The sequence below is a fragment of the Myotis nattereri genome (genome assembly GCF_964212035.1).
Source record: "Myotis nattereri genome assembly, chromosome: 19".
Classification (NCBI taxonomy): Eukaryota; Metazoa; Chordata; class Mammalia; order Chiroptera; family Vespertilionidae; genus Myotis; species Myotis nattereri.
In genome coordinates, this window is record NC_138095.1 from 8,384,173 (window position 1) to 8,454,528 (window position 70,356).

A 70,356-nucleotide genomic window follows, 5' to 3' on the forward strand; every position below is an offset into this window, starting at 1 on the left:
GAGGCTGATGTGATTAGGCCCATTTTGAAGATCCGCAAACTGAGGCCCCGAGAGCCAAGTGACTTACCGATGGTGCCGGGACAAGAAGGACAGCCACCGGTGAGCTAAGACATCTAACCATTATGATTTTTCCTTTGTGACCTTGAATTCTCCTCTCTGGGCCTCAGTTCCCCTCTGTAAGGCTGAGCTAATGACTCAGAAGGGTAAATGTTACCCTTGGCCACTCCTCCACGACCTCCCCATTTCTTCCTTTCTTCTGTCTTCCCGGGGATGAGTCAGAGGCCGCCTGGTGTGGAGGAAAGAGAAAATGAGTCCTGGGCTCAAATTCTAACTGTCCTTCATGCTATCTGAGTGACCTTGGGCAAGTCACCCCACCTCTCGGAGCTTCCCCTTCCCCCGCAATAAAATAAGGGGGAAATAATAACTAGCTCCGAGCACTGCTGGAATGATGACGGCAATGCATGGAGTGCCCAGCGCGGAGAGCAGGCCAGCCAGGTGTTCAAGGAGGCCTGGGTCCCCTGCACGGGCCTTCCCTCCCACCGCCCGTCCTCCCGGGCTGGTTCCCACCGCCCCCAGGTCTGGGCTGAAATGTCGCCTCCTCAGTAAGTGTTCTTGACCACCCCCTCCCCCAGCCCCCCGTCCACGAGGCCCTTTTTTCTGTAAGACTCATCACATCTACCATGTATTTCACCTGTTTATTTTGTTTCTCGTCATTCTTTCCTCCAGTAGAAGGTCCATGGGGACAATCATTTGTATGTGTTTGACTGCAATATCCTTAGCCCGAGACACATAGGAGGGGCTTGGTAAACATTTGTTGAATGAGGGAATGAATGAATGAATGAATGAACAGTAGACCTGGTATTGGTGCCTTTAGGTAACATAAGCAAAGACCAGGGCACAGGTCGTACACAGAGAAACCTGGTCCACAAATGCTTTTGCTCTCGTTTTGCTAAAACCCCAGAAACCACTGAGGTTTCCTCGTTCAACTTGAAGCGACCCTTGCTTTGCCCAAAGGTGTCCTGACAGTTTCCAGCTTTCTTAGGTCTGGCCATGCCTTAAAGGGGCCTCTCCGCGCCTGTCCCAGTAGCTCAGTCTACTGTCCTGGGCCATCTGCCACTCCCCGTCCCTGGGCCCAGACCGCGGGACTGCAGTGCTATGTTTAAAGGCAGAAAATGCAGCTGCCCCTGACTTAATCTTTGGGAGGGGATTACCCAACGCTGACAGAGGACTTGTCCACAGATCCTTTGGGGCAAAAGAGTAGCAGGGGTAGCATGGTGTTGGGGGAGGGGAGGAGGCAGGGATCCTTTCTCTAGGCCCCAAAACAAAGGATTTAGAGGGGCCAGCGCTGCCCACAGTGTCACCCCAGAGGTCGAGTGTGGGTGTGTTGGGACGGAGGTGCTGATGGGCGCTTTCGGGAGAAACTTACCCTCTCTGAGCGGAAACCGCATTAAGCCAGACCTGGCTGGCTCCTGGGCCCCTGAGAAATAAATATTCCTTAAAATGGTGTTGATAAGGCCTGCCTCTGCCCCGGCTTGCCCCATCGGCAGGGTGCGTCAGCTCACAGTGTGCCTGTGTCTCCTGGAAGCCTTCCCTGTCCCTACGGAGCCCGGAGCCTAGTCCACCCTCCACACTCTCGGGGTTCTCACCCGGAGTCCTCCAAGGACCGGGTGGGCGAGCCCTGGGTGAGTTCAGGGACCTGTGAGCTGGGGTGGGGGTGGGGGGATCACACTTTCATTTTCACTAAACTCAGGGTGAAATGAGTAGCCCCTTCCATTTTGAATGTAGCGGACCCCCCACAGCAGGCTTCCCAGTGGCTGTCACTTGGTCACCAACAGAATCACAAATACGGTGGCATTTTCATCCTGAGGGGCTGGTGTGACGGAGAGGACCCAGAGCTGCTTCGCCCATCCGACTTCAGAAGGACAGCAGTCCTGTCTTGTGTGACTTCCTGCATTCACAGGGAACACACGTTACTGTAATGTTATATTTTTAACGCTGCTTTGAGTTTGCAAGCCCCCGGCGGATTCTGAGGCGGGATCCATCCGTTTCACCAGATTGCCCCCGGGGTCCAGGGCCCAGAAAGCTGGCGGAGCCCTTCCCGGTGGTCAAGAGAATGAAGCAAAGGCTGAGCCATGGTTCTGAGACTAAGACAGTAGCAGAGCCCAGGAACTTGGTATCTAAATACAGGAGCCTGCATGTGACTGAGCTGTTAAAAAGCTCCAGGAGCCCTGGCCGGTGTGTACAGTGGTTAGCGCGTCCATCTGTGGACCAAAGGGTTGTGGGTTCAGGTTCCCAGGTCTGGTAGGAGGGACGAGTGCTGGAGACAACCAATCGATGTGTCTCTCACATCGATGTTTTTCTCTCTCTCTCCCCCCTCCTCCCTCCCTTCCACTCCCTCTAGAAATCAATGGGAAAAATAGCCTTAGGTGAGGATTTAAAAAAATTTAAAAGAAAAAGCTCTAGGAAAGCATGTTCCCCAAAACATCCAAAGGGGTGCGTGTGTGGCTTTCTTTGGTGCAGAAACCAGAGGAAGAAAACAATTTCCGTTTCAACTCTTTTGCAGTCTTTCTGATGAAGTCCAGTCTCAGTGGGTGCTGTGCGTCCTGAACCCCTTCTTACCATCGGGAGCTCACCATTCGCACCAGAGAGCGAGAGGGGACCTCAGGCCCAGAGCCTGGTAATGTGCATCTGTTGTCCTTGCTTATCATTTTCCTGGTTTTCTTTCTATTTCTGGGAAGGGAGACTAAAGTTCAGCTCACACTACATCACTAAAGGTTTCCTGGGTGTTCTGAGGAAGTGAGTGGATTATTAAAATATGTGCCAGGGAAACCATTGGGAAGGGGAGACTGAGATGTAGAAAACATGAATGTGCCCAACCCCAGTCCGCCCAGCTACTCCCAGTCCGCCCAGCTACTCCCAGTCCCCCCCAGCTACTCCCAGTCTCCCCAGCAGGAGAAGGGAGGCCGGCGCCTGCTAATTCTCAGGCAAAGTGCGGGCCTTTCCCTGTGGCCTTTCTGGCAGCTGATGGCCTGTCATCTGCCCCCTCTCAGCCTCCTAGACCTCTGTGGGGCCAGGGGTAGAGAGCAGGGACTCGAAGTCCCCAGCACGGGTGTCAAACATGCCCTCCGAGTGTCCTGGCTCCAGGGTCCCCGTCCTGAAGGGCCAGCTGAGTGGCGCTTTCATCGGCCTCTGAGAGGTGGCAATGAGTTTCAGGCCGGCTTCTGGTGCCCGCTGCCCCCGCGTCTGCGGCCGGCCCAGCGCTGGGAGGACTGGGAGCGAGATTCCACAGGCGTCTGGACAGTGTCAGTCGCTCAACTGTCTGCCCCGCGGGGCGGGGCGGGCGGTGGCAGAGAGCGGGAACTGGCTGGAGGGGAGAGTCAGGACTCCCGCAGGATTCCTGGGGCCAGACCCAGCTCCTGGGGAGCGGGGAGGGGGAGGGGAGCCTCAATGAGCTGGCTGCAGCCCCCGCACCCTGCCCAGCCCTCATTAGGCGGCGGCACCAAAGGCAGCTAAAAAATCAATGATGATATTTGCCTGACAGAGGAAATGGAGAGGGAGGGGTGGGTGGGCAGGGGGCCCCGGCAGCCAGACTGCTCCCTGGGCAGCACTTGAGCACAGCCACGGGGAAGGCGGGGGCAGGCAGCGCCTGCCCTCTGCTCCACTTGAAGATTCCTGCTTCAAAACTAACCCTGATGGCTTCCAGACAGGTCGGCACCAAGGGCCATTTCTGGAGGCTGTAAGTGTTGTCCAGGGCAGCTGTAGGGACAGGTGTAAATCTGTCCCTGCATTCCTCCCCACCCCTCCCGGCTCTCTGCACCTGAAGCAGGTCCCATTTATTACCGCGAGCCCTCTCGGGCCTCAGCACACACCCGTGCGCACGCAAGCGCTGCTCACCGCTAATGCGGGGCCTGCCCTGGGAGCACATTTTTTTAGTGCTTCTTTAAAGCAAGTTCTATCGGCTGTTTGTTAAAGCAAAGCAAACACCAGCCTTTGCAATAACAAGGAAGAAAGAAAGAGAGGGAGGAAGAGAGAGAGAGAGAGAGAGAGAGAGAGAGAGAGAGAGAGAGAGAGAAGAAGAAGAAGAAGAAGAAGAAGAAGAAGAAGAAGAAGAAGAAGAGAAGAGAAGAGAAGAGAAGAGAAGAGAAAAGAAAAGAAAAGAAAAGAAAAGAAAAAAAGAGAAAAGAAAGGAAGGAAGGAAATCCTTTTACTAGTATTTGCTACTATTAAAAAATGTCCTTTCAAATACCTTTCTGGGCAGACTGGGAGGGGTGTGAGGGAGGCAGAGGAAGAGGGAAGATGAGCTGCGGTTTATTTGAACTCGTTGGAGTGATGAGCTGGGAGGGGAAACTTCATCTGAACCAGGCTCCCAGCTAACCCTCCTCCCCATCTCTTTCCAGCCTTCCCTGATGGAACAAAGACCTGCTGTCCCGGGAGTGCTCCCCCACCCCCACCCCCACCCCCTCACTCTCCACAGGGAGCAGCTGGGCAATTGCTCAGCCCCTTGCCGTCCAGCCAAGTGCACTCTGGGAATCTGGAGGACTCTGGGGAATGGGCTCTCTTCTTGGCTCCACCAGCCAGCCCTTCCTTGTGGGTCACAGTGGCTGTCGCTGGGGAAAGAGGGAAGCTTCTAGATGCCAAGCCCGTGGCAAGGAGAGAACACGGTGTCTTTTTCTGCACCGTCTTCCAAGCTCTCAGCCACACACTCCCCCAGGCTCACCCCAAAGGCCTTGGGGGGGGGGGGCTGGAAATCCTTAATGAGTGAACTTATCTCCTACTTAACTGGTATCTGATGCTTTATATGGTTTTGAAAACCAGATTCCCTGAGGGCTGGGGCTACTGGGAGATTGGTCCATGGGAGCGGCTCAGGCATGATTTAATGGAGACATTCACACTGTGCTAGGTAATCTTCGCTGCTTTAAGTAATACATCAGGGCCGCGGGGTGCTGGGCTCTCCATCCCCTGCCTTCCTCTGCCTCCTTTCCGGCATTCACCTTCCAGGCCCTTTCCTATTTCTCACCTTTTTGTTTGTCGTCTCTCTCTCTCTCTCTCTCTCTCTCTCTGTCTCTCTCTCTCTCTCTCTCTTTCTCATCTGTTTCTCTTTCTGCCTCATTTAGTTTTTGCACTTGATCCTCACTCTCTGCTTCTTTTTTCTTCCTTCCCCTCTCACCTCCACCCCCAACTAGGACTGCCTCTCTGTCTCCACGTCTTTCTCTCCTGCTCACTGTCTCTCAGTCACACACTCCCCTTCATCTGCTCTCTCCTCCATGCCTCTCCCCGTCTCCGAGTACCCCTGTCCCTCTCCCATTGTCTGTCTGTGCCCTTTTCTCCTTCCTCCCTTCTCTGTATGTGCCCCATCTCTCTTACCCCCCCCCACTTCCTGTCATTGTCCTTTTCCATCTCCCCATCTTTCCTTTCTCATCACCCCCCCCCCCTCTAACACACACCCCCTGCTCTCAGGCTCTCGGGCTCTCGGCTCTCGGGCTCTCAGGCTCTCGGGCTCTCGGGCTCTCGGGCTCTCGGGCGGGAAGGAGTGCCCAGCTCTCCCCTGGACCTCAGTGCCCCGAGGGCTGAGGACGGGCACCGTGGGCTCCTGCTGCTGAGTAGGAGCTGGGCAGCTGCAGTGGGCCTGGGAGAAGGGACATCAGCCATACACAGTTTCTCTGAGAGCCAAGAGGCCTCCAGGGCCCCACCCAGGAGCCTGCTAGCCCTCAGGCCCTGACCACAGGCAGCCTCCTCATTTGCAGAGCTCATCACTGCGGGGGCTCTGGCCAGGGACACTGAGGTGCCCAATACTGTCCCTTCATTCCCTCCGTAGATCTAAGAAACGCCTGCCCCTCGCAGCAGGACAGGCAGCCCACCTGGGGCAGAAAGTCAAGACCTGGCCTCTGAGCTGGGTGAAGGGGGAGGAAAGAGAGCTTTCTTGCTGGGATCGCTTGCCATTCCCAGATCCTGGGATTCAGGAAAGGGCCACGAGGCATGAAGCCTCGAGTGAGGAGCTTAAGAAAGGATCTCACTGTCATTTCAACCTGGGGAAAGGGCAAGTCATGGAGTTCAGTGGGGCTGAGTCAGACCTGGGCAAGGTCGAGAGGGCGATGCTAGCAAGAAGAGGCTAAATATATCCTCCTGAGTGTACCCTAAAGGTACAGAATATACTCAGTATACACTTAGGCAGAGTGGACAGGTACATAGCCAGCCTGGGCGCGGAGAGTTTAGGCTGCCCAAACAGCTCATGAAAAATGAGCACTTACTATGCGCCAGGAGTTGGGTTCAGTTGGGTTGGAGGGGTCCACGGACTCGGCTGAAGTTCCAAGATGTCCTAACCCTTCATCTCTTTAGAGCTCAATGCATGTGCCCACTCTTGGCTGGAACGCGGCACCACGCGGGAGTCTGCGGACGCAGGGAGGCCAGCGCCGGAGGACCCATCGGTGCGCACACCCCAGGGAGGGAGCACCAGCCGGCTGGGACCTGGCCGACACTGCGGCTCAGCTCCACAGGCTGTGGGGCGCAATGAGGGAGGCTGGGGTGGTGGGGGTGCGGCTCCATTCCTAGTGGGGGACGCGACACAGCGTCCGTGCCATCTCTCCGTCCGCACTTGGAGGTGGCAGGAGTCCGCGGAGAGGGGGAGGGGCAGGGGGAGGGGGCCGCGGGTCGCGTCCTGGCCTCCTTCACACCCAGGGACGGTGGTCGCGCCACTAGCCAATCCGTTCGCCGTTCCTCTTCCCTGAACCGTGTCATCCATCGCTTTCCGGATCCGAAAGGAGGGAGGAAACTGAGGCTCCGAGCAGCTGGCTCGCAGCGCGTGCGGGAAGCTCGCCAAGCTCTTGCGCGCGCGCCAGGCCGGGCAGCGGCGGCGGAAACCACAGTCCCGGGCCTCCTGCGAGAGGCGGGAAGCGAAGCCAAGCGCGGCGCAGGCACCTCGGGCCTCTGAGCGAAGCCAAAGTCGGTCAAGCGGGCAAAGGAAGAAAGCAGAAGCGCGGTTCCGGCTGCCGCTTGGAAAGCCGCGGTCACCCCGTCCTCCGCGGGAGCGCAGCGGCCGGGGGAGAGGCTGGGGTCGGCGGAGCCGGGAGGGCCTGGAACCCAGTGGCCTTGCTTCTGCCGCGGTGCCGCCGGGTGGCAGATGGACTCTACCCAGCTCCAAGCCTCAAGACGCGGGGTCATTGGCAGGAAGAGGGGGGGATTCTGACCTCCACCTCTGAGTCTGTATTCCACGTGCTTTCCGGGAGAGGGGGGAAAGACGGCGGGAGGGAGGGAGGGAGGGAGGCCAAAGCAGAGACAGAGCTAGGAAGACAGAGAGCAAGACCAAGTGCGAGGACACTGGGCCTCGGCGCCCAACTGGTGGAGGCAAGGCGACTCCTGCCACCCTCCACCTGCCCACAAACAGGCCAGGCCAGAAGGACAAATGCTGCCCTGAGGGGCCAAGGGATGGGCGCCTGGTGCCTGCTGAGAGGGTGGCATCGCCTCCTCGCCCCGTGGCTGTGTGAGTCCAGGAAACCACTCCGTCCTCTGAGCCCTGAGTTCCATCCCTTGATCTCAGGGAAGAGCGCTGGCAGGTGGCCCCAAAAGGCCTTGAAAGAACTGGGGTTAGGTTTGTGCTCCCCCTCCCTTCTCTCCAGCAGAGCTGCTTGGGAAGCAAACACCAGGATCTTGGCCGTCTGGGAGGACACTGGAGGCCTGGAGGAGGACTGCAAGGCAGGCGCCAACAGCTGCTCATGGGCTGCTTAACTCTCAGTCCCCATCGCGTGGGGACACAGGTCTCGGGCTGCCAAACCTTTGGAAGCCTTGTATTATCTCACAGGGTTCTAACCGCCCTCAGGAGCCCGGGTCCAAGGTGGCCCCAGGATGAAGAGTGTCGTGTCCCCCCCCCCCTCCCACCCAGGGACACACAGCAGGCCTCGGGGCTCCAGCCACCCCCACCCCCATCCCCAAGTCCAGGCTTCCCCAGCGCCCTGCCCTGCGCACACCACCCAGCTCAGATCCCGGCGGGCTGAGGCCGGGTCTAGAGCGATGCTTCCCGGTGGAGAACTGGGAGAGACTCAGCCGGACAGGAGGGAAGGACGGTGGGTCGGAAGCCCCAGCGAGTGTCAGGGAGTCGGACAGAGCTGGAGAGGGCCAGAGAGAGCCAGGACCGCCAGTGGCGAAGAGAAGCGGGAGGAGGGAAAACGGGGAAGGAAGAGAGACTACGGAAGCTAGAGCCCGCGGGAGAGCGAGCCCGCCGGGGCGCAAGACGGCGGAGTCTCCCGCGGTGCTCCCTGCGCCCCACCCGGCCCCAGGGGGGCGGCCGGCCGACCAATTTGGCCTTTGCCAGGCCACTGGGGCTCGATTCAATTCTTGGCTAATTAACTGGAAGCTACGTCGCCCCTTCTTTCAGGGCCCAATTAATTCGCCGCGGGCGGTGGGGCGGGGGCTGTGCGGCGAGGCGCCCGCCTGGAGCCCCTTTGTGAAGGGCTGTCTGGACCATATTGATTCTACACACACACACACACACACACACACCTCTCCCTCCTTCCTTCGTACCAAAAAGAAAAACAAGTCTTGAAAGCCCTGGACTTCCAGAGTTTAAGGTTTGATCAAACTCGCACCCCAACCCCCACCAATTGCACTGGCTTTCAGAGGGGAGGGGCCCATGGACCGCTTGGTCTCCAGGTTGTCGGGAAAGGGTTCCGCGGGATTTCTCGCCCACAAAGGCAGCAGATCGCTACTGTGGACGTATCGGCCCATCCCTAGGTTGACTCCCAGCTTCGCCAGAGACTGGCCTGGCCGTGGGACCTCGAATGCGTCTTTGCACCTCCGTTTCCTCCTCTGGCACCTGGAGATCGCTCAGAAGATGTCTGGCTCCTCCGTTTGTTCTGTTGGATGAGCTGACTCCGTGGGAAAGCTCTCAGAGGGCTACCACCCGAGCGAGCATTTAACAAAGGTTTCCCAGTAAACAGCATTTCATGGCAAACCCATTTCTAAATGAGGACCCGCCCGGCCATGACCCCGGTGTTTGCTTCCAAGGCGCACATGTCTCAGAAGGGAATCTGCCGGTGCGCTTGTGAGCGCTCAGGGGGCCGGCCGGGCGTAGAGCTCCTCTGTGGGCTGCGGCTCCCAGAGGCTCTTCCCCCGTCTGTCCCCACCTCCCCTCCCCTTCAGTAAGGACAGCGAGCAGCCAGGAACCCTCAATCTCGAAACCTTTTGGGTGGAACCCAGCGCAGAGCCAAGCGGGCGATTTCCCAGCGTTCCTGGGGGCGCATCGATTGGACTGACCTCACCGTGGGGTCACTTGTCTCCTACATCGATCAACCAAACGAAATCCGGGACACACATCTAGGTGGAAGGAAAGCGTCTGTGTAAAGCTGGCGGACGTGGCCCTGCTGGCGAGAGAGGGCGCGCAGGTGTCCCAAGCGGGTTCCACTCCCACGCAGCGTTTTCGGGGAAACGAGCTTCTCATCCCACGCACCGTTATTCCGTCAGTAGTTCCTTTTTTGGTTCTGTTGTATTTTTAAAACAAAAACCAAACAAACAAGAATTAGTTTATTCAACCAACAAACCTTGAAAGAACACACTGCGCCAGGCGCTGGGGTCCTGATGTGGAGAAGGGCCTGCAGGGAAACATAAAGCGCTGGCAGCAAGCTTCTCCGCAGTCACTTTGAGCGGCGGACTCTGGGCGAGACCACCTCGCCACCTGCCCCGGCTTCCTGTGAGGAGTGGCGGAGATGTTCTGTCCTGGGCGAGGTGCCTGCCCTGAATGGAAGAAACGGATGGGAGAGTCTATAGCTACATCCTTCATCACCACAAGTTCAGGTGTGAGAAGTCCTTTGCGTTTGGCCCGGTCAGTAGGGCCTTGGGGATTTCCTGGGCTCTCCGATGCTGCCTCTTCCCGGGAGTGAAAACCACCCAGTCCCCGCCTCTCCCCAGCACTCAGAGGAGCTGGGGCTGGACTGACCTGGCCTTCCTGCCCCCGCAACCTTGACCTTCAGCCCTTTCCCACCCCATCCTTCCCGGGCCTCTATTTTCTTCATCTTTAAAATGGGAATTATACCATCTTTTTAAAAACCGCAAGGAAGGACCGTAAGCCTCAAGCCCCACATCTCTTGCTCGCCCAGGGGTCTCCAGCTCTTAGCAGACGACCTGCACAGAGAAGCCCCTCAGTCGGTATTTGTGGAAGGACCTACGGGACGTTTCTATCCCCCATACCAAACGTCTCTTCCCATTACGGTCTTTTCACTGTCTCCTTCTACATAGACGCGGTTGGGCGTTGGAGCTAGTAAGTTCGATGTTGTTTTTGTTTTTCAAATACACGTTGAAAGTGGCCATTTGTTCACAAATGCATGGAGTACCCAACCCCCTCCAGTCCCCGCCTCTCCCTTTCTTCATGCACTTTCATTCGGTGTGGAAAGATTATTTATTGCACACCCAGCAATTACCAAGCACTGCGTCAGAGTTGGAGATGTGAGTGCCATCCCTCCAGGAGCTTACAAATTAGATACATCACATTAAACACTCCTACGCAGACCATGTAGTCTATTAACTTCTTTAGTAATGGTTCATTCCTCCCCCCCCCCATTTCTTCTAGCCTTTTAAGTAACTTTTGACAAGACTGCAAAGTCTAACAGTGCCTGGCAACATAGTAAGTGTTCAATAAATGTTGGATGAATTTATTCTTCTCAATACTATTGCCCATAGGTCTTAAACACATTCACAGAGACACTCCCAGATGAGGACTCAATGTACAGGGTCCAGTCCCAGAGGCTCCCTGTGCCCACAAGATCCGCCCACACCCCAACCTTGAGACTCCCAATTCCAGGTAGACTTCAGCCTGGTGAGGCCAGCCACTCCGATGTGACCCAGCATACCTGGGCCTGGCTGGTACCCAATTGGTCTTTGCAAAAAGAGCCGGGCCTGAGCTTCTGCAAACCGTGTGCCCTTTGTGCATCTCCACACCTATCTGGCTGTCCTCTTTCCACCCCCAACCCCAAACACACACACACACACACACACACACACACACCTTTCCCCCTAAAGAGGAGCTAGTGCCTGTGACGCCTAAGAAATGAGGCGCTAGTTCACCCTAAAAACCTCTTTCCTCACATCCCTGTAGTTGCCCAGCCTCTCTGGTCCAACTTCCAGATTCGGCGGACTGTGGGTGCCCCACTACCGCCCCAGCTTCCCCGAACAGCTTGGGGCTCCTGACGCCACTGAGGAAGCTCAAAACTGAGGTTTCCACCCTGTGCGTCCGCGAAGATCCACTCTCAGGCCTCGCGGGGCTCACACGGAGGACGACTGTCCCCCAGCCTGGTCCCCCCCAGCGCCATCCAGCGGCAAGATGCCAAGGGTACGGCCGCAGAGGTTCCTGGTGGGTTCTCCAGAGCGAAGTGCGGGGGTGGGGGGGGGTGTGGGGGGGTTGCCAAGGGAGAACCGTTCCCTTCCTCTGCCCACCTTCCCCTCCCCACTCCCCAAACGGGGGCGCTTCTGCCTCCTAGGCCTTCCTACAGGCCCCCCCGCACTGCTCAGGGCTGATTCAGGTTCACCAGCGTTCCATCCACCACCCCCTTTCACGAATGCCCAAACACAGGCGCCGAACAGGAACTTTTTTAAAGGAAAAAAGAAAAAAAGAAAAGAAAGAAATAGGGGCAAAAAATAGTGTTTGCGCCACCCCTGCCTGGAAACTGTCCCGCGGCGGCGCCGGGTTCACCCCGGGCTGGGTGACGCTGGCTCTCCCTTCCATGCGGGCGTGTTCGGTCCTGCCTGAGCCTAATTCTATGCCTGTGACCTTATCCTGGCTGCAGCCGGGCGCCTGACTCCCTGCCCCTGCAGGCAACCCAGACTGGAACACTCCCTCCACCCTCCGGGGACTGGGGATGGGGACCCCCCGACCCCAGGGGCGCGTGGAATCCTAACCGCAGGGGAAGAGGACCGCTGCTCTTCCTACACCCGGAATGTTATCGCTTTTTTTTTTTTTTGAAAAGTGACTGTGTACACACATATCACATACATTATTGAGCGAGTTCGTGCAAGACTAAAAACACGGAAAAACAGTTTGGGGGAGCCATATTCTCCGCCTCCCTGGAAATGTGTAACAGACAGACTTGATTGCTCCAGCGCCAGGGAGGAACCGCGTAGCTGCGAAGCAAATTTCACTCTGTCTCCGGCTGGTCAAGGGGAGCCCGCCTTGAGGCGTGGCTGCAGCGCAGGTTTCAATGAGGTTTCTCTTCCCATTTCGGGCTACTTGGGGTGGGCACAGGTACACACCCAGGGCATCTCACAAACGCACATGCCCAGTCCGGTGCGTTTCAGTGGAGCAATGGAATAGAGCCTCACAGTTGGAGCCACCCGCAGCTCAGCAAGCCCTCTGAACAGCTCTCTGAACGTTAGGAAAACCTAAATGGACGTTCTAGAAAGAGTGGGGGGCCCTGCCCTGGGAAAGCCGGTTGCAGCTCCCATAAACCTGCGACACCCCATCCAAAGAAAGGCCCCTTTGCCCCTCACCCAATCTTTACAACTAATAAACTTTATCATCATTCAACTCCAATGTCCCTGTTACAGAGAAATCTGTACTATGCGCCCCAAAAAAGAACGCATCACCCCCGCTCACAAGGCCTGCCATGGACTCCAACCATTCTCGGGTTCTAGACAGAGAAACGCAAGAGACGGGGTGTCCTGGCTCTGCTCGCATTCCTACGACATACGAGTGAATGCAACAACATACTTTAACTTGTCGAATAGGAAATTTCTAACTCTGCCGCTCCTCTCGTCCTTCCTCTCCTCCCCGCTTCTCTCAAACATTTGGGGGTAGGGGGGGTGGGGAATGAAGTCGCTAGGAGCTAGTTAAGGGGGGGGGGGTAAAAAACACGCCCGGCATTATTCACACCTGCAAACTTTGGATGGCTGGATTCGGCCCCAATTGGCCTAATTGTAAATCTTTTCCGCATGGCCCCAACTCCTGGGCCGAGCGTCTGGGTTTAATAATGCGCCCCTGCACCCCAGCAGGGCCCGGCTGAAAAGAGAGAATCCCCGCCCCACCCCCACGCCGCGCAGAAGTAATTAGAGCAGCCCTCCACCCCCACCCCCCAAACCACGCTTGAAGTACCAGAACACCAGCCTCAGACATGTGGGAAACTCATATTTTACCCTCAGAAGACAAGAGGAGCTCTTTCCAAAGCAGAGGCACCCTCCGAGCGGGCAGTGGGAGGGCGCGCCCCCTCCCCACCCCGCGCGCCCTGGCGCGTCGGGCTGGTCGGAGGGCGAGTGGGAAAGAGAGGCGGCTACCCCCCGAAGCCAGAGCCGGCCTCCGACTTCCCCGGCTGGCAGCGTAGGGCTGACCTGTTTATAGAACTTGCTGCTAAGAAAACATGTAAAAACACACCCCAGCGGGGGCAGAGGATGAGCGCGCCCTCCACCCCACCCTCTCTGTGCACGAGGGAGTTCTCTCCCGGCTCCGTTCCGTGCCCTCGGAGCCTCCTTTCCTCCCAGGAGGCCATCCCCTCCCCACGGCGTCCCGTCCCTCTGCGAGGCGGGGAGTGGAGAGGGAGGCTGCCATCCGGGCTGCGAAAGACGATCGGGTGTGGGGCGGAGGTTGGAGGGTTGAGGGTAGGTGAGGGGCCCCTCGCTCGCTCCCTGTGGTCTTAGTTTTCGTTCCTAAGGGGCCCGGCCCGCCGCGCTTTCTTCGTTCCCATCCGGGCGCCCGCCTCGCCCCGCCCCGGTAGCTGCGGAGGGAAGGCAGGTAACCCGCGCGCGGAGCCAGTGCCGCGGCTCGCGGGGGCCGGGCCGGGCGGGCCTGCCTGTCCGAGGCCCCTTTGCCCCTCCGCGGGCCAGCGCGGCCTTGGGGAGCAAGAGAGGCCCCCGCCCGCCCACCCCGGGCGGCGCGGTAACGCCAGGTAGCGAGCGTCTTCCCGGGCTGGGCGCGGGGCGAGGCCTGGAGCCGCCCCGAGGCGCGTCCAGCTTCCGTATTTGGAACCCGGGGCGGGAGGGGGGCGGCGGAAGGCGAAGCCCCGCGGCCGAAACCCACGCCAAAGGGCCTCGTGGGGAGCCCTGCGCTGTCGCTGTCCCCCACTCCTTCGTGGGGCCCGAAGTTTTCCTTCTCCAGAGGAAGGAGGAAAGGGCTCTGCGAGGGAAGGCGAGGGCAGGTTCCCAGATCGGAAAGGCCGCCCGCCCGCCGCCCTGCGTTCTCAGTGTTTGGCTTGGAGATGAAATGAAGGGAGGCCTGGGCGCCAGCGAAAGCCACTCAGGAGAAGCGCTCTCCATTCCAAACATTCTCGCTTTCTATGTGCGCGCGTCTCTGCCTCTCTCTCTCCTTCCTCTACAAGATAAATACAAATGGTAGAGGAAAGAGAAACCTTGCCAGCCCTCCTGGGTTCAAAGCCCAAGCCGGGGAGTCTTCCAGACTTCTGGGACCTCCCAGGCCACTGTCACCCCGACCCGCAGCTCAGCTCGGGGGACGGAGCACGCCCCCAGCCCGGGGATCACTCCCGGATATTGTACACGACTCGGCTGGGAAGGCTGTGCGTGCTGTGTGCTATCTGCAGGCCGGGACTGCAGGGTTGGGAGCCGGGCACCTTCCACTTCAAGTCCCATTGCTGTGGCCTCTGGTCTTTCACGGCGGGGGAGGAGGCGAGGAGGCGAGGAGCTGGGCAGGTAATTAAGACTGACAGAGGTACAGCCGCCCCTCCCCAGGTTCCCAGCAGCCCTGGTGCAGGGTCAGTGATCACAGAAGGCAGAGGGGAGACAGAGCTGGTTGTTGGCTCCAAACTGGGAGCCCTGCGTTGGGCCTGGGGCAGCTGCTCAGGGCAGGCCAGGTCTGGCGTCAGGATCCAGAATTCAGAACCCCCAAATCCTGGCCAAGGCAGCCAGAGAGACAGGTGAAATCACACAAACACACACCCCCTTCCCCAACCACCACCACCCTGGGTCCCAGACCACAAAAGGTTATATCTTCCATGCAAAGGAGAAGGGATTTTTATCAGTTTTCAAAATAACTGTATAACCTGGAACTTGAAATGCTAGCACCCCTTCAATCCCGGAAACCCTACACACACGGAGAGCGGGCAAGGCCCTCCCCAAAGCTACCCCCCCCCCACACACACACACACCACCACCACCACCATCACCAGCTACATCTCTGGGGCCTTCTCGGGATATGAAAGACTCCCTACGAGTGTTATCTCCTCGTCCTGCTGGGTCTGGGAGACATGAAAAGACTGCCTGTGGGAATGCGGGCAGACTGGCTGGCTGGCAAGGAGCAGCAGCCGGCTCGGGAAGGGAAATGGGAAGAAGCAAGAGGAAAAACACACACCACTGGTGTGCCCGCTGCTCCTCATTTACCGCCCGCCTTCCCCCTCTGCCCTCGCCATCTTTAACTGAAACCCAGTACGGGAAATAGTAATGGATACTGTGCTCGGATTGAGAGAACGTGTCTGTGGCTGCGGGGGGACAGTTAGTTCAGCAGATTTGGACGAGCCGATGTGTCTTTGCCCTGTCAACCTCCCTGACAGTAGCGGCCATTGAATTGGTCATGCCCTCTCCGTGACAGAGCCCCCCCTGCCCTCCGTCCCGGCTGCTCTCACAGGGCAGGACCCCGGTGCCCCCACGCCCCTGGCACCTCCCTACACCAGGGATAATGGGAAAAGCAAAAGCTGAAAACCACGCAAGGCAGACCCCCTCAGCCTGCAGTTGGGGATGGGACAGAACATCCTTTAAAAGTATTCTGTCCCCAAATAAATCCCCATCCCACGAGCCAAATTCCTGGCACCAATGGGAAAGGGGCCACGTATACCCTTACCTGTCGCCACTGAAACTCTGGAAAGAGGATGTTGAATAGAGGAAGGTACTGGGCGGTCAAAAATGCCTGGGGCCCAAGTCAGCTCTGGCCTGTGTCTCGCTGATTCTGGGTCAGATAAGATGAGAGGAAAAATTCCCGGCCTCTTCCTCGGGAATTCAGTTCGGCCGGACTAAGAAACGTCCGTGGCATTATCTTTTTTTTTTTTTTTTTTTAAGTAACTGGGTAAAGCACACAAAGAGAGCATTGAACATGCAGACTGGTTGGAAATTAGGAAACCACAATTAGATCCTTTTCCTGAGCGAGAGAGAAAGAGGAAAAAACCCCTCGCAGATGTAGAAGGCACTCCCGCCAGGCACACACACACACTTCCTCCACCCTGCCCGCCCGCTTCCCTCCCAACTTATCTAAATCACTAGCGTGTACACATTTGCCCTTTTGCAGGGCGATCAGCTTTGATGAAAGGTAGGTGCTAATAAGAATAATGCAAAGGGTGAAATCTTTTCATTTGGCCTCTGCCAAAAGCCTGTTTATATTTAAAGGAGGTTTGATAAGCGTGGATTAAGTGTATAAGGAAGGATGCTCTAGAAACAGCAGAAACCCACTGGCGCCTCAGTGAGCCTCTGGACTAAAAATACTGCCTCCCCGAGCTAGACAGCTTGGACAATTCTCTCTCTCCCACGCGTTTCAGGCTCTTGCACTGAATGGCCCTGATCAATAATTTAGAGGGCTGTCAGGGGGCAGGGAAATGTCTTACAGGAGAGCCCTGTGCTGCTGGGGCAAGAAGGAGGGTAGGAGCAAGGCCCCAACATGCCCTCCCTCACTCTGAACTCTTGCCTTGGGGAGGAGAGGGAGAGGAGAGGAGAGGAGAGGAGAGGAGAGGAGAGGAGAGGAGAGGAGAGGGAGATCAGAACATTGGAACTGAGGTGAGAGCCAGCTCTGGGGAAAAGGGTGACTTTGGGGATACCAAATGGAGAAGGTGACACTTACAACTTAGACAAAGGGGCCTGACCCTTGTCTATCTGTTAGGACACCTTATCGTGCTGACTAAGGGTGTCAGCGGAAGGTGTTTGCTCAAACCCCAGTGAAGAGGCATCTCGAGCCTGTCATGGTAACTGAAAAAGATGGGAGGGGGGGGGCACAGGGGCCATTTAGAAACACAGAAAGGCAGGAGGAGAGCTTCAGAGGAGACAAGGACGCCAGAGGAAAGAGAAAGGGAGAAGAGCGAGGAAGACTAGAAAAGAATTAAAGGGAAAATGGGGGGGGGGGTGGTTAAAGGCTGGAGGACAGAGGCAGACAGGAAGGAGAAATAGAAACCAAGAAGATAGATGGGAGGGAGGGAGAAGGTGGAAGAGGAAGAATAGAATCCTGAAAGGAGGTGAACAGAGAGACAGGGGGTGGGGGAGAGAGGAGGGGGGAGGAGGGGGAGAAGAGAGAGAGAGAGAGAGAGAGAGAGAGAGAGAGAGAGAGAGAGAACAAAAGGTGGGCACCCTGTCTGGTCCAACCAGGAGGCTCTGGGTGCAGGAAAGACAGGGAGGCTGACCCTTGTTCCAAGACCCTGACCCCTGAGCCTCCCTAGTTGGAAGGAACTGAGCTCTTGAGCAAGCTGCGGTGGGGGTGGGGTGGGGGGTGAATGACAAGCGCCAGGAGGAAGACCAAGCCTCCGGGTCGGCACAGAAGACCTCCACTGGACTGCGAAGCGAGTGTGGGAGAGCCGGGCTCTGGGGGGAGCACAGGACTGCTTGTGTGGGGAGGGGGTGCTGGCTGCGAGCTAGGTGCCCCCCAGGGGGCTGCTGCCCTGGCATCCTTGGTGAGAGGAAATCGCATCCCCTGTGGGTAACTGAGCACCTAGGAGAACGGGTGGGAGCCCTGGTCAGTTTCCACGTGTATCACTATCCCACGAGCCAGGATCGGAGGCGACCAGGAAGCCCCTTCTCAGTAAAAGTTTATGCAGCGACCGGCCCCCTAGGCACCTTCCTCATGAGGCCTCGGAGCCCTGGAGAAACGCGGGCGTCCTCTGTCCGCACAGTCCCCGCCGCCGCTGCCCTCGGACCGGGAGAAGCTGCGCGGCCAGCAGGGGTGAAAGTTGAAGAGGGAATAAGCGTGTAATCGTCCGCGCCAGACCTCACACGCGCTGAAGGGAATATTTACAGCAAACTTGCCAAAGTAAACGGCCCCGCCTCCCCACCGTCCCTTCCCTCGCCTCCCCCCTTTTTGGTAAACTTTAAGATAAACACCCCTCGGTCACAAAAGGGTCGGCCTGTCCCCTCTACAGTGGGAGGCAGTAGGGGAAGGTGAGAGCCGGCAGACGCGTCCCCGGCCTCGTGTGGGCAAGACTAGCATCGCCGCCGCCTCCCAGGCCTGGGCCGAGAGCCGCCGACGTGATTGCGCGTGGATTTGATGGCGCGCGTGTGTTCAGACGACATTTATTCCGAGACTTCTCTGCCTCTCCCCCATTGGAGCGTCTGCACCCAACACTATTCCTACACAGTAAACGCCGTGGGCATGACCAGATATGCAAAGGTTATTGTTATTGCTAAAATCCAGGCCTACGAGCAAGTGAAAATTTCTTCTTGCCAAAGGCGGAGGACTGTTGGAGGACACCAGCCGCTCCTGGGGGCCTCTTGGACCCACACTTTGCCTCCCTTCTCCTGCCCTAAAGGCACCACTTCGCAGACTGCGGAGGGCCGGCTCCGTCCACGCTTCCCGTGTGTCTTTTGTGGAGCAAGGAGGCGAGGAGAGAGCGAAGATAGAGGGAAAGAGGGCGAAAAAAAAAAAAAAAAAAAAAGGACCGTGCAGGGCCCGCGCCTGGAGCCTACAACCCGGGCTGGGGGGCGCCAGCCCTGTGGGTTCCCCTGGCGGCCGGGCCTGGCACAGGTCCTCGGCCGCGCTGGCCTGTGTTTAGCTCGAGTGCGGCGGCCACCAGGCCGCTTTTGTTTGTTTGCAAATTAATCACCAGCGCACGGCCGGCGCCAGAGCGGGTTTATCACCCACCGGGAGGGGGGCGCGGCGGCCCCGGGAGACAAAGGGGAGTTCGCACCTTCCCGCTTTTGATCCCGAGTCGCCGTGGCCTCCCCGCAGAATACGAGCCTCCCGGGGCGAGTCTGGGAGGTCAGTCATAATTGGCGGAAGTTTGCAGACCATTAGCAAGATGTCGACGACGTTTTCGATTCAGAACCCCTCCAACGTTCTTCCTCACCCCCTTCCTCGCACGCTAGCGTAGGACTCGGGGGTCAGGCGTGGCAACGAGGTGACCCCAGGGTTAAGTTAGAGCTCTGGGCAAAGACAGGCCATGGGGAGGGGCCGCGCGAGGGGCAGAAGTGACGTTGGGTCCGCGTTGGGGCCGAAGGCAAGTGGAGATATTTACAAGTGAAATCAGCGAGCTCCCCTCCCACGGCTAAAACAGAAGGGGAGCCAGGCTGTCTCCAGGTCCGAGTGACTGTCTCCCTCCTCTGCCTCTGGACTCAGAGTCACAGCCTGGTGGCAAGATTACTTTTTTCCTACTCGGAGCGCGGGTGCAGGCCAAACCCGTTCTGGGGGGTTTGGGGCGGCTCCTGAGTGCGCAGGGAGGCTGCCCCCCGGCTGGTGGCGAGCAATTCGGAGGGGGCGGATCCCAAAGCCTGCAGGGCTCAATGGTTAGCGCAGGCGGGGGAGGGGGGGGGGAGGCCTAGCCGCTGGTGACGCCGGAGGGGTCATTGCAAGTGAACACCCTGGGCCCGCCGCCTCTTTTCTTGTCTCTAGATCTGCCTTCTGAACCGCCGGGCAGAGAGAGGCGGAAAGGCCGCCAGAGAAAGACGCAAAGGAAAAGAAAGGGGGCGAGATGGCGCGCCAGTCTGAGCCCGCAGACCCACTCCATTCTCTCTGTGACTGAGGGAACTCCCCGGGCTGGCGCCAAGCGCTCTCAACCATGTGCATCAAACACGCGGCGCTGGAACAGCTCCTGCCCCCAAGGGCCGCCGACCTGGCGACCTGGCGCGGGTGGCCCACAAAGGAATGGCGTTTCCCCCTCCACTTGCTCCCACTTGGGAGTCTGGAGGTGGGGGACTAGGGGGTACGCAAGGCAAAATGAAAAAGAAGACAGTGGGGTCCACTCAGAAACAAGCACATTTCTGACACCCCTAGGCCCTGAAATTAGCCCTTTCTCTGCTCACTCGGGGAAGCTCTCAACTCGGGGAGAGTAAAACAACAGTGTCCCCAGACTTCCCTCCAAGCAGGGGGGAGAGGGGGCAACTCAGGGCACCCCCAGAAGCGAGGAATGTGGTTTAGGGAATCCCCTGCCCGGGCAGGGGCCTGCGGTCACAGTTGGTCACAGTTGGCTATTCCGTGACAAGTTTGAGATGTCAGGTCGGTTGCCTTCCTCCCCTGCACGCCCCCACCGTCCCTGAACTGGAACCAGGCTCTGGCCTCTGGGGTGGGGGCGTTTCACGGTTTGTTTTACAAATTCACCCCTGACTACTGGCCAGATAAGTCCCGGGTGGAGAAAGAACGGAGGCACCCAGAGATAAGTGCGATGCCTGGAGAAGATACGGGCTGGCGCACCTCCCCCTCCCGCCGTCCACCCGGCCCCCCGCTCCGCTGCGAGCTGGCCTCGGACAGGCCCTGAACCTGGGCCGGCGCCGCGCTCCCGGTGCCCCGATCTCCGGTCTCCCCTCTGCACTCACACACGCTTTCAGGTGGAACACGAGGAGCCCGAATCCAGACCGAAGACCGAATCTGAAAGGGCTGCTGAATGCAATTCACAAAACCCCCAGTCGCCTCCCCGAGTGAGCGCAGGCAGGGCCCGCGGCGCAGGCTGTGTACGTGTTTGCGGGTACGTGTTTTTCTGCGGGGGGCTTGTCCCGGGGTGCTGACGCGTGTTCGCGTACTGATGTGCCGGGGGTGTTTGGGTCGCCGCACCCGGGTTCGGGTAGGGTACCGTACGGTGAGGAGGGCGCCCCGGCACGCGTGTGCCGAGATCTGGCTGCATCCGAGTGCCCGTGAGTCTTCGATCCCAGATGCCGGGGAGACCGGCAAAGAGACACCCGAGCTCGGGAGCCCTGGCGCGGGGGTCGGGCGGAGCTTGGCTCCACGTGGGGCCGGAGAGCGCGCAAGCCTGGAGTCCGGGCGCTCGCCTCCCTGCGGCTGCAGCCGGCTTTTGTTGCGCCCAGCGGCCGAACGGCAGCTCGCAGGAGGCTCTGCCGTCCGCCTGGTCCGCCTGGGGCCGGTGAGTAAGAGGGTAAGCGGGAGAGAGAAACAGCCGCGGCGGCAGAGAGGCGAGCCGAGCGCGCGAGAGGCGAGCGCCCCTGCCCGGCGCCCGGCGTCCTCTCCGCCTTCCTGGCCAGGCTCGCTCGCTCCCTCCTCCCTCCCCTTCCTCCCTGGCCCTGCCTCCTCCCTCGATCCCCGGCTGGATGACTGAGGCATTTCAGACTTGGGCTGAGCGAGAACAGGCGGGCGAGCTCTGGGCTGCGGCGATCTCTCGATAAGCCACCTAGAGGCGACTCGGTGCGCGCGCTCCCCAGTGGCGCCCGCCCTCCCTCTGATCATGTTGACATATTCACAGGACAGGCAGTAGTACCGATGCGGCGCAGCGACGTTACAGTTTCCGACACCTTCTTTTTATAACTCGGCTCTATCCCTCCCAGCACTCGACCTGTGAAAACCACGCCTATGCAGCAACACAATTGGTCCGAAAGCGTCAAAGAGCCAATCAAGAGGCCCCCGGCTCCCCGCGGCCCAGAGCAGAGCCCGACCTTCTAGAGCCGCCGAGCAGACGCCCGGGGAATTCTAGAGGCGGTGGAGGGTGGCGAGGAGCTCTCGCCGGCTGGCTCGCTCCCTCCCTCTCCTCGCGCTCCCTCTCCCACTCCGTCCCTCTCTTTCTCTCTTTCTCTCTCCCTCCTTTTTCCTCGCCACCCCCCCTCCCTCCAGACTCCCTACCCTGTGCGTCTGGACGCAGATTTAGGAAGCGAATTCGCTCACGTTTTAGGACACGGAAGACGGCAGGCGCGGGAGCAGAGCACGGCCAGATTCGGATTGAAACCCGGACACCCTCCGGAGGCTCGGCTCGGAGCGGAGGAAGGAGGAGGAGGAGGAGGCGGACGGAAGCCAGTGTGCAGTTCAAGTTTTGATAGCGCTGCTAGGAGAGGGCTTAAATCAGAGATTTTTTTCTTTCTTTCTTTCTTTTTTTTTTTTTTTTTTTAAGGAGAGAGACTTTTTCCGCTGTCTCGCCGGCGGTGCAAGCCGGGTCGAGCGCAACTGCAGGCGCCTCCTGCGAGGAAGAGAGAGGAACAGATAGGAGGGCGGGGGACGAAGGAGGAGAAGAAAAGGTAAAAAGTCTCCTAGGAGCACCGTTCGCGTTTGCAACAAAGAACTGGGGGCTGGGGCGCGCGGTCCCTGGGACCCAGGGCTGCGTGTCCGCTTGGAGCTGAGCAGCGGGGCGCGGGCGCGAGGCGTCAGCCTGCTCGCTCCTCTCGCCTCCGAAACCGACTTGCAGGGGCGGCTTTCTAAACACGCCAGACGCCAGGACAGTCACCCCGCGACCATGTCTCCCGATCGCTCGCCTTGCCCCCTTTAAAAGCGGCGTTCTCCTCCCCAAAAGACACTTGAGACACTGAACACCCTCCCTTCGAGGTGCTTTGGTTGCGATTTTTTTTTCTTTTCGCCTATTTTTTAAAAACTATGCGCTGCTGTTAATCAAAACAAAACAGCAGCTGCGGACTCGTGCCCGCGGAAGCCCAGCGCCCCGCCCGGAGTGGAGGAATCTCTCCATGAGAGATCCGGTCATTCCTGGGACAAGCATGGCCTACCATCCGTTCCTACCTCACCGGGCGCCGGACTTCGCCATGAGCGCGGTGCTGGGGCACCAGCCGCCCTTCTTCCCCGCGCTGACTCTGCCTCCCAACGGCGCCGCGGCGCTCTCGCTGCCCGGCGCTCTGGCCAAGCCGATCATGGATCAGTTGGTGGGGGCGGCCGAGACCGGCATCCCTTTCTCGTCCCTGGGGCCCCAGGCGCATCTGAGGCCTCTGAAGACCATGGAGCCCGAAGAAGAGGTGGAGGATGACCCCAAGGTGCACCTCGAGGCGAAGGAACTTTGGGATCAGTTCCACAAGCGGGGCACGGAGATGGTCATCACCAAGTCGGGAAGGTAAGCGAGCAGAGGGCCCCTCCCCAGACTCGTGGAGGGTTTTTCCTCCCTTTCCCTCTCTCCTCCCAGAACAGTGGGTTCGTCAGTCCGTGTGGCTGACGGGAAAACTTGGGTTCCCCTGGAACTGTGCAAAGACTCCGGGCCTGCCCGGTGGCAGGCGATTTCAGCTTACCTGGGTGTCAGCGGCGCTGGCGTTCCCTGCCTAACTCTGCAGCCTGCGTTTCCGACGGGATAGAGTTTTAAGGAGAGCCCAGACTCCTCTGCAGGAAGAAAGAAACCCACCCCACAGCATGCAGTCTCCCTGTTCAAACCTTTCTGGAACATCCTTCTGGCTTTGTTGATGTTGTGTTTTTTGTCTGCTTCATTTTGTGCTCACAGACAAAAACTTCAAGCCCCTTTCTTTTGTGTGGGAGCCGGAGGCCTGACACCAGCTCCCCCGGCCCTTTCTGTCCACCAGACCGGCCTCTGGGGCTGGAGGGGCCCTGAGCCCGAGGCTGCCGGGTCAGAGAGGAGTCACAGGGCAGCTGGGTTTGTTTGTCCACGCGCTTCACGTGTCCCTAATCCAAGGGAGAGTTCAGCCGGCGATTGGGGGATCATTAAGACTATGTTTGCAGACTCAAGGAGCCAGTTGGGGAGACCTAGACACATGCTTCTGTTTTGTGTGTAAATATTCTCGACCATATTTTACATGAGGTCCTTGCCTGAAAATCACGGATTTTTTTTTATGGCCTTGAAGTCGATCAAGGCATAAAGTTGGAAGAATAGAAATAAAATGCCGCTCAAGATGTCTTCAGCTTTCTCTGTCTATCCCAGTCACCTGAGGCCAAAGTTCGGGACAAAAATCCTCAAACCCAGGAGACATTTAGCCAGTTTCCCCGAGACGTGCTTCCTTTTAAGTCGTGAGGATAGAACCCCAGCACTTCTGGGGAACTGGCGGCGGTTTGGTGGCCCAGGCTGGCTGTTTGGGACTGGCCTGTGCAGTGGGGGAATGCGGTGAGCTGCGCCCGGGCGAGCTGGTTATCGGGCCTGGGAGTTCACCCCAAGCTACAAAATTCGGCTTTAGAACGCGCCGAAGTCCAGTTTCATTTTTCGCCAGCAGCGGATTGCTGCTCTGAAGCCGGGCTGCTTCGGAATAAACTGGACGTTCATTTCCTTGATAAGTGAAACATTTTCTCCTGGGCCAGCGGTGAAAAATTCCGGCTTTAACTGACCGCCCTTTGAAAACCCTACCCTGAGCGGTGTAGAGCTGGACCGGGGAAAAGGCAGGGGCAAGAACCTGTGAAGTCACACAGACAGGAAAATATATAAAGTGAGGAGACCCTGTAGAGAAATGGAACGCCACCCCTCACTTGTTTTGAATCTTGAGACATTTAAAGATAAATTAAAATCTGTTTGATACTTCTGCTGTTGCAAGAAAACTATGTTTCGCCCAGCCGCTCCACTTCTGAAACAGATAAGCTCACCCAAGCATTTTAAATTTGATTTAAATATTTTAGGGTAAATAGAGAATCAAACCCAAGATTCTAAGTGACTTGTTTTTCTTTCTTTTTCCCATCTCTCTTATCGCAGGCGAATGTTTCCGCCATTTAAAGTAAGATGTTCTGGGCTGGATAAAAAAGCCAAGTATATTTTGTTGATGGACATTATAGCTGCCGATGACTGTCGGTATAAATTTCACAATTCCCGGTGGATGGTGGCGGGTAAGGCTGACCCTGAAATGCCAAAGAGAATGTATATTCACCCGGACAGCCCGGCTACCGGGGAACAGTGGATGTCCAAAGTTGTCACTTTCCACAAACTGAAACTCACCAACAACATTTCGGACAAGCATGGATTTGTAAGTTTCATCGCTCCTTTCAGTAAAAAGTTCTCCCTCTCTCTGCTCTAGCAAAGGCAGCTCCCCCCTGGCCATGTGAAATCTCAGGCTTCTCTCTTCCTCTCTGTGGCCAAAGGTAGGGAACTTGTTGGATCCGCAGCAGAGCGTATTTCTCTCCGGAGAAGGGAAGGCCCAGCTTTTCTAAAAGAAAGGCACCTAGGGGCTCCTGTTCTGGGGCCGTTGTAGGGCTTGGGAAATGCCTGCCCTGACAGTGGAAGTCCAAAACCAATCGCTAGAAACTCAGTTTTTAAAAAAGTGATGTGTTCATCAAGGTTTTCAGATAATCCTTCTTCTCTTTTGAAATCAGCCATAGTATTTCTTGGGAGAGTGTGAAAGTTCGAGGCTTCTAGGAGGTTGTGAAAGGGTGTGATTGCATTTTTGGAAAGACCTTTTTGGTTGTTTTTTTTCTCTTTTACTCGAAAAGAATTGGGCTTGGGTGAAAGTCAGGTTTTATTAGAAATGAGACTGACCTCTGGAATCAAAATTGTGTGTGTGTTGGGAGTATATATATTTATGTATGTGGTGGGAGCATACTTAGAAACGTCCGGGAGACGTGGATGGCTTGTAAAAGTCTAGCGAAGGACCTTTTGCCCCCGGCCCCTACCCCTCCCCAACATTTCAACAAAAATAAACAGTGATAAGCGAGCAATAAGCAGCAAGATTAGGCCCAGGAAGGCGAGGAGGGCGCGGAAATTTCTTCAGCGGCAGGAATTGCATTTGAAGCCCTTGATTTGATTAAGGCATAAATATTCCTCTCTGGAGTTCAGCCTCTCTGGGCTTTAAGTGGATTGGGCTCGTCAATTAGTGGACGCTTAAAGGACTGAATCATTTTGTAAATTAAAATGCATGTTTTTTTCTATCTTTTAAGACTTTGGCCTTCCCAAGCGATCACGCAGCGTGGCAGGGGAATTATAGTTTTGGTACTCAGGTAGGCTAGGGTTCAAGGTTCGGATGAACCTGAGATGGTGAGGGTGGGGGGGACCCTTTGGAAGCTGACGAGCCATTTGGATTCTCCAGAAGATAACATTTGTCGAGTGACAAGTGCCCAAGGAGGTGCTCCCTGGAGGGGGGCTCGGTGCCAGCGCGGTGCCCTCCGGTGGGGTAGCTGTCAGCCTGGCAGGGGTCCGAGGACCCTGCTTGTCCCGCTAAGCACCCTTTTTGCTGTGTCTCTCTCCCCCGCCTGCCCCTGCAGACTATACTCAACTCCATGCACAAATACCAGCCCCGATTTCATATCGTGAGAGCCAATGACATCCTGAAACTTCCGTATAGTACATTTCGGACGTACTTGTTCCCAGAAACCGAGTTCATCGCTGTGACAGCATACCAGAATGACAAGGTAATCCGAGATGCTTTTTTGGGGCCTTAAAGGTGCGGCTGCTCCAGCCCTTTAAGCTGCTCTGGGTGAGGGTGAGAATTGGGATGGGGGTCTTGCATTCTCTTTTGCCATTGGACCGTCCGTGGAGCTTTGGTGAGTGGGGAAGGGGAACTGGTACCTTGCAGAGGCAGAAGAAAAAGAAAAGAAAACAACAACGAAAAAACCCACTTGACCAGCTAGGATTCAGGGCGGAGTGAAAAAAAATGCCAAACTGACTGCAGGCGAGAGAAGCTCCCAGTGACCAGCCTCTGATGCCACCCGCCCCACCCCCACCCTTGACCCCAGGGCTTTCTGCTGTTTGCTCCGAGGTTTAGCCTCTTTTCCTTCAGGAAGAAGGATCAAGAAATCAGGTTCCCAAGGAACCAGCTAAAGATTTAAGGCAGAAGCCAGGGGGGGTCCTGGGAGAAGAATCCCAGTGGAGCGGCTTCTCTCTCTTAGCCAGAAATCCGCGAGGAGCTGGTCTGGTTTTTATTACCTTCTATGCTGCTGTGTTTTTTATGGTGTGTCGTGTCTGTGTGCGTGCGTGTGCGTGTGAGTGTGTGTGAGTGTGTCTGCGTGTGTGTGCGTGTGTGCGCGTGTGTGAGTGTGAGTGTGTGTGTCTGTGTGCGTGTGTGTGAGTGTGTCTGTGTGTGTGAGTGTGTGTGTCTGTGTGCGTGCGTGTGCGTGTGAGTGTGTCTGCGTGTGTGTGCGTGCGTGTGCGTGTGTGAGTGTGTGTTTGGAAAAACTTACTCTGATCACAGGGTCATACTAATTGAGTTGTCTGAAGCTTTTGAGAGGAGGTGACCAAAGTCACCACTTCATTGGAAGTTGCTTCTTCCCTCCCGGGGCCTGAGGCCGGGGATTAGGAGTGTCCCAAATGGAACAGCAGGCAGCACCTGGTATGTACAGTTATGGTGGCCTGAAGGTCATGGGCACGGAGCGGAGCACAGAGACACTTTTAGCAGGCAGTTAGGGGGGGAGGGGGCGGCTGAGGACCCCTGCAATTCAACTTCTGAACCCTGGTCCGCAGGGTGAGTGCCGCTCCAGGGACAACACCCCGTTTTGAATTCACTGTCACTGTAGGGGGTTCCTCTGGGGCCAGCTGTTTCAGGTGTGGAGCCTTGGGACTAAGGTATCATGGCCTCCTTTCCCTGCAAGTCTTAAGCGCACCAGCATTTATTCCAAGGACAAGGATCCAGCCAGGGGGCCCTTTGCCACCTCCAGGCACATTATTATCCCCCCGAAGGGAAGGGATTTGGAAGAGGACAGAGGGCATTTCCCCTCGTGCCACAGAGCACACGCTCCCTCCAGCCCCAGAGCCCCACACTCTTACCTTGTTACTGTAATAATCAATTGTAGCAATTTTGATCAGACAAAGAGACCACGGGCCTTCTCTACCTAGTGGCCGTGGCAGAAGCAGATAAATGAAAACAAATGTTCCCAGGGGTCACCAGTCCTTTTAGATCTGTAATTGTCAATATTACAACTCCTTAAGCACCCACCCCACCCAGGGGGGGAAAAAAAAAAATCAAGCCCACTCTGGCATAAGGGTAGCAAAACCCCATAAGTCATCTCATTAGATTCACAGAAAAAGGTTGGAGTGTACGGTGTGTGCGCGTTTGTGTGTGTTGTGTGTGTGGGGCTAAGAAATGTGCCACAACGCATCTGATGATTAATTGCACGGTATTAAAAAAAACGCAAAATGAAAGCATACCTTTAAAGTCTACAGGTTGTCCCTTTTGACAATGCTGACAACTTTTCCATTTCTAAGCCCAAGCTGTTGGCTGCCCCGAAGAAAGAATGAGGCATCTCCCAGGTGGGGCCATTTCAGCGTGGAGTCCTGGTTTGGCCCCCTATGGGAGAGGCACACGGGGAAGAGTTCCCTTTGATTTTTACCTCCAGCCCCTCCACACATCTGCCTGTAACCCCTCTCCCTTTCTCTTCAACCTAGCACACCCCAGCGACCTCGCCTGTTGGCAGTCAGATCTCTAGTGAACTGCTAAGTTGAGGGAAACAGAACATTCTAGAACACGAGGCCAACGTGTCTTTCTTGCTTGTGTGTCCTCCTCTAGATAACCCAGTTAAAAATAGACAACAACCCCTTTGCGAAAGGATTCCGGGACACTGGAAATGGCAGGAGAGAGAAAAGGTGAGCTGAGACAATTATTTCTTTCTCAGATAATTTAGAAAAAATCACTTCGCTAAGTCCCAAGTCTCAACTGTGGGGTGCAGGCCCTTATATTAGGGGAGGGAGGGAAGGTGGTCATGAACTCCCCTCTGCCAAGTGCTTGCTGGTTTCTGTATACAGGTTCTTCTAACACCTACATGTCACCTTAAAGGACGGTAGCCAGGCCACACCATGGCTCTCTCGGGAAGAAAAGGGACGGGGATAATCAGTTATGTACAGATGCTATTAATTCCTAATTAATTGAAGTTACTCCTGGACAGGTCCCGGGAAAGAACTAAGCCATTCACGAAATGCTTTGGAATTTTTGCAAATACCATCAGACAGAACGGAGGCCCCTGGAGCACCCTGGGGCTCCCTCCTTTGTGGGTACAGGGATCATTTTGCATCAAGCAGACAGCTAGAGAGTCTATGAAAGGAGCTCCCCTCCCCCACCCGCTTTCAAAGAATTTCTAAAATCCACAAAATTAACTCAAATTTTTAACCTACCCCCTGAGGGAAGGCAGGCGCTAAAAAATAATTTCTAACGTCTAAATAGGTTTTTTTTTTCCCACTCCAATTAATAGGGACGGATCACAGATAAGTGCAGCGTGAAATAACCACTTCCTCCCGTCTTAGCCACCAGTGGGGAGTTTGTCGGCTTTTTGTTTTTAAACCAAATCACAGCCCACACCCGTGCCCTTTCCCTAATGCAACCCTGATCTTGAATGCATGCACCTTAAGCCATATTCCACCCGACACCCCTGGGACACCGTCTTCAGCCCAGGGAGAGGGTCAAGAACAATGTGTGGCCTGTGTGGCTGTCCCCGGGGCAGGCAGGTGGCAGAGTCAGTGTGGCCCGGGGGTGAGGTGTGCGCCTCCGGGGAGAGGGTGAGCCAGGGGGACGGGCGATCTGTGCTGACGCTGGGTGTGGGCTTCTGCAGGAAACAGCTCACCCTCCAGTCCATGAGGGTGTACGAGGACCGACACAAAAAGGACACGGGCACCTCGGACGAGTCCTCCAGCGAGCAGGCAGCCTTCAGCTGCTTCGCTCAGTCCTCCTCCCCGGCTGTCTCCACTGTTGGCACCTCCAACCTCAAAGGTAAGCCAGCCTGGGCACCTGGATGATGTCCGGACTCCAGTCATGGAGGCCTGGGAGAGTGGGGGGCTGGGGCACCCACCAGGGAGGTTGCCCCTCGCATTCTGCAGACATTCCTAGAAGTCCCTAAACTGGAGCCAGCGCTCCAGAAGGGGGCCCAGGTGTATCCTCCTCCCTGAGCTGGTATAAGGTGTGGGCAGAACCCCTTCCCTCAAACCTCAGTTTGGCTGTGAGTAGGGTGGTGTCTGTATATTCCCTCTTGGTGGGGGCAGCTTAGAAAACATGGCTGGGACCCCCCTACGTACCCCCCCCCCCCCACACACACACACACAAACTGTCTCCAAATTACTGACTTTCTACCATCTTTGACCTCAAAAGTCAGACGTGTTGGGCTGGGGGTGGGCGGAGGAGGGAGGCCAGGAATTCCCCGCTACCTGGAAAGGGAAGGTGACCTAGAACACATCCAGTGGTAGAGCCACAACCTGTGAGAGGGGATGGGCCTCGGGGTGCAAGTCCCGGAGGGAGGGGAGGGGTTGGGAGGGGACGGGATGGTTCAAATCCCCAGTCCGTTTCCTGTGTTTAAAGAGCAAAGAACTATTTATCTGGAAAGACACACGCACGCTCTCGCAACGGGAAGAGACCTGTTTTTCCGTTTCATCAAATGGAAGTCCTTTATGTCTTCAATCCATTTAAGCTTTAAACATAACATAAGATGCCTTTGCCTTTTTTTTTTTTTCTTTTTCTGGTGGGACACCCACCAAGGGTGTGGTGAAAGCAAAAGGAACCTATGCTTGTCAGGGGGCAGGGAGGGGTCTGCCCAGCACCCATCTCTGTCTGCAGGGATGGGGCAGTCAGAGGCTCCCCTGAGTGTGTGTGTTGGGGGCAGGGAGTGCGTTTCTGCCACCACCCATTCAGGTGTCAGGGTTCTCTCCAAACAAATCCTTCCCCAAGAATTCACAAATTTGTGGAAGGCACTGATCAGCCACTAAACAAAGACCCGGATGGTGGCTAGGGGGTGTTCCCACAGTGAGTTTTAGTGCGAGTCCTTGTTATTTAAAAGAAATTTGCAATTGAAAGGCAAGTAAAGGCAGTCTGACAGCAGTAGGAGCCAAATCCCTGCCAGTAAAAAAAAAGTAAAATCCATTACCAGTTGAGAGAGGTGTCCGTGGGGGGTGGGGGTGGGGGCGGTCTATCTTCATGGTTAGCTTTCTGAATCTTCCCACTGAAGTGGGGGAGGATCACCGCTCCCATTTTGCAGATGAGAAAACTGAGGCACTAGAGAGGTGAAGGGGCTTGCGGGGTGTTCCCCTGCTAGTGAGTGGCTGAGCCAGGTTTCATCCTGGGGAGCTGGCTTCCAGGGCCCAGATTGGAGCTCACGTCCTTCGGCCACGCTCTTGCCCCCCTCCTTCGGCAGATCTGTGTCCCAGCGAGGGTGAGAGCGACGCCGAGGCCGAGAGCAAAGAGGAACACGGCCCGGAGGCCTGCGACGCGGCCAAGATCTCCACCACCACGTCGGAGGAGCCGAGCCGCGACAAGGGCAGCCCCGCGGCCAAGGCGCACCTCTTCGCGGCTGAGCCCGGCGGCCGGCCCCGGGACAGCGGGCGGCTGGACAAGGCGTCGCCCGACTCGCGCCACAGCCCGGCCACCATCTCGTCCAGCACCCGCGGCCCGGGCGCGGAGGAGCGCCGGAGCCCGGGCCGGGAGGGCGCCGCCACGTCCAAGGCCGAGGAGGCGCGCGCGCTGCCGGCCAAGGAGGCCTTCGCGCCGCTCACGGTGCAGACGGACGCGGCCACCGCGCACCTGGGCCAGGGCCCCCTGCCCGGCCTCGGCTTCGCCCCCGGCCTGGCGGGCCAGCAGTTCTTCAACGGGCACCCGCTCTTCCTGCACCCCAGCCAGTTCGCCATGGGGGGCGCCTTCTCCAGCATGGCCGCGGGCATGGGACCCCTGCTGGCCACCGTGTCCGGGGCCTCCACCGGCGTGTCGGGCCTGGATTCCACGGCCATGGCCTCGGCCGCCGCGGCGCAGGGACTGTCGGGGGCGTCTGCGGCCACCCTGCCCTTCCACCTCCAGCAGCACGTCCTGGCCTCTCAGGTATTTATGCTCCTTCCTCCTGCCTCCTCCCCAGCCCCTCCCCCAGCCCCACTGGTCTAGTAACTTTAAATGATAATAATTGCTAGGTGCAAGGTGTATCTCCTAGATTCATCACAACCTGACACTGCCCCCTCCCCAATACTTAAATTTTTTCAAAGTTAAGGGATGTTTATAGCAGAGTAGGTAGGTAGGCGGTAATAATAACTATACACAGCACTTAACGTTGTGCCAGGTACTCTTCTGAGTACTTGATCTATTCTTTCTGTGGTCCGGTTATCCCCTCCACTTTATAGATGAGGCCCAGAGAGGCTGAGCAACTTACCCAAGGCCACACAGCGGGTAGGTGGTGGAGTAAGGCTCTACCCCAGGCAGCCTCACTCCAGGGCCTTTTCCAGTGTCTGTGATTTTAGCTTCAGCGCTGCAATCAGACAAGGGAGAGACCGAGGCCTGGGGAGCGGAAGTGACTCCCTGGGGATGGGAACTGAATCTCTCGCCCCCCCCCCCCAGCCTTTCCTCCCCTTTGACGCTTTTCCCCTGCTCCCGTCCCAAACAGGCCAGCCTGTTCCCCAAAGGGTTAATGGTGTGTGCACACGTGGGAAATGTCGGGGTTGAGGGGCAGCCTGGCAGCCTCCGTGTGGAGCAGACAGCTGTGCTGGGGCACGGGGTGGCCAGGGAAGGCTTGGCCGCTGGGAAACACTCTGAACTGGTGAAAAGGTTCCGTGAGGCTTTCTGCACGCCCGGCCTTGTGTTTTGTCTGAGCACATTCGTCTCCCTTCCCTGAGCCAAGAGGCCGGATTGGCCTCCCTCCCTGCGGGGAGGAGGGGACTGAGGAAAAAGGGGTTGGTTTCTGGCCTTTCTCAATTCCTGCCTTCTCCTCCGCTGGCCCCTCGTGCAGACCAGGCCACAGGTGGGCAGGTGATCTGTGGGCACTCGGGCACCAGTGGCACCTCCAGGCAGGGGACAGAGACGTGGCCCAGACAGGTCCCTGGGTTTTACACTCTGCTTCTGCCACTTGCTAGCTCGCGAGTTCCTGTGCCCCCGGGGCCTGCCTCAGTTTCTCTACCTGTGACACCAGCATAGCAGGCTGGGCGACTTCCTGCCTCTGTTTGTAGCAAACACTGTGTCCCTCTCCCTTCCCAGTTTTCTTCTGCTTGAGGTCTTCCCTGTTTGTTTTTTGGTGTGTGTGTTTTTTTTGTTTTGTTTTGTTTTTTGCTTTGTGAAACTTCTAGGGTTGGAGTGGAAGGGTTCTGGAGGGGACCAAGAATGAGAAATAATTGTGCCTAATAATGTATGCCCTCTGGTTCATACTCAGCCACCATGGGGGGGGGGGGGCGAGGAACTGACCATAGCCCCATTTAACAGGTGCAACAACGGACCCTGAGGGAGCATGTCTGTCAGTCCTGTTGGCCAGGCACCTGAGTAGCATATTGAAGGCATTAGCTCAACTAATGTCCACAAAGTTCCCGATAGTATATGAATTATTTACTGTTTCCCTGTTGCTCTTTTTTTATATGAGAAAGCTGAGGCACATGGAGGGGAGGACCTCGCTAGGTGACACAGCTAAGATGTAGATCTAGAAAAATAAGTCTGAGTGGCCTCCCCCCTCCTCCACCTCCAGCCTGCTCCCCCCCCCCCCCAGACAACCGGGACTTTGCTCACTTGCTGGAGGTCCCCAGGTGGGGGCGGGGTCGGGGGGGGGGGGAGCAGCCCAGGTTGGCTCCTCCCTCCTCGCTGACTCGCTGCCCGCGTTTCTCTTCCCTCCCCAGGGCCTGGCCATGTCGCCTTTCGGAAGCCTGTTCCCCTACCCCTACACGTACATGGCCGCCGCGGCCGCCGCCTCCTCCGCCGCGGCCTCCAGCTCCGTGCACCGCCACCCCTTCCTCAACCTGAACACCATGCGCCCGCGCCTGCGCTACAGCCCCTACTCCATCCCCGTGCCGGTGCCCGACGGCAGCAGCCTGCTCACCACCGCCCTGCCGCCCATGGCCGCGGCCGCGGGGCCCCTGGACGCCAAAGCCGCCGCGCTGGCCGCCAGCCCGGCCTCGGTGGCCGTGGACTCGGGCTCGGAACTCAACAGCCGCTCCTCCACCCTCTCCTCCAGCTCCGTGTCCTTGTCGCCCAAACTCTGCCCCGAGAAAGAGGCGGCCACCAGCGAACTGCAGAGCATCCAGCGGCTGGTCAGCGGCCTGGAGGCCAAGCCCGACAGGTCCCGCAGCGCGTCCCCGTAGGCCCCTCCCCAGCGAAGACTCTTCATTCCAGTCCCGTCCCGTCCCGTCCCGTCTGCAGTGCACTTTGTGGGATGTAAACTGAACCCCGGCGCGGGCGCGCGCGCGCGGGCGGTGGGGTTGGCCCCGGCTTGGTGCGGTCCTGCCTGGGAAGGGGTGCCTGGCTGCTCCCGGAGAGAATGTGCTAGAAACAAGCCCTGTCTCCTTGGCGTGGTTTATATATCCGGGACCTGGTGCAGGTCCTGGGGGCTGAGAACCGTCTCTTGCACGGAGCCGGTGGGGGTGGGAGTTAAAACTGGTTTGTCCAGAGCACCTCCCGGAGGCTGGTCTGGGTGGGGGCCTGGGCCCGAAAGGTAGCCAGGCCCGAGGGGTGGGGGGCGGGGAGGGTGTTGAAAAGTTTCTCTCCCAGTGCAGATTTTATATATTTTTTTCCTTCACCGTGTCCAGTGGAAACAAAAACAAGTAAAATTTAAAATATATATATATATATATATACCGGGGGCAAATGAGTACATTAACATGATTTCTGTTTGTGAAAGATGAAAACTTTTTAGTGACTTGCCTATCCGTTCTCAATAAATGGCTAAGCAGCATTGTTTCGGGGTGGGGGTGGGGAGCCCCAGCCCGCCATGTTTAGTCTCTTAAGATAATCTGTGTCTTTTTTCATATTGTGATGTTTTAAGAGCCACTGTAGGCCTCTTCTTGCATGTCCCACAGCCATATACTTACTTGTGGTTTTTCCTTTTGAATGGTCCCACACCCCCTCCCCAGCTCTCCTTGGCGGCCGATTGAAAGGGAAGGGGGTGGGAAGACACACGAAAACATGAGTTTATTTTCTCTAAGCTCCATAGCAGGATTCCTGCCTGCCTGTCTCTCTCTCTCTCTCTGGCGGTTCTTTCTCTTTCCTGTATATGCAATAACAAGGTTTAAAAAAAAAATAATAAAGAAGAAGCGAGACTATTAGCAAAGTATTTATGTAATTATTTGATAACTCTTGTAAATAGATGGAATATGAATGCTCGGAAAATTAAACTTTAATTTATTGACATTGTACATAGCTCTGTAAATAGGATCCGCAGCTGTCCAGTTTTGTGTGGATTCCCTGCAGGCAGTTTTATTTCAAGGTCACAGGATCGCTTTTGGAACTAGGAAACACTTTCTGCACCAACACCAACCACTTTCTAAACGGTTGTGCGCAAAAAAAAAAAAAAAAAAAAAAAAAAAAAAAAAAAATTCTTAATGTCCAAGAGTGAGAGAAAGTGTTATTGCCTGTTTTACCCAGAATTGGGGAGGTGGTGGTGCCACTTCCCAGTTCCACCTTAAATTCCTTAAAATGTCACACCCCACCTTGTGGTTCTGAGGTTGCTTGGGGGGGGGGGATGGGGGGCCTCGGGGTGGGGGTTGCCGAGGCTGCGGCTTGACTTCCTAATTTTTCTCTTGTATTTGTATTTGCTAGTCTCTGATGTCGTCCAAACGCAGTGGAATTGACTACTGTCTTCACTATTGTTTTGCATTGGTGCCTTTAGAGAGATCTATTCACAGTTCAAAAGTCAGGTGCTGAGATGGTTTAAAAGACAAAAGCTCATGAAGGTATATTTTGTGTTATAATCGATGAGTTCTTTGGTTTTCTGTATCATCCCTCCCCCTTGAAAACGTCATTGAAATTTCAATAAATTTTTATTGAAATGTCTTTGGGCCTGGTTCCTTACGGTTCCTTACGTGCTTTCTTTAGGGACCTTGGGCATCTTCCTCTCCTGCCTCCCTCTACCCTCTTCCCTTCGCCTTTAAGCAATTAAGACCGCCCCCACCGAACCCAAATGAGATGTCACTCAAGTTACAAAGCTAAAAACAAAAGTCCCTGACTCCGCCAGGGGAGCCGGCCGCTCCAATCTGAAACTACTTTTCCTTTAAATTAGGGAGCAGGACGAGAGACGGAAGGGGGCTGATTGGAACGGGATAGAATAGCAATTTCAGATACTTGAGTTTTAATGGGAAAAGAATGCTCCCCTCCCCAAGTCAGTGTTTCCCACACGAGTCCGACCGCAAAGACGCTGGCGGACTGCGTACGTTTTCGTTTCAGCCTCCCTCTCCCTTGCCCCCTCGCGGAATCTCCGCTGCCAGCCGCGGCTTGGCCAGGCGGCGACCCCCCGACCCCCACCCCAGTTGTCAGCCAGTCCCCCTGGCGGTCCCCGGTGACTCCGAGGGGGCCAGCTGACCCAGGGCGCCCCGGCGAGGCCCCGGCCCGAAGTCGTGCGTGCAGAGCGCGGCCAGCTCCGCCAAGCTCGGCTGTGTCACGCGAGGGGGGAGGCCGGCCTTCCGCGCCGGGAAGGGCAACCCCAGGGCGCACGTTTGACCCCCTCCCAGGGGAAAGTCACCCGGGAGGCCGGCTCCCTCCTCCGCTTCTCCCCTCCAACCAGCCTCCAGGCTGTTCGAGGAGTTGCCTTTTGAAGTTCAATTTATCTTTGAAACATTCAATAAAAAATGGTGAGGCAGCGACAGTCTTTTGGTCTCCTAGCCTTCCCACCCCCAGCTGCATTTCGGAGGTGCGTGTGTGTATGTGTGTGTGTGGGGGGGATAGGGATGGGGGGGGGGGGAATGTACGGGAAGGTTCTCCAGGCCTTTCTTGCCCTGAGGGCCGTGACGTGAGGGCCCCGCCGGAGCCGGCCTGACTGCCCCCTCCCCCTCCCCCTCCCTGGAGCCCGCCAGCCCGGCCCCAAGTCCCTGTCACCTTCCAGCCTCTGGAATGGCCGGCGAGGGGACCCCTCCCCTCCTCCATCCTGCACTTGGGAGGGGGTGGAGGTCAGGACCTCTGGAGAGGGGAGCAAAGCCCTCTCCCTCTCCAGCGGGCACGTGGGGACCCCGCAGCCTCCCCTGCTCTGTGTCCCGCGGTGGGAGGGAAAACGACCGGGGGACGGGCGGTGCGGGGCCTGGGGACCTTGGGGAGCGAGCTCCCCCCGAGGCCCGGAGGCGTCCAGGGCGCGCCCGTGGCTGGCCCCGAGACGACGTGCGGGCTGCGCCCCCCGGGAGGTGCGAGTCGGCCGGCGGCGCCCAGAGGCGCTCTCCCGAGTGGGGAGCAGGGGCGCAGACAGCCTCGGCCTCAAAGAGGGAAGGAATGCTTTTCTTTCCCGGCCCAGATCCGCAGAAATGCTCGCCTCCTCCTCACCTCCCCCCCACCCCCACCCCCACCCCCCAATGCTCGGACAGTGCTCGGGCGTGCTGCCGGCCTCTCCCACCGTGGGCAGGGTTTTCTTTCTTACTTTCTTTCTTTTTTTTAATCTCCTTTGTATCTTATTTGTATATAGTGATGTTAATGAGTAACTCTTGTGGCGCTGATGGACGGGGGGTGAATGGCTCGCAATCTCTCCGGATTTCGTTGCCTATTACTCACCTGGCGCCGGTCGCAATCTCGCCGCGGGCTTTATGGTGGCGGCGGCGGCCGCGGAGGCCACTCGGAGCCGGCGCCTTCGCCCTTTTTCCAGGCTTTGAGTGCCACCTATCTGTCTGGCGCACGAATGCGCCCCGGTGGCCGCGGCTGGCTCCGCACCCCGGCGCCTCCCGGGTCCCGGAACCGGGGCACGTCCCCTCTGCCTCTTCTCCTCCTCGCCACCCCCAGCCCGCGCGTCCTCTCCCACGGCTCCCCCGCCCCGGCCCCCAGCTTCGGGAGAAGCTGCAGTCAGTCATCTCTTTCCTGAATATCACTTTCACTCCTGCTGGGACCTCAGATGAGAAAACCAGTCCTTCCCGCCTCTGGGTTTCCAAGGAGCGCAAGGAAATTCAATGCGGGACTCTTTCCCCCAATTTTCTGGCCAAGTCCTTTGCTGCTCGCGGTGGAAATCGCCAGCAGTTCCCCCGCCCCAGGGGTCAGGGACCAACCTGAGCTCCTGCCGGGTAGATGGAGAGGCGGGACGCCCTGTCTCCAATATCCACCCCTCGGATTCTACCTGGATGCAGCAGCTCTTGGGCTCGATGCGCTGCCTTTATTACTTTATAACTCTGGGTGGTTGTTTTCTTTTCGGTGTTTTCCACTGACCAAGTCTCAGGGACAAAGGCCACTGCTGGCGGGAGCAGCAGTCCGCAATGGCCCGGGCGAGGGTCAGGGGCTGCCGCCCGCAGGCCTAGCGACCTGGTGATTTGTAGATTGAAGGTGATAAATACGGGTGCCGGCCCGCGCCCTCCGGCCCCCGCCCCTTGGGAAGGCCGGCTCCAAGCCTGCTCGCGCCCAGGCGTCTGAGACTGGCGGCGGGGGAGGGAAAGGGGTCGCTTTTGCTGCGCTTGGAGCCGCGGGTGGAGGCGTCCGGGTTCCTGCTGACCTCCCGGCGCTAATTGCAGGGGCCGAAGGGCGCGCCCGGCAGTGGCAGGGGTCACGACCCCGCGTCCCTCCTCCCGGTCCCGGCTGGCCCGCCGGAGCCGAGTGTGTGTGCGCGCGTGCATGTGTGTGAGTGTGGCTAGAGCCTCCCTCTGCCTCTGTCCTGAAACCCACCGGTTCTTTGTGGCGCGGAGGCCGTTAAAACAATTCCATCCAAGAAGGAAAACCCTCCCGGTGACCTTTCCCCCCCGCCGGCAGACAGGCCGCCGCCTTCGGCGGCGAGCGGCTTGGAACGCTTCGGGTCCCTGCGCTTTCTGCGTCGCTGGTTTCCAAGTCTGACCTCGCGGCGACCGGCCAAGAGGGTGGCTGTGGGCCGGTGGAGACGCGAGGTCGCGAGCCGCCACCGGGGCTCTGCTCTTCCTCGCTGTGGCCTCTCCCCGAGGGTAGGCGCCGGGCGTGCGTTCAGGGGGCCGGCTACACAGGTGTCAGGAGTGGGTGCGTGTGCGCGCGTGCCCGTGTGCGCGCTCCATCTGGGGATGTCTCTTCCAATTTGCATTTGGAAGTTCATGCCCAAGACAGTTCCGGATGTCGATGCCTTTGGTTGTTTTATAATCAAGATGCGTATAATCAAGACGTATATATGTTGCAGATGTTGGCGTTCAAAGTACACATAACAACAATAAAAATAGCTGGCACGGAAGGGCCACGTGCGCGTGCCACAAAAGGGGTCTCCTTTAACTCTCCCAGTTAACCCTTGCAGGCGTGTGCGGCGTTTACGCCTGTTTTACAAAGGAGGAAACCGAGGCACGAACAGCGAGTCACTTACCCAGAGCATGGGAGAAACCGCAGTGGGCTCCAGGGTCCCCCCTAACCAGGGCTCCTGGTTCAGGGGGAGCAGGAGGAGGAGGTACCTGCAGTGTCCGGGTGCAGAGAAATCTTTGGGCGCGTTCCGATTTGGGTGTGTATCCCCTTAGCTTTTCCTTTTAATTTCTTATGCCATCTGCAGGGTAAGTGTGAAGGGGAAGCTTTTACTTGAGCATCCCACTCCATGTCCCTCTCCCCACGCCCCCACCCCATGCCCCAAAACCGGATGGTCCTTTGTTCCCAAGCAGATGACGCCCCAGGTGGAAGGGAACAAACCCCATTAAAAATGCCTGTGGCCTCAACAATAAAGAATTATTTTTTTTTAAAAAAAAAATGCTTGCGGCCAGGCACCGGAGCAGAGCCCAGGGATCTTCCTGAGTGTCGCCAAGGAGTGGGGATCTCAGCAGCGCAGTGCCCCGTGGGCCAGGGCAGGTGGGGCGACCACACTGACCCCAGGTGCTCCCTCTGCCTGGTCCGGGAGCTGTGGGGGTCTGGGCTTTTCTCCATCCGCCTGGGACCCGCCCCCTCCCCCCAGGCCCGAGCATTTGCTGTGGGAAGGCCTGGGACTGCCAGTGGGGGTCTCAGCCCGAGCCAGGACCAGCTTGCAGGTCCTAAGGAAATTCAGTTTGGCCTCTTTCTCTCAGCTCCTTGGCTGCAGCTGGGAGCCCAGGGCTCAGCTACCAGGGAGACAGGTTCTGCGGAGAAGCAGGAGAGGGGGTGCAGCTCCTGCCCTAAGAAACAGGGCGCCTGGTTCTGTGACAGCCTGGCCCAGGTCCCCCGGCCCCCCGCACAGTTGTAGGCCCCGGACCCCCTAGAGAGCGCAGGCCAGGGTCTGGCTGCAGGCTGCGCCGGGTGAAACAACACATGCGAGGCTCGGGTAGGGAGTCCGGGACCCTCTTTTCCGCTCCCAAGACCCTACTTAGGGCTTTCTGCATGGAGGCTGGGATGAATCAGGTGGCCTGTGCGGCTCGGATCGAATCGCGCAGCTGGGCTGCAGCCACTGGGATGGGGGCAATGGGAGCTTCGTGAGGGCATTGGTACCATCCCCGCCCGTCAGCTCCCCTGGCCCTGTCCTAGTCCAACGAGGCCGGGCAGCCAGTCTATTGAGCTTTTGAAATGCGATCCTCCTGCCACTTGGGTTTCCTACTAATGCCTGGAGCTCTGGTTTCGGGTTGGGGAGAGGATGGCTTCCCCAGGCCCCCACCAGCCCCCCCCCCCCAGCTTGGGGCTCCTCCTGCCCCTGCCCCTTCAAGGCCCCCAAAACGTCAAGGGCACCCCAGCACAGACCTGACACTCCCGTGGGAGTTTCCTTCCTGCCATTTTTGCATGTGGCCAGTCCACCCCAGTCCCCAGCACCGGCATCTTGGACGTAACTTCTTTTTCTTTTTATGCCGGGACCAGGCGCCCTTCACTTCTGCAGTAGCCCCAGGGGAGCGCCAGCTGTCTTGGTCGCCCCCACCCTCAACCCTCCCGAACCCGGGCACAGAGCCGAGAGGTGAGCCCTGGCTGAGAACGTGTCTGCCCCACAGGGCACCCATCACCCCACTCCATGCCAGGCCTTCTCCCTGGCGCCCACAATTGGGCATTCTCTAGGCTGGGGGCTCTTGACCAAAGCCAGGGTTTGTGGATTCTCAGAAATCACACACAAAGGTTTGTTATTGCGCATATATGCAGACAAGGGGGGGGGGGCGAACCACAATTATCCCCAGGTTCTCAGCCAAGTGTGAGCACAACCAAATTAAGAGCCTCTCACACTGCTTTGAAGACCAAAAGAAATGGGGGTGGGGGAGTTTAGGGTGCCCCCGGAGACTTTTGTCTTGGTAGGTCGATTCAGCTTTAGGCACTGGCTCTTTGGTCTGTATCTCTCTCACCTTCTTCTCTAAGGACACTGTTTCTTCACGTATTTTTCATCTAAGCCTCCAGACCCTAAAGGCCTCAGGCGTTGCCTAATTAGTTGACTAATTAATGATATTAACTTATTAACCAAATGATTAGGAACAGTCATTATCACCCCCAGTGAATTCTGTGTTAATTTCCTGTTGCTGGAGCCACCCCCACTGGACGATCCCGATCCCGGGTCATAAAAGGAAAGCTCTTTGCATAAAACAATGACTTTTCACTGCATTCCTCCCAACGCGAGATCTAGGGTGAGGGGAGCTGCGGAGGAGTCCCCTCTTGGGGTCCAAGTCGGGGTAACCCCAGCTGCTGAACCCCCTTGAAGCCACCTCCACACACATCCCGGTGACATAGTGAGGAGGGCAGACTCCATCTTTGTTCAGATCTTCGGGCTTCGGTTTTTCATTAAAGGCACACCTGGTGGACTTGGGGAGGGGTCTGGGTTTTGGAAGACAGATGTGTCTGTTGGAGGGGGATCACTGCGGGTCGGAGGGTCCCCTGAGCCTTTTCCTCGGGGCAAAGATCAACACGGTGAAGGCAGGCACCTCTTTCAACGCCGCCGTTCCCTTCATCATTCCTGCCCAGCGAAGCCTAGAACAGAGTGTGCGTGGGCCACGGGCGAGTCTGAAGGCCCAGGGACCCCCTGCCTGGCAAGGCAGAGGGTACAGTGGACGCATTTATAAATGTCGTCTTCGTACCCGTCAGGCTTCCCTCGTTTCTTTCACTTTTTATTCAGGCAAACTCGGGACAATTCACAAGCACATAAAGAAACAGCCTAGACACGGTGGAAGGTTCCGGGGGACTGGTCCCTCTTTCTCCTCTCGGAGAAACCAGGATGTGCGGGGTGGGGGGGGGGGAGCCACTCACCACCCAAGTCCGGCCCCGTAAACCCCTCGTGGTCGCACGTGGCTACGCAGGGATGGATTCTTCTGGTGTCAAGGCAAGATTGATTCCAAACAAGATGCTGGGAGCGGAGGCTCGCCCTTCCTCGCAGGCCCCCAGGCCCAGGAACCTGACCCCCCTCCCCAGCCTCTATTCCGAACTTGCCCCTGGGGCAGTGGTTCTCAACCTTCCTAATGCCGCGACCCTTTAATACAGTTCCTCATGGTGTGACCCAATCATAAAATTATTTTCGTTGCTACTGTCATGTTGCTACTGTTATGAATCGTCATGTAAATATCTGATATGCGGGATGGTCTTAGGCGACCCCTGTGAAAGGGTTGTTCGGCCGCCAAAGGGGTCGCGACCCACGGGTTGAGAACCGCTGCCCTGGGGCTTGCTCACAGGCACATCAGAGAAAAAGTGTGGCTGCGGAGGCTGGTGGTGTGCGGTGACAGCCTGTGTCTGCTCCTGGGAACCAAGGACACGCACCTTTTCTCTGTCTGTGATCCAAAGACCATTTCTGCGCGGCTTTTATTGGACATGAAAGGCATTATTTCTTGGTACATCCTGGTTTCGGAGATAGAGCAGAAACCTGAGATGAAAGAACTCACACAGGAAGAGGGAACTACAGTCGATTAACACTAACTCTTGGTTCTTCCTGGGGGGCGGGTGGGGGTTGGGGGGAATTCAAGCTACCTGTTTTTCAGAGCTCTGGGAAGGGAGGATACGTGAATACAATTAAAAGCTGGGCTCCAACCCAGCTCCTAGCCCTCGCTTCGCCGTTCTTTTGCCGCCATCTGCTGGTTCTATGGGGAAATGCATGGGGGCCTTTCCCAAGACTTGGTGAAGCTGAAGGTCACTCATTCACTCATCCATCCATTATTCACCCATCTATCCATCCAGCCACCCATCCATCCATCCATCCATCCATCCATCCATCCATCCATTATTCACCCATCTATCCATCCATTATTCACCCATCTATCCATCCATTATTCACCCATCCATCCATCCAGCCATCCATCCATCCATCCATCCATCCATCCATCCATCCATTATTCACCCATCTATCCATCCATTATTCACCCAGCCATCCAGCCACCCATCATTCATCCATCCATCCATCTATCCATCATTCACCCATCAATCCATCCATCCATCCATCCATTATTCACCCATCTATCCATCCATTATTCACCCAGCCATCCAGCCAGCCATTCATTCAGCCATCCATTCATTCAGCCATCCATTCATTCAGCCATTCAGCCATTCAGCAAGTAGTCCTCGCTGAGACTCTCTGTTCTCGAGATTTGCATTCCGGTGGAGCAAGCTTCAGGGCCATGCCCAGAAAGTAAGGTGTCAGAGCAAAGAGCCACGCCCAGCCTGCCACCTGTTTTTATGTGGCCTGTAAGCTAGGAAAGTTTTTTTTTTAAATATATTTTATTGATTTTTTACAGAGAGGAAGGGAGAGAGATAGAGAGTTAGAAACATCGATGAGAGAGAAACACCCATCAGCTGCCTCCTGCACACTCCGCACTGGGGATGTGCCCGCAACCAAGGTACATGCCCTTGACTGGAATCGAACCTGGGACCCTTGAGTCCGCAGGCCAACACTCTATCCACTGAGTCAAACCGGCCAGGGCGGAAAGTTTTTTTTAAAAAAAATATTTTTAAATACTTGGGGGGGGCGGGGAGCCAAAAGAGGAATACTTAATGACATGTGAAAATGACTTGATATTCACATTTCAGAGTTCACAGTGGAAACCAACCATACCTCTGTGTTTACACACGACCTAGGGCCCCTTTCTCTCGCTAATGCCAGAGTGCTTTGCTTTGTTTTGTTTTGTTTTTTGTTAATCCTCACCTAAGGATATTTTTCCCATTGATATTTAGAGAGAGTGGGAAGGAGAGAGAGAGACAGAGAAAGAAACATGGATGTGAGAAAGACACATCAGTTGGTTGCCTCCCCCACCGACCTGGACTCCGACCCTGACCCTGACCCCAACCTTGACCCCCAGAGCCAAGGATCAAGCCTGCAGCCAAGGTGCCTGTGCTTGACTGGAATCGAGCCCGAGACCCTTCAAGTCCTCGGGCCGACGCTGTATCCACTGAGCAACCCGGCTAGGTCTAGAGTGCATTGTTTTGACACAAACTAAATGACTTGGAATCAGAAATACTTATTATCTGGACTTTTGCAGAGAAAGTTTGCTGACCCCACATCTAAAGGAAGGGGTGGCTAACTATGCCCATTTTTCAAAAATGAAAAATTAACCTACCAATCGCAAGAAAGTGTGGGGTCTAGTTCCTGGTTCATTGGGGGAGGAGGCAAAAAAAAACCCAAACAATATAGACCGGGGGCCCAGTCACTGGAAGACTAGGCTCCAATTGGGTTAAACGAGGCTAAAAGTAATCATTTAAAAGTTGCTTTGAAATAGAAATGAGCTACAGCACGTGAAGACTTCCAGCACTTAGTAGGTCCTCAATAAAATAGCCATTCAGCCACTGAGGCCAGCCAGGCACAGGACCCGGGAGACAGGGCGCTGGCTAGAAGCGTAGGCAGTTCCCGTTTAAAATGACTCCGCCCAGGTTTCAAAAGAACAGATAGCCGAAACCGGTTTGGCTCAGTGGATAGAGCGTCGGCCTGCGGACTGAAAGGTCCCAGGTTCGATTCCGGTCAGGGGCATGTACCTGGGTTGCGGGCATATCCCCAGTAGGAGATGTGCAGGAGGCAGCTGATCGATGTTTCTCTCTCATCGATGTTTCTAACTTTCTATCTCTCTCCCTTCCACTCTGTGAAAAATCAATAAAATATGTGGGAGTCGCCGGGAGGTGAATGGCGGCGGCTGGGGCAGACTCAAGGTGAAACGGGCTTTGTTCTCCATTCCTCTCTCTCAGCGCGCCCCAAGCTGCAGACAAAGCCCAGGCCGCCCTGAATGACTTTTTTTGTGACTTGCTTTTCTTGGGGCTGAATGGAGGAGACGTCAGGTCATGTTGATTCCTCTCTAATGCTTGTAGCCATTCCAAACACAAAGGCTGTAACAACTTTCTTTTCTCTCTCTCTCTTCCTATCCCCAGCGCCGCCTTCGCTCGCTCTGAGGGTCGGGGACGGAGGCTTGGAGAAGGTGGGCTGCCCAGGAGTCAGGATCCGGGGCCAGACTCCATCACCACGCCCTGGGCGCCCCCTCTGTGTCCTTCGGCTCACAAAGCCTGGCCTCCCTCTCAGCCTGGGCCTCCGGGAGAGCCGCCTTATTTATCATTTTTTGAACCCCAGCGTCCCCAGAACCCCGATCCGAGCCCAAGAGTGGAGGCAATTACGCAGATAATTTAGGTAAACGTCCGGTTGGGCTGTGAGTGTTCTAACATCCCCGTCTGAATTATTGGGAGTAATTGTTTCCACTCCTCCTCCTCGCTGTGCTGGGGAAAAGGCCCTTCTCCCCTGACAGCCCTGTTTGTTTTGTCCGGTGGAACAAGGCCGGTAGCCGCCGAGAAAGGGCCAGAACAAAACCCCAGGGGGAGAGGCGGCAGGGCGGGCTCTGGAGGGCCCGGCCGCTCTGTTCCAGGTCAATAACCTTTGTGTTTCCATCAAAACCCCATCCGGGAGGCACGCTCAGCCCCTAGCAATTCTGCTCCCAGCCTGCGAAACGTCAAAGTAGGCGCAGCACGTGCGCAGGGGCGGGCGACAGTGGGCTGCAGCTGTAACACAAATAAAGGTACAATAAGCAGGAAACAGGCGTAAACTCCGTGTTTCGTGTACTCAGCTGTAAACCGATTTCTGCCCCCCCCCCCGTGTGTGTGTGTGTGTGTGTGCGCGCGTGTGTGTGCGTGTGTGTGTGTGTGTGTGCGCGCGCAGTCGAAAAGAAAAGCAGGTCAAGGAGGATTTTTTTTAAAATCCTCACCCGAGGCTGTTTTTCCATTGATTTTTATAGAGAGAGGAAGGGAGAGGAGGAGACAGAGAGAGAAACATCGATGTGAGAGAGACACATCGATTGGTTGTCTCCGACATGTGCCTCGACCCGGGTCGGGAGCCTGCAACCGAGGTACGTGCCCTTGACCGGAATCGAACCCGAGAATTTGATGAAAACCATGGGCCACCTTGTGGGAAATCGAACGACAGCCCCGGGAACGAGAGAACATGCTTATTGAAAAGAGAAGAGGTCTGAAGATAGAGACCAAGAGGAATCTTGTGAGAGTCCACGGGCCGACATTCTATCCACTGAGCCAAACCGGTTAGGGCAGCGGTTCTCAACCTGTGGGTCGCGACCCCCTTGGCGGTCGAACGACCCGTTCACAGGGGTCGCCTAAGACCATCCTGCATATCAGATATTTACATGACGATTCATCACGGTAGCAACATGACAGTTATGAAGTAGCAATGAAAATAATTTTATGGTTGGGTCACAACATGAGGAACCGTACTGAAAGGGCCAGAAGGTTGAGAACCACTGGGTTAGGGCAAGGAGGATTTTAAAAAAATTGATTTCAGAGAGTAAGGGAGAGGGAAAGGGAGAGAGGAAGAGAGGAAGAGAGAGAGAGAGAGAAAGAAACATCAATGATGAGAGAGAATCATTGGTCAGCTGCCTCCTGCACACCTCCCCCTAGGGATCGAGCCCGCAACTGGGCATGTGCCCTGACCAGGAATCCAACTGTGACCTCCTGGTTCACACGTCGATGCTGGCTGGGCGAGGAGTGTTGTTTGTTTTTTTTTAAACTGAAAATGAATCTTGGCTTCTCCCCCTCCCCTACGCAGCCCTGCTTCCAGCTTGCCTCTGAGCTCTGTGACCCTGGGAAGAGCTTCGGCCCCGGGAGCTTGCACTCCCCTCCTCTTAAAACCAGGCTGATAATGATGCTGGCTTTATAGAGTTCCCGGGAGATAATATAGACCGCGCACGGAGCCCAGGGCCTGGCCGCGGCCAGTCGTGTGCACGCCTGCTCTTGATGTCAGCCGTGGGGTCTGAGGACCCCGTCTGCTCAAATGGACGCCATCACCTGGGTTTCCAGAAACAAGGCAACCAGCCCCGGACCTCCCAGCCAGTTTCTTTCCTGGCCAGGACACACCACGGCCAAACAGGAAGGCTGGTGCCCCGCCGACACGGAACAATGGGAAATCCATGCATTAAAGTTTTATAGACTGCGGTAGCTAGTTCCACAGAAGCAGGCTCCGGAGCCAGGCAGACTGGTGTCCGGTGACACGGGGTAGAACCAGGAGCCCCGGGGACAGAGGGGCTTGCCTCTGTTCTTGTTTGTTTATTGCCCCAGCTCACGCCAGCCGGGCAGCAGGGGGTGGCAGGCTCTGGTCATGGCCGGAGAGAAGGAAACAGAGGCTCAGGGTCAAGGTTCCGTGTCAGGATCCGAAGGCCTTTCAGAGCCAGAGAACTCAACGTTCGGTAACAGCAAAACCAGCTCCGCAGAGCGAGCGAAAAGGATAAAACGGCCGAGTGTAAACCGGAATGTTTGCAGCGGCCACACAAGCCAGACAGGTGTGCTCTCCCCCGACGGCACGCTGGCTGCACCTGGGGAGCTTTTAAAGGCTCCAAACACCGGAGCTGCTGGAGTCAGCGTTTGGGAGACGGCCCTGGCCTCGGTACTGGTTCAGCCACTCCCCGAGTGATTCCAGAGAACAGGGAAATCATGCAGAGCTATCGATCAGCCCTCCATGGGCTCACTATCTCATTGGTGAGTCATGATTAGGAGTGGGGGGAAAATCCCCACAAAAAACCACGAATATCTTCTCCTTTTTGAGTCAAAAGAGGCTTTGAAAAAAACAAGAAGGAAACCCTTGTCAGTTTGGCTCAGTGGGTAGAGCATTGGCTTGTGGACTGAAGGGTCCTGGGTTTGGTTCTGGTCAAGGGCACATGCCCGGGTTGCAGGCTCGATGCCCAGTAGGGAGTGTGCAGGAGGCAGCCGGTCAATAATTCTCTCTCATCGTTGATGTTTCTATCTCTCTCTTCCTCTCTCAAATCAATAAAAAATAATAATATAGAGAGAAAAGAGCAAGAAGGAGGACATGGGACCCCTCGCCCTACAATGTGGGTGACTAGGTTCTTCCTTGGGGCCTAGCTCCAGTGGGTCCCCATGCCCTGGGATTGTGTGCGGGATTTGCTGAGGTGTGTAGATATGCATTTTCCCACAAGGTGGCCCGTGGTTTTCATCAAATTCTCAGAGTAAATGGATGGACAGCCACTGCTGTCATGGCCAACACGGCTCAAGGTCATGGCCTGATCTTTGATTCTGCCGGCTCCCACGGACCTGGTGACCAGGCCTCCTTGCAGCCTCTTTCTTTCCTCAGTTCCCAGGTCCCTAGGGGCCTCTGGTCCTCGTCCTGGACCTCTGCCCACCTTCCGACTCCGTGCACTTGTAGGTCTCCCTCTTTGCCCATCCCCTCTAGGATGCAGCCTCTTGGTCTCTATCCTCAGATCTCTTCTTTTTTCAATAAACATGTTCTCTTGTTCCCAGGGCTCCCTACTCATCCACATGTTGGCAATTTCGGGATTGGTCCCTCTCGGCACAAATCTTTCTCGTGAGCTCCAGGCCCACGGGCCTACCTGATGTCTCCACCTAGACATTTCAGCCACAACTTACAGGCAGGGGGTGCTACCCGAGCCATTATCCTGCTCCCCACGCCAAAACCGAGCACCTCCACAGCTGCATATTCTGTATCATTGGCTGATATCCATCTATCCATCCACCTATCCACCCATCCACCCTCCCATCCCCCCACCCATCCCCCATCCATCCATCCCTCCATCCATCCCCCCTCCCATCCCCCCACCCATCCCCACCCATCCATCCATCCTCCCATCCCCCACCCATCTCCCCATCCATCCATCCCTCCATCCATCCCCCCATCCATCCCCCCACCCATCCATCCATTCATCTATCCAACAACTATTTCCTGGACTTCTCCTCTGTGTGAGGCATTATGCTAAATGTTAGGAATACAGAGATACCCCAAAACAGATACATCTCTGCTCTCATGGAGTTTACAGTCTATAGGAGAAGACAGTTCCTCAGCAAGAAATGACACAAATGAATATAAACCTACATATTGTGAGAACTTCTCTCAAAGGAGAGAGTGAAATTTCAGGTAAAAGACTAATTTGGACACTGACTCCCAATCCTACTGGTGATAAATGTATCCAAAAAGCCTCACCCACCGGATTCCATGCTCTGAGTGTATGGTTACTGCAGAACGTCATTCATTCACTCAACTTACTGAATGGATTTCATATTCTCCTTGAGAAATGAATTCTTTGGCTACTGTTCCCCATGGATTTATACAATGAATTTCTTCCCCCTCCCTGCCCCGCCCAGTGTTTTAATCTAATAAGATCTTTTAAAAAAAAATTTTAAATTCTTTATTATTGAAAGTATTACATATGTCTACTTTTTCCCCCCATTGACCTCTCCCTGCTGGTTCCCACCCCCCAGCACATGCCCTCACCCCCCTACTGTCTGTGTCCATTGGTTATGTTTATATGCATGTATACAAGTCCTTTGGTTGATCTCTTACCCTCCTCCCCACCGTCCCCCACCAACACCCTCCCCTGCCTTCCCTCATAGGTTGGACGGTCTGTTCAATGCTTCTATGTCTCTGGAACTGTTTTTATTCATCAGTTTATGTTGTTCATTATATTGCACAAATGAGTGAGATCATGTGATATTTATCGTTCTCAAACTGACTTATTTTGCTTAGCATAATGCTCTCCAGGTTGATCCATGCTGTTGCAAATGATAAGAGGTTTTTTTTGTTTTGTTTTTTTCAGCAGCATAGTATCCCATTGTGTAGATGTACCACAGTTTTTTAATCCACTCATCTGCTGATGGGCACTTAGGCTGTTTCCAAGTCTTAGCTATGGTGAATTGTGCTGCTATGAACATAGGGGTGCATATATCCTTTCTGATTGGTGTTTCTAGTTTCTTGGGATATATTCCTAGAAGTGGGATCACCGAGTCAAAGGGAAGTTCCATTTTTAGTTTTTTGAGGAAACTCCATACTGTTCTCCACAGTGGCTGCACCAGTCTGCATTCCCACCAGCAGTGCACGAGGGTTCCTTTTTCTCCGCATCCTTGCCAGCACTTGTCCTTTGCTGATTTGTTGATGATAGCCTTCTGACAGGTGTGAGATACACTGAATTTCTGACGGACACACCTGGCTTCAGTTTCATATTGTGACTTGCCCTTTCTGCATACTCATTAAAATGCTGACCCTAGACGGTTTGGCTCGGTGGATAGAGCGTCAGCCTGTGGACTGAAGGGTCCCAGGTTCGATTCTGGTCAAGGGCACATGCTTGGGTTGCAGGCTCGATCCCCAGTGGGGGACGTGCAGGAGGCAACCGATCAATGATTCTCTCTCCCTCTTCCTCTCTGAAATCAATAAAAATATATTTAAAAAAAAATGCTGACCCTAAGGCCCCACCCAAACCTCCTGAGTCAGAACCCCTTCGTAGGGATCCCGAGGACCCACATTTGAAAGTCAGTGACTCTCTACACTGTGATTTTTCACCGACTAGTGGTTAAATTGGAGGCTGGGTGGATCATGCAGTCTGCAATACGACTGCTCAGCGATGCAATTGCACAAGCAGCCGTAGGCGGCACATGAACGAATAGGCATGACTGTGTTCCAACAAGATTTAATTTATAGGCTCTGAAGTTTAAATCTCATATAATCTTTACATGTCACGAGATCGTACTCCTGCTTCGACGTTTGCCAACCATTAAGAGAAAAAGGTAAGGACCATTCTTAGCTCCTGGGCCTCAGGAAGACAGGCAGCGGGCGGCCTGGGGCCCACGGGCTGTAATTTGTCATCCCTGCTCTAGAAGAATCCACACGTGGAGGACGGAATGAGCTCTTTTCTGATAACATTCCAGAGACATGATCGCATCCCTGGAAGGCGGCCTTATGTGAAGGCATCTTGCCAGTAACGGACTTGTGGGCACTTTGAGATGTTTGGGGCTGAATTGCGTCTTCCTAAAATTCATGTGTTGAAGCTCTCAACCCCAGGACCTTGGCATGTGACTGTACTTGGAGATCCGGCCTCTGAAGAGGTGATTCCGTGACGATGAGGTCACCAGGGTGGGTCTTATTCCAACACGACTGGCTTTTTATAAGAAGAGGAGATTGGCCCTAGCTGGTTTGGCTCAGTGGATAGAGTGACGGCCTGTGGACTGAAGGGTCCCGTGTTCCATTCTGGTCGGGGGCACATACCCGGGCTGTGGGCTCGATCCCTAGTGGGGGGTGTGCAGGAGGCAGCCGATTAAGGATTCTTTCTCATTATTGATGTTTCTATCTCTCTCTCCCTCTCCCTTCCTCTCTGAAATCAATCATATATATACTTTTTGTTTTTTAAAGAGGAGATTGGGACACAGACACACACAGAGGGAGGACCATGGGAGGACACAGGGAGAAGATGGACATCTGTGAGCCAAGAAGAGAGGCCTCAGGAGAAACCAACCCTGCCAACTCCTTGACCGTGGACTTCTGTCCCCCAAAGTGATGAGCCAGCACATTTCTGTTGTTCAAGCCACTGAACCTGTGGTCCTTTGCACAGCCCTCCAGACGAAGACAATAGGAGTTGGTTGTACTTGTCACAGTGTCAGCCTTCATCTTCCCAGTGACCCGGGGTCAAGGCAGCGCGCTTCTCTTTTCTGGGTGGGAAGACGGAAAAGTGGAGGGCGCGACTGATTGTCTAAACCAGTGATGGCGAACCTATGACACGCGTGTCAGAGGTGACACGCGAACTCATTTTTTTGGGTTGATTTTTCTTTGTTCAATGGCATTTAAATATATAAAATAAATATCAAAAATATAAGTCTTTGTTTTACTATGGTGGCAAAGATCAAAAAATGTCTATATGTGAGACGGCACCAGAGTTAAGTTAGGGTTTTTCAAAATGCTGACACGCCGAGCTCAAAAGGTTCGCCCTCACTGGAAACTCACACGGGTGAGAAGTAGATGAAATTCCAGAGCCCTCGGCTGCTCTGCATCCCTGTGTGTCAGCTACGTGTGACCCCACAGGACCCACGTTCTTCATGGAAAACGTGACACGCAATGGCAAGGCTCAGGCAGGAGAAACCCGCTGGTGGGAACAGATGTTGGATGTTGGAGTCCTGAGACTACCGCGTGCTGAGCACTGGGAAAAGCAGCAGGTAAGCCCTTTCCCCTCCTTGGATCCTCAACTTCCATCACTGTGAAATGGGTACATTGGACCAGGGGCATTCCCAAGGCCCCTGGCAACCGTGTCCCAGTAAGAGTCAAGGGCAAGTGCCTTGCCCAATTCACTTGGCTTCTTCTTCTAAAGCAGTGGTTCTCCACCTTCCTAACGCCGCGACCCTTTAATACAGTTCCTCATGTTGTGGTGACCCCCAACCATAAAATTATTTTCGTTGCTACTTCACAACTATAATGTTGCTACTGTTATGAATCGTCATGTAAATATCTGATATGCAGGATGTATTTTCATTGTTACAAATTGAACATAATTAAAGCATCGTGATGACTCACAAAAACAATATGTAATTATAGATGTGTTTTCCGATGGTCTTAGGCGACCCCTGTGAAAGGGTCGCTCGACCCCCAAAGGGGTCACGACCCACAGGTTGAGAACCGCTGATCTAGAAGATTCCTTATGTCCAGTGGCCAGTTCGGGTCTCAGCAGTGGAGCTACTGTGTCTAATTGGCTGAAGGCCACGAGACCTCTAAGAAGAAAAGGAAGGCACCGATTTATAGGAACCCCATAACCTCATCTGCTCTTTCCTCTGGACTTCAAACCCGCACCCCCGGCTGCTTCCTTCCCGGGCGGCGCTGGTTTTACGAGCCCAGAAGGGACGACATTGTCCCCTCCCTCGGCGGGAATGCCAGGGCCGCTTTATTGTTGAGCTCGGGGGTTGGCGCCTGCACATGGGGCGTCGTTGGCAGGAGGTTTAATGAGTTTTCCGTCTCCGTGATGGGTGCTTCCTCCATCCACACCCTCTGTCTCCCACGCGTGGGCCCTGCCTGTGCCGCCAGGCGGCCGAGAACAATCCATCCTTTCTGGACCGGACGTCAGTTAGAGGAGAGGGGAAGCGCCGGGAGCAGGGGCGGGCGGGTCCTGCCGACACCGGGAAGGCCGCCCGGCTGGCAGGATGATGTCACAGCCTCCAAGAAGGGCCTTGTTTCGGTGCCGTGTCCGAGAGTCAGAGAGGCTGGCTGGCAGGAAGGGGGTGAGCAGGCGCTGCCATTGTCCTCTCTGGGGAGGCCCCGGGCCCCTGTGAGCACCCTGCCCCCAGGGCGTATTGAACACCCAGACCCCACCATCAGGGGTTCATGAAAGGCAAGTGGGTGAAAGCGCACACACGCCACCCCAGGCTCCGGAGGGGAAGGGTGGGGGAAGGGTTTAGACTGAGTGTCCAGAAGCTTCCACACTGTTCAGTCTTTTTAAAAAATGGCCACTCTGTTTTGGGAAGGCTCCCCGCCCCCCACCCCCCGATACTCCCTTAACATCTCAAGACATGGAGAGTCTCAACGAAGGAACCCACTCAGAAATGGCAAATGGCTGGTGTCAGGGACAACACCCAGGTTCTGAACAGAAATGGCTCAGTATTCAAGATGCGATCTGCATTTGGGGGGGGGGGCTGGAACCCCAGTACCCTCACCCCGCTCCCCTGAAGCCAGCCTGACAACATCAGTGAAGGCAGGACCCCTGGACTGAGGGAGGCGGTGTAGAGTATACATTCCTGTGGGGGGCGGGGCAAGGTGGGAGCAGAAATCTTACTCTTTGTATACAGCACAGATATGTATTTATACGGTTCACACATAAAGACACACGGCGTTTAAAGTCACAATGTTTGTGATGCTAACAGTCCCATTAGGGACAAGGTGTCTAAAAGGACTCCTTCAGTTCGAGAAACACTGGTTTAGAGCATATAGATTCGGTGGGAGGGTTTGCATTAGAAACTGAGCCTCTTCGCTTTCTAGCTGTGTGTCCTTGGGCCAGTTACTTAACCTCTCTGAGCTCAGTGTTTTTACACAGAGAGTGGAGACAGTGCTACAACCATATCTACGGATTGCAAGTCTTATCACATTCAAAGCGGCTAGAACAGCATCTGGCCCTAGCGAACGTTTGCTGGCTGTTTGTTGCTTTTGTCATTAGGGATGTGGAACGCCGGTTTGTCGCTGTCTGTGCCCAGGGAGTTGCATGTAAGGTTATGCTGGCTGGACCCGCTAGCCTTGCATCCCGGGAGCTCAGTGCTCAGGCCTCAGCCGCGAGCTGCCGGAGTTGGACCGCTGCTCCCCGAGGCGCTGGTACCAGGCGTGTGCATTCCCAGGGGCCTCAGACAGGAACACAGCGCCTCCCTATGTTTTGACCTGCAGTCTTGTTTCTCACGCCCATCGACACGTTTACTGTCACCATCCCCACCCTTCGGAAATTCCGGCGGTGTTTCCAGCCCATATTCTGGCGAAGCTCTCAAGCCCCTCTCAGTTGTGCTGAGGATCTTCCAGAACCTTCCACCGTCCTAGGGGCGGGCCACATGCTGAGTCCTTCTGAAAGTCTCCCATGGGAACACCGTACCTCTTTCGGACGGAATCCCCGCTGTGCAGACAGGGAACGGCTGGGGGAGTTGGGTGACAGCCTTTGACCACAGAGCAAATGAGATTCGAACCCCGATTTCCACAGACAGCCTCCGAATGCAGTAGAACCACAAAAATGACAAGGACTCCCTGGTGCCGACGGCAGGGAGCTCGGACAGGCCCCAGAGGAAGCTGACGGCCTCGTCAGACAGCCAGGGTCTGCAGAGGCCCCTGTGAGCCAGGCACCGTGCTGAGCACCCACGGGCACTGTGGCATTTCACCGTCACAGCAACTCCTTGATTGCCATTCTTCGGATGGGGAAACCGAGACTCAGACCAATGAAACTCACACAGTAGGGACGTGGGAAAGATGAAGTTTGAATTAAAGCCTAACACAGCGGTTCTCAACCTGTGGGTCGCGACCCCTTTGGGGGGTCAAACGACCCTTTCACAGGGGTCGCCGAAGACCATCGGAAAACACATCTATAATTACATATTGTTTTCGTGAGTCATCACTATGCTTCAATTTGTAACAATGAAAACACATCCCGCATATCAGATATTTACATGACGATTCATAACAGTAGCAACATTACAGTGATGAAGTAGCAACGGAAATAATTTTATGGTTGGGGGTCACCACACCATGAGGAACTGTATTAAAGGGTCGCGGCATTAGGAAGGTGGAGAATCACTGGCCTAACAGCTACCTGCATGCTTCTAGCCACTTCACTATGTCCAAGTCATTCATTCATCCATCCATCCATTCATCCATCCATCCATCCACCCATCCATCTATCCATTCACTCATTCTTTCCCATTCAAGCAAATCTGTACTGACTTAATGGACCGTGATGACTGAAGTCTCATCTATCTCTCCTTCTCTGAGGATTTTCCGTTTTGCCTCCTCGTTGTCCCTATCTGTCACCCCCCCCGCCCCCCCCCCCCCGGCCCCGTCTAATATGGTCGGAAAGTGAAACGCCTGTTGTAAGAACCAGGCGAGCTAAAACTGTCCCTTTTCTCCTCTGACTCCGCGAGGCAGGCCGGACCTGAGGGGCGTTTGTCGGTTCTGTGAACTGGACAAAACCTGCCCCTCTCAGGGTCTCAGCTTCCTCGTCAGTTAGAACGGGGATCAGAATAGCGGTCCCCAGGGGGCGTTGTGAAGGCAAAAGGAACTTTTGTGGAAACGCTCATGAGAAAGTTAGCAGGGCCGGCCCTTCCCTGGGAACGGAGATCGAGGGCTGTTGACACGGCTGGGACCTAAGCAGGGTCAGCTGGGAGCGCCGAGGGCCCGGGCGGGGCCTGCCCCTCCTCCCATGCCCATCGCCCAGGCCTGCGCCCGCCTGGGCCTCCTGGGCCAAAGGTTCGAGCTCCTGCGCCCAAAGGGAGCCTTTGCGCACTGGTTCGTGGGGAGGGCGTGGAGGAAGGGGAGTTCGGGGCCCGGGAGGCCCTGGCAGCTCTGGAGAGAGATTAGGAAGAGGTGGGCGCCATCCTGTGTGCCCCCCGCACCCCCCCCCCCACACACACACTGTAACAGGACAAGACGCGTGTGCCCAGTAAAGCTTCCGCACCGAGGCATCACCTGCCCCGTGTGCTGCACGGACAGCATTCCCCGACAACGGCCTTCCCCGGGCGGATTTGCAGGAGAAACGCGTTTCCTTGCAGATGAAAACGGAAGTCTGTTGGTAGGTTTAGCTCCCAGAAAGGGCTTCCCAGGGCCCGGCCGAGGGAATTCGGAGAAGGGCTTCAACTCTTTTAAATGTAAACCTTGGCCCTTGGCTCCGTACCTCGTGTTCTCTGGGACATGCAATAGTAACCGGTTTTTCCAGGCTGTGGGGTGGCTGTTCCCCCTCAGTCCTGCGGGAGGAGCCCCGCCCAGCACAGCCCAGGTCTGGCCTCCCCGTCCAGGGAGGCCCAAGCTCTTCCCTCTGGGGCCCCCCACGCTCCCCAAAACGCAGTCAGTGGCCACTGCCCACCCTCCCCGGGGTCGCGGGCACTGGTGCCTGTCGGGTTGCAGTTTCTTCTCCTGCCATCAGGGTCCCCATGGTCCGGCCCCGGGCAGCCAATAGCGACGGAAGGACAAAGGCGAGGGGCTGCTTTGAGGGAAGGCGTCCAGGGACCCTAGGAGGACGCGTCATTGCGGCGACCCCACGCCCCCCCTGCTCCCGGAACCCCCTTTTTTCCTCCATAAAACTCTTGCGATGTCCCCCTTAGCTTGTAGACTCATCCCTTCTCGGTCCATTCCAAGAGGCGGGTGGGCAGGAGGCGCGTGAGATGAGCCTGTCCTAAAGGTTTCTGGTACCTTTCACCAAACTGACCTTCCAGGCCCCCTCTCCCCTTCCCTTCCCTTTTCCTGCTCAGCAGGAGGGCGAGCCTTCCCTGGGGCCCCCCAGCCGCCCTGGGAAAGGGCTTAATTAGGGCTAAAGACCTCTCGTCTCTGCGAGGAGAGGACAGCTAGACGCCACAGGGTCTGACGCCCAGCCCAGAGGGACGCTTCCTCGATTTCTTAGAAAAACAAAGATGGGGGACCTTGGGAGCCTGCTCCGGGCCAGCCCTTCGTGGATCCGCTAATTTATTCACGCGCTGTGTGCCTTCAGGAAGTTTCCGAAGAGGAGAGAACAAACATGTGTTTATTCATTCTTCTTGTCTCCAGAGATCTCACACCACCTCAAGGTCGTGATCCCAGGAATGAACTCACTAGAACACTAAACCAAAGGGCTTTTAGAGGGATGCATGGGGGGGGGGGGTGGATATGGACGTTAGGGGACACGGCCCTTTTAAAGTGTATGTTTTGAAAAATCTGGAATGTAGAGAAATATAAGGAGCCCCCTCCCCATGCCCAGCCACAGTGCAAACAATGACCCTGACTTTGGACAAGGACCTTTTTAGTATTTTGGGGGTCTCTCACCCCGCATCTTAAAATTCACCCACATTTACGTAATCAATGCAGCTGAATGAGCTGGGTCTGGGCAAGTTGACATAAAGCGACAGTTTGTTGACATTTAAGCAGACATTTATTTTAATGTGGCAGCTCCCCCCGACCCCCACGCATACACCCCTTGGGGTGTCTGAGGGAAGGTGTCCGTGGCCCCAATGGCTAGCCTGGCCTGGTTCTAGGTCTGCAAAATGACACCTGGGTCAATAAAAGAGCCACCCCACTAATTACAAACCTGGCAGGACAAGGGGCCTGGAGGAGGACTTGTCAAAGATTTGAGTCCAAACTTTCCCTATGGTTGGGGCCGGGGGTGTGGGGGTGAAATCCACAAACACGCTCTGTGTCGTGGGTGATGCTAAAGTCGTTGCCATCAGCGTTTTATAAGGACGGCGACCGGACCAGGTGCAGTGCTGGCGGATGCTATTGTTCTCCCTACAGTGTGTGCTGTGTTTATTAACGACGTCATTTTGATTACTTGTTTTCAAAGGAAACACAGGCTGGAGCGTTGAAATCGCTCCTCTCGGGGTGAGGTGCCTGCTGGAGCCTCAGTTCAATCCCTGGTCTCAGCTATGAGGTGACGAGCTCCTGGTGACCTTTGCCCTGACCGCCCAGCCCCTGGCTCAGAGCCGTGTCCCCATGTGCAGATGAACTATCGCACGCTCTGTCTTAGAGTTTTGCTGCTCCTCTTTGCTAAACGAGGATCCTATAAAGGCTTACCTCAGGCAATATGGGCGGAAATCCTTACCAGCAGCAATGTCTTCCTTAGCTGTTAGTTCTTCTCTCTCTCTATTGCTATTTCACAGGGGAAGGTCAGAAATAGAAGGGGATAAACTAGGAAAATGATAGTGCGTGAATGCTAGCAGGTGACATTTTATTTTATTAAAAAATATATATTTAAAAATATATATTTTATTGATTTTTTACAGAGAGGAAGGGAGAGGGATAGAGAGCTAGAAACATCAATGAAAGAGAAACATCAATCAGCTGCCTCCTGCACACCTCCTACTGGGGATGTGCCCGCAACCAAGGTACATGCCCTTGACCGGAATCGAACCTGGGACCCTTCAGTCCGCAGGCCGATGCTCTATCCACTGAGCCAAACCGGTTAGGGCTATATATATTTTTAAAAATATATTTTTAATGATTTCAGAGATGAAGGGAGAGGGAGAGAAAGATAGAAATATCAATGATGAGAGAGAAACATCATCAGCTGCCTCTTGCACGCCCCCTACTGGGGATCGGGCCTGCAACCCAGGCATGTGCCCTGACCAGGACTTGAACCCTGACCTCCTGGTTCATAGGCCGACCTCAACCACTGGCTGGGCAGCAGGTGACGTTCTAGCAGCTCTCCATTAGGTCCCCGGCACTGGGCCCAGTCTCTGGTACGTAGTAGGTGGTCAATAAATATTTATGGAGGCAGGGGATGCAATCCTGAAGGAAGCATGGGCTCCTGACCTGTGACCCCTGAGGGTGCCGTGGGTGGTTTGGAGGAGCTCTATGAACTCCCACGAACGGGAGGAAAAGAGCAGGGGTCTCTGAAGGTCTGTGATTCACGCGAATATGGAAGGAAGCTTTGAAAGGAGGCATTTGCCCACAGGATTTGTCTTCTGACAAACTCTTCCTCAAAGTGCTGTGGGCGGAAGGGGCCGCACGCTGACCTGACCAGCTCAGCGGAGGCCTGCCTGGCGGCCTTGCAAACTCAGAGACCTGAATAACCACAAGGGACGGTCTGACATTGAACTTTAAAAGCAGTGATGGTGGGTGGTCACCTCCTAGGCCGGTATCTTCCCTGACCAGGTCAACCTTTCCCTTAACAGAGCCTATATGTCTTTTTGCATCTATGATAATACACCCTTTGAAATGTCTGGGTAACTTGTAACTTCCCTTTTTCTGGAGCCCCTTGGGGCACAACCTAATGTGCTGGGCGCCTGGACAGATACCACAGATTCCTTCATTGTTATCATGTTCATTGATCCTGCACCCACTGAAGTATGTGTCCATCATTTTTCTTTTTATCCAATCCCAGAGGTTTCCCCGCTTTGCTTTCTCCCGCCTCTCTAGTCTGTCACCAGGGGGATTTCATGTACCCCACCAGGTCCCTTCCTTTGATTGCAATCCTATATAATAAAGAGCGAACATGCTAATTAGACCGAACAGTAGAACGACCGTCCAGACCTCTAGTGTATAAATATAGATGTAGCCCGCCATTCTCCGGAGCATTATCTCAATCTGTTGAGGTTCTGCTTCCCGGCAATTTGACAGTTTGGCCCAAATAAACTCACAAAAATTCTTTACAGGTTTGAATGTTTTTATGTTAACAGTGCAAAGTGGTGAGAGCAGCTGAACAGGGTTTCAGAAACAAGTGTATACACACGTAGATGTATAAGTAGGTAGCTGTGTGTACGTGTGTGTGTATATCCATACCAATCTTGGTTTCTCAAACCCTATTCCACTGTTTTATATACTTATCTCTCTATATAAAGAGGTAATATGCTAATTGGTCCTAACGGTGTCACAGTCACGACCGCTAAGGAGGAGGCTGCCTGAGCGTGCGCGGCGGGGCGGGGCGTTGCTCCCGGAGACGGGGTGGAAGCAGGAAGGCGCCTGGAGGAGGCCCGTGCCCGGGAGGGGGAGTGAGAGCCCGTAGCACCCCCCTCACCAGTCCTTCGCCACCCACTGCTCATACTCAGAGCGCCCTGCCGCTCACCTGCCTGGGGAAGGAGCACACTGCAGCGGGTGGGACGTTTCCATGTTCTCTTCTGGCGCCATGTTGCTCTGGAGACAGGATGGAAGCGGGAAGGCGCCCAGAAAAGGCAGGACTAGCCCGAGGTGACTTGAGGGACTGAGGGTGGGGCTTGAAGCGGCCAGAGAAGGTCAGAGGGTTCGGGGGGGCTGGGCCAGGCGTGCTGGAGCTCTGCGTAGAGAGGTTAGGGGTCAAGGCAGGGTGGCAGGTGGGCGGGCTGTGCGATTTCACGGGCTGGGCTCCTAGTATATAGCTATTATACATACATCAATTTTATCTCTTGCAAAAACAATTACATAACAGCCACTGAAGACATTGAATCACAGGCCATTTCACCAAAAATTTGGGGTTCACGTCTCCACTTTGCCTGCCCTGTGTTCAGAAATTTGACCCGTCATTGACTTCATATTTTGAAATTTACTTGTTATTTCTTATTATTATTACTCAATAGAATGTTTCCCATGTTGCCAGAGAGATTTCACAGTCATCATTTTATTCATTATGTAACAGTCTACTCCCTTATATAATAACTAATTAATACATGGGTTGTGGTGAGAATTGAATTAATGCAGGAAGTGCGCTTGGAACAGGGTTTTTGGCACATGCCAATTGCTCAATAAATGACGTGATTTTGACTTTATCCTCACAACCAAGCGTATGAGGTAGGTATTGTTATCACCCTCATTTTACAGATGAGAAAACGAAGGCACAGAGAGGTCAGGCCACTTGTCCTGGATCACACAGCTGGTAAGGAGTGAAGTCCGAGAACTGCTTGGTGAGTGAATCATCTCTGACCTCCTGCATCTTCCATGGGGCCACCTCCCACCTTGGGGCAAGTCTACTTGCAGGACCAAGCGTTTAGCCTTTGATGTGTTAACCCCATTTGTTTGCGTGGAGATGAGAAAAGGATGCTGTGATTTATTTGTGCAGTTCCTGGCTCCGAAGGCCTCTGGAGATGAGAGAGATTAGCTATGTAACCCCATTGTTGGGTAGGAGCATTGTCCTCCAATGTCAGTATTGTCCTGCCGCCCAACCTGCAGACAGATGACCTCCGGCAGCACATGTAACTGCTCAGCGGCAATCTGTCTCTTTATCTCTAAAATGGGTACCTTCTCCCCAGAGGGGGCGGCACCGGTACCAACGGGATGCAATCTACCTGCGTGTGGACCCCCATCCCGCCCCGTCCACCCACCCATTTTGCACCCCAAGTTCAAGTCCATAGCCCAGAAACTCCTCTCCTGCTTCCCTTCCCCCACCATTCCTTATAAGGTAACCTTCTGGCCTCCCTCATCTCCAGGAGCAAATCGGCTCGTCCTGGGAACTGAAGGTAACACTCCCAGGTCGTCAGTTTTTCATGAGGATCAAGTGATGAAATATATTTAAATCACCATGCGTTGCCTATAACGACGGCTCAAAATAAATGCATAATGGCTCCTCATAATGTCTGGTTGTCAGCCAGTCGGCGATGCGTCCAACTCGTTAGAGAGCTAACCTAACTGATTTGTGGTCCAGCAACTGTCTTCTCTGACAATTTCCAAAACACCGACCACACAACAGCAGTGAAGCCCAACTCCATTCCGGCCTGGGGAGAACTTTCTCATGCAGGAAAGGAAATCCTGGGATGGTGGTGGTGGAGCTGAACAGGCCGCCCAAAGGGAAATGCTAACGGAGGCCACCAGATGGCGCTCCGGAGAGGCCCGGCTTGCATCAAGTCCCAGGGACCCTTTGCCCTCCTGGAGAAATAGCATCCTGTCGGGGTGCTGGGGCCCCCTGAGCCTCTCGGTGTCTCCGAGCCTCAGAACCTGGAGTTCCTTGGAAGATGATCCCGGCCCACTTTCTGATTTCTCCCCGGACACGCGTTTTCTGGGCTCTGACCGTCTGTCTGATTTGGTTGCTCTCTGCGTTTCCAGTGGGTGTGTCTGCAGAGAGGCCTCAGATAACTGATCCTGCCCCTCACGGACCTTGGAAGAAGACAAAGTCGAGGCAGAATCCAAGAACCCAAACCCCCACAGCCGGTTAAGCGGTGCCGCGGAAGGCAGGCCCCGACGGCTCTAGCTGGGTGTTCCCGGATTCTAGACGATAAGGGGCAGCCGAGCCTCTCAGCAGCCTGCGCAGAAGGCGAAGTGGTGGAAGGTGCCACCGATCAGGCGCTGGGCATTTTCCAGAACTTTCCAGCTGCTTTAAACTTTCACAGCAGCCTGCCAGGGCTGGTAGGCAACCCTTTGACTAGTAGAGGAAGGTACTGAGTTTCAGAGTGGCTAAGGAGCGTATCCCAGGGCACCCGAGTGATGGGCACACACACCCAGAGCTTGTCACAGGTCCGGTGGGTTTCAGCTTCTGGTCTTTAGTTCTCTGTGTGACCCCCTCCCCGCCAACTGTCCGATATTTGAAACCAGAGTTTTCAGGCAAGACCTTTAGATGGTCCTGAAGGGCACAGGCCCCAGGCTGTCTGTGATGACACGGATCTGGGGACTGTGGTCCTCACCGGCTCCTGACTCACTGACACATGTGGAGTCTGGGGAGCTGTGGAGGTTTGCAGGACGAGGTCCCGGTGGCCCACATGCTCACATTGGACAAATGCAAGTTCAGAACCACCGAGAAGTTGTTTACTTGGATGCAGATCTCTCCTCCACACCAAATGTCCACCCTGACAAGAAGAACCTCTCGATTTGTTCTTTTTTTAAAAAAAATGTTTTTATTGAATTTCAGAGAGGGAGAGAGAAATTGAAACATCAATGGTGAGAGAGAATCCCCAATTGACTGCCTCCTGCACGCCCCTATTGAGGAAAGAGCCCGCAACCTAGGCCTGTAACCTGACCAGGAATCGAACTGGTGACCTCTTGGTTCATGGGCCGATGCTCAGCCACGGAGCCACACAGGCCGGGCAAGAGAACTGCTCCTCGATCTTGAGCTGACTCCCTGCTTGAGTCCCCTGCTCTCCTTTTGCCTTTTCCAGAAACTCTAGATCCACCGAGCGGAGCCCCTCTGCCCGCTGATGCAGCAACGCCAGGTAGTTATATCTGTGTCCCGTCTACACTTACCCTCTGGGTCCCAGGCTGCGCTGTGTCCTTGTCTGACCCTCCCACCCTGGCTGGACCCAGGGGCTCTGTGATTTATCTTCTTATGCGGCTTTCATCCCCAAACCAAGTGCACAGAACAGGTGTAAATGCCTGTTTGGCGAAGGGGAGGAAAGGTCCCCGGAGTCGCTGGTGAGACATCTGGGCGTTGGGGTTGAAAGTTTCCTCTTCTGCCGACCGGCGAGCTCAGGTCGTGAGCATCGACCTCTGAACCAGGAGGTCACGGTTCGATTCCTGGTCAGGCACATGCCGGGTTTGCGGGCTCGATCCCCAGTGTGAGGCGTGCACGAGGCAGCCCATCAATGATTCTCTCTCATCACTGATGTTTCTCTCTCTCTCTCCAACTCCCTTCCTCTCTGAGGTCAATACAAAATATATTTTTAAAAAAGAGAAAAGAAAATTTTCTTTCACCTGCCATTATTTGTGTGTTCTTGGAACTGAAATGAAAAGAAAGAAAGAAAAAGGAAAGAAAAAGAAAAAGATGAGCTACTTTGATCACACAAAAAACACACTGAAAGGAGGCAGAGTCCATAGTATGCTCCCAAATTAACTTCTTAAACTTTGTATGCAAAGACACGAGGAGAAACAGCCCAATGCCCCCAGGGGCTGTCGCTGGGGGTGTTTTTCTCACAGGGTTCCGAGGTGCCCGCGCTGCCCGGTACAGGGGCCACTCGGCCTCAGACCTGGCTCTGCTGCTCAGTAGGTTTGACCTTGGGAGACCAAGGTCATCTTCTCAGCGTGGGTTGGCTCATCTGCAAAATGAGAGAAAGGCAGAAACCTCCCGGGAAGGCTTTGGAATGAAAGGAGATAAGGATGGAAAAGCTCGATGAAGGACGGGCGTTACCTTTCCATCACACGGGGCTTCTGTCTCTTTTTAACAGGAAACGATGACCAAAGCCAGCACAGGTCACTTTAAAAAAATCCTGCAGGAAGGTTATTGGACCATCCCCTTGACCCTGCTCTGGCCAGGACAGCGGGGTCAGCGTGCGCCTGGGAGCCCTCAGAAGCCCAGTGACCAGCACGGAGGAGAGGACCCAGTGACTCCGGCTCAGAGCCGCTGAAATAAACGCAGCGGCTTCATGTGAACACACCCCCTGCCCCCCCCAGAGGAGGCAGCCTTGCGGGGAGCCCCTCAACTGGCACAGATCCCCCGGGAATTCGTTTTCTGTCTTGGAGGCCAGTTCAGTGACATTTCATGTCCTGGTTATCTGGCTTAGGATGATAGGAAATACACTGTCCCCATTCGTCAAACCTCCTTGCTTAACGTGTGCCATTTTAGCCCGTTTTTATTTATTTTTATTCTTAATAGATTTTTTTTTATTGATTTCAGAGAGGAAGGAAGAGAGAGGGAGAGAGAGAAACATCAATGATGAGAACCACTGATCTGTTGCCTGCCGCACGCCCCACACTGGGGATGGAGCCCGCAACCTGGGCATGTGCCCTGGCCGGGAATCGAACCGTGACCTCCTGGTTCATAGGTTGACGCTCAACCACTGAGCCACGCCAGCCGGTTCAGCCCCTTTTTAAAAAAAAGCATATTTTAAAAAATTGATTTCTGAGAGGAAGGGAGGGAGAGAGAGAGAGAGAGAGAGAGAGAGAGAGAGAGAGAGAGAGATTGATGATGAGAGAAAATTATTGATCGGCTGCCTCCTGCACGCCCCACACTGGGATCAAGCCCACAACCCGGACATGTGCCCTGGCCGGGAATCGAACGGTGACCTCCTGGTTCACAGGTCGATGCTCAACACTGAGCCACGCCTGTTTCCTGTTGGACTACGGAAAACATGATGGGGGAACCCACTCCTGGCTCTGACTCCTGACCCACAGACCTGAGTGTCCCTTGGGAATAACCCCAAAGTGGGGTTGCTGGGGTGTTGGAGGCACATTTATTCAGCACTGTCCCCTCACATGGCCGTGGACCTTTGCCCTTGGGGTCCCCAAAAATGTGCATGATTATGAGGAAGGAAGAGAGGGGGAGCAGGCTGCCTTCTAGCTCCATTGGCCCGTGAGCGGGCTTGCCCAGGCGGCGGGCGAGCTGTAACCCAGGGGTCTTGTCTGCGATCCTATCTGACTGAGCCTCGGATGGCATTTGAGCTTCTGGGGTGACTCAGCCGGGAAAAATCCTCCCCGAGGAGATCCTGGCACCGCCCCGCCCCCCAGGCAGCTCCCGCGTGGTCAGGGCGAGGCTCTCCTGGGCGGGGTGGGAGCGGGAGCAGTGGGAACCCGTGACTGCCTGTGGGTTCCCACTCTCCCCACAGAGGACTCGCCCAGCCTCAGAGCGGTGTTTACCCTCATCCCAGATGAAGTACCCCAGGGTTCCTTCTCATTGTGAAGGTGATCTTTACAATCTTAGGAAGAAAAAAGACTCAGGATTGGAAAAGGTATAAAAGGGAAAATCAAAATGATCACCATGTAGAAATAAGTATGCGTGTGTGTGAATGTATTTGTGTATCTCTATGTATCTATCTGTTATCTGTCTGTCTATCTATACATTGTAGATGCGCTGTTGGTGAAGTTTGCATGTGGATGGAATATTAGATAAGAGATGACTTTCCCATGATTATGGCAGAGAATGCCCTTGCTCTTAGGAAACACATCCTGATGTCTGCAGCTTACTTTCAAGTGTTTCCACAGAAAGGACACTCACAACACGTGTCTAGATCAGCCGTGGGCAAACTACGGCCCGCGGGCCGGATCCGGCCCGTTTGAAATGAATAAAACGAAAAAAAAAAAAAAGACCGTACCCTTTTATGTAATGATGTTTACTTTGAATTTATATTAGTTCACACAAACACTCCATCCATGCTTTTGTTCCGGCCCTCCGGTCCAGTTTAAGAACCCATTGTGGCCCTCCAGTCAAAAAGTTTGCCCACCCCTGGTCTAGATGGATGTGGGCGTGGCTATAAATGTAAGTATAGGCACAGTTATAGACATTAAGCACACATGGCCAATGTCAGCAATGTTGAATCCGGCTAAAGGGATTACGGAAGTTCATTGTACTATACCTACAACTTCTTTTAAAATAGTAATTTTTAAAAAGTTGATTTCAGAGAGGAAGGGGAGGGAGAGAGCGCACCAGAAACATCAATGATGAGAGAGAATCATTGATCGGCTGCCTCCTGCACCCCATACACTGGGGATTGAGACCACAACCCAGACATGTGTCCTGATGGGGAATCGAACCCTGACCTCCTGGTTCATAGGTCGACGCTCAACCACGAAGCCACGCTGGCCAGGCCACACCATTCTTAAAGGTGTGAATATGCTTTAGTTTCCTTAACTAAACCAATCGGTTGGTTTTCCCTATTGTTGAACTTTTAATTTTTCCAATTTTGTGATTATTATAAACAACAATGCAGTGGACATCCTTGTGCATAGATCTTTGTTTCTATCTCTCAGGAAGTTATTGAGTAGCAACCATTACTGTTTTACTTAAAATTGAAATCTTCTTAATACATTTTTTCATTGTGTGCTTAATTCTTAAAAAATCTTTATTGTTGAAAGTATTACATGTTTCCCCTTTCCCCCCATTAATTATTTTTTTTAAAATATATATTTTATTGATTTTTTACAGAGAAGAAGGGAGGGGGATAGAGAAACATCGATCAGCTGCCTCCTGCATGCCCCCTACTGGGGATGTGCCCGCAATCAAGTACATGCCCTTGACCGGAATCGAACCTGGGACCTTTCAGTCCGCAAGCCGACGCTCTATCCACTGAGCCAAACCGGTTTCGGCCACATTAATTCTTATTGAGATACATTTTATTGAGTTTTATTCAGATGTAATTGACATATAACATTGTATTAGCTTCAGGTGTACAACGTCATGATTTGATGTTTGTATGACTTGTGAAATGGTCACCAGAGTGACTCTAGGCAACATCTGTTCCCTCACATAGTTACAGTGTTTTCTTTCTTGTGATGAGAACTTTGAGGATCTCTCTTAGCAACTTTCAAACACACAACACGGTGTTGTCCACTACAGCCTGTGCTTCATTGTTTTCAATGACCACTTAGTGTTTTCGGATTCCATTTTCTTAACTTAAACTTTCTTTCCCTGCAGGGCTTTCCTTGAGATTGTTTTACTTAAGTTTTACAAGTGTCATGGGCATGTATTGTCATTCTCCATATTTTAAAGGTGAGGAAGCAGGCTGAGCAAGGTGAATGACTTACCCAAAGTCACAGGGCCAACATGATCTGGGGCTCTGAAGCAACTGGCTTTGCTTAAAGCAAAACATACCTGGAAATTTCCTTCTACGCTCAAATCAAGCAAAGTCAAGGCTGATTGAATTACTAGGTCCCTTCCCCAAAGGGGCGGGGCCAGAACGGGCGCGGGGTGGGGAGACTGACAGCTTCTGCTGGAGCTCTGCTGCCCCCTAGTGGCAAACCTCTTCCATTGCACGGTCAGTCCCTTAGCCGGAGCGAGTTGTAGTTCAATTCGCACCCTTCAGGCAACAAGAACACCAGCAATGTAACACTCACTAACGAAATATCTTTAAGATATTTAAGTAGAGTTACATACATGATCAATTCGAGCCTCGCCACGCTGCGATGATCCCCATGGCACTGAGAAGAACCGAGGGCTCGGAGAGGTTAACTCCCCAAAGTCATGTGACTCACCAGTGGCAAAACACAAATTCCATTCTAGTTCTCACTGGTGCTTAGGTGAGCCGATATATCCTCCCCACACAGCACAAGGCACCATTTTTAAAACCTTTGGTAAATTTAGTCTGAGCCCAAGGCAGTATGGACAGATTTTAGCCTAGGGGCTGCAGGGCGTGACCGTTCCAGATCCTAATCCGGTCTCTGCCACTTCCTAGTTCTTGACCTGAAAAATCGCTGTGTGAAAACAGGGCTGAGATGAGTAATGCAAACAGAGTTCCGCCCAGGGGCTGGCATTTAAAAAGCAGTCGGTAAGTTAGAGTTCACGCCGAGGTAGAGCAGAGAACCCTGGGCCAGGAATCGGGGTCCCTTTGATCTCTGGGGTTTTGTTTTCTCCTCCATCACAGACATTCATCCCAAAGCTATGTACTGCTTTCACACCATCGTCATCACCGTTGCTTCCGGTGCCTTCTATAGAATTGTGAAGCCAGCTGTGCCTTCTTGCCTTTGCTCCCACAGTTCCTTTCACCTGGTTTGACCTCTCTTCCCACCCAAGGGAAGTGAGTCCTGCAGCAGCAGTATCTGAATCAGACAGAACTTGATTAAAACCCCACCTCTTCTCATTCCTAGCTCTTTGTCAAATCGCTTTTCAGAGCCTCCATTTTCTCATCCTTACATTGGGCACCGTGATGGTACAGGCCACACCATCTCGGTGTGATCAGGTGAAGTCATGACAAGGGTTTCATTCTCTATAATTGTGCATGGATTCTTCAGGGATGCTTTATCCTGGGAGGCTGTTTCTTGCCGGTGGTTGGCGTTGTGGTCAAGGTTCATGGAGATGGAGGTGGGGGTGGGTTGGAGGATATAATTCTATTTGAGTTTTCCCATCACAAACCCCCATCTAGGTTCGTCAGCGTGTGTATCCGTGGCTCCTCGTAAGCCGCCATTTATCCCCAGAGATAAAGGAATTCCCATAAAGCCTTAGGCTTCCAAACAAGCATCTTCCCACACTCAGCACATCCCATTCCCACAATCTGGGGCCTCTCCAAGGAATACAGCGGTGGGACAGGACACGGAGGAGTCCCGGTGTGGGGACAAGACGCTCCATGCTGGGTGCTCATTTGGGAAATAAGTCCTCACACGGAGGAATGTCTGGGTCGGCTTCCTCAGTTTGGGGGACTGTCCTCGAGGTGCGGCAGCCCTAGTGGCTGCTGGGTGATTTTGATTCTTCCCAGACTCCTCTTGGGTAGATGTTCCTCATCAAACACATGCGGGTTCTGCAGCCAGAGAGACCTGGGTGGGCATTCTGGCTTCTCCACTCGCCGGCCGCTTGGTCAAGTCATCTTACCTACCGCACTTCCACATCCGTCCCCTAGCGGCACCTCTCTTGTGTAGCTGTTGTTTAAAGATTGGATTAAAAAATATCTTTGCCAAGTGCTTTGATATCGGGTGTTCCAGATATTTGTAGTGTTGGGGCAAACCACCTAAAACTTAGTGCTTGAGGCAATCAACACTTATTTTGCTCACAGATGTGCAATATGGCAGGGCTTGTGAATGAAGACAGCTGGTCCCTTCCCCACTCAGCAGCAGGTAAGGTGGCTCCAAGGCTGGGGGTGGGGTTATCAGATGACTCACTCACTCACACAGCTGGAGGCTGGTTCCTTAACTGAGACCATCGGCCCAAACACCGACATGTAGCCTCTCTGTGTGGCTTGAGCTTCCTTCCAACATGGCAGCTGGGTTTTAAGGGTGAGGGTTGGAGGAGAGAGACAGCTCAAGTGGAAGAAGTCTCACCTTCTATGTCCTTATCTCGGAAGTCACCCAGCATCTCCCCTGCAACACTGAATTCATTGAGTCGGTCACACAAGCCTGCTCAGGTCCAAGGGGCAGGGAAATAGCGCCACCTCTTGATGGGGAAGTGCCCAGCTTCCAGAAGAGAATATGGGACCAGAGATATTGCTATTGCTTTTGTGGGAAAATATAAACCGCGTTGTCTAGTCAATGCTAAAGAAAGAGTGTTCAGGGCGCTCTCGCCGAGCCTCCCCGATATGTTTTTTCTAATCTGTAAGAGGGGGGCTAGTGCCTCTAGCTGTGGGTGAGCGGACCCCACACCCCTGGCAGGGCCCCGCGTGCATAACCGGGGGTCTGAGCAGGGCAGTCTCCGGACCGGGCTGCAGGCCTCCAGCACCTGCACCGAGGCTTCGTCTGCTTTCCCTCCCCTCGCTCCTTCCTGGAAGCGAGGCCCATCCCTTGCGGGTCCCACCAGGACCTGGGATGGAAGAAAGTAAATATAGCGGCTCTGTTGGCCCCCGCCCACCGCCACGTGGGGAGTTTCTGGGAGCAAGCCTGTGCCTCGGCATTCATAAATTTGCCATTTTCCTTTTGTTTCCTTCGATGCTGAAATGCCTTTTAAATGCCTTCATTTAATTCTTGCTTCTATTTCTCCAGCTTAGAAAATGATATTTTCATAAGTTATACTATTGCAAATTCTGTTTTCACAGTCTAGGGAGCCAGAAACATTTAGAGCAGCGGTTCTCAACCTGTGGGTCGCGCGACCCCTTTGGCGGTCGAACGACCCTTTCACAGGGGTCGCCTGAGACCATCCTGCCTATCAGCTATTTACATGACGATTCATAACAGTAGCAACATGACAGTTATGAAGTAGCAACGAAAATAATTTTATGGTTGGGGGTCACCACAACATGAGGAACTGTATTTAAAGGGCCAGAAGGTTGAGAACCACTGATTTAGAGAAACGAGTTAACATGAAGGATTTGAAACATACAGAAGTGCAGAGTCATCAAACTCCATGCGCCCAC

General features: G+C 54.8%; 1 protein-coding gene across 2 annotated transcripts; it reads left to right on the forward strand.

Moving 5' to 3' along the window:
• Positions 1 to 21,929: 21,929 nt before the first annotated feature.
• Positions 21,930 to 33,689, forward strand: TBX3 (T-box transcription factor 3; the record flags this gene model as incomplete). 2 transcript variants are annotated; one of them, XM_081114243.1, is made up of 8 exons in its annotated part: positions 21,936 to 22,874; positions 24,444 to 24,711; positions 25,619 to 25,678; positions 25,943 to 26,089; positions 28,180 to 28,256; positions 29,216 to 29,373; positions 30,785 to 31,461; positions 33,228 to 33,689. In XM_081114243.1, exons 1-8 carry the CDS (start codon positions 22,498 to 22,500, stop codon positions 33,687 to 33,689), a joined length of 2,226 nt encoding a protein of 741 aa, XP_080970369.1. In that variant the 5' UTR covers positions 21,936 to 22,497. The 2 variants fall into 2 exon arrangements, with proteins under 2 accessions (XP_080970370.1, XP_080970369.1); XM_081114244.1 differs by lacking the exon at positions 25,619 to 25,678 and having other exon boundaries at positions 21,930 to 22,874.
• Between the last annotated feature and the right edge of the window lie 36,667 nt (positions 33,690 to 70,356).